We start from the raw sequence: 72,089 nt of genomic DNA, 5'->3' as shown, positions 1-72,089 counted from the left end.
GGAATCCAGGGGTTGAACTAAACTGTAAGGTATATACCAGGGGTCAGAGAGCCAAACCCCCAGTTTCAGCTATCTGAGCCTGGGATGAAACAGTTCCAATAAAGCTCTTGAAATCCTCCCGAGTCTTGTTGATGACTGGAGTAACAGACCCTTATACTTGGGTGCCACTTGAAGGCACTTTCCATCACCACCAACTGCTAGTATCCTAGTTCAGGAGTGCTGAACCTGAGGCAAAAGTGAGAGACCTGCAAAACCTGTAACCACGATGCTTGAAGCAATCATCCTTAACTCTGGCCACTAACTTGCCACCTCCCATGAAACCACTTGTAAGACGGTAACTATGGTGTATTTTATTTACATCACTGTGGGAGCTACTTTTCTATGTGTGCTCCATAAGACTGGGAGCTACATTTAAAAGGCACAACCACAGGAATGGGGACAGGGATCTTTCCCTTGAAGGCGGCATGAGATTGCATTACATCACTGGGTGAATGCAGGGGTGCAGAACGGGTTCTTGGGTGGCATAGCAGTTAAGTGCTTGCACTGCCACTCACACCGTCAGGAGTTCGAGCCCCCTGTGGGTCAGATATCCTGGCAGCTGGCTCATGGTCAACTCAGCCATCCATCCATTTCTTGGCCGGTGTAAAGAATAGCCGGGGAAAGCAATGGCAAACTACCCCACAAAAACGGCTTGCCTATGAAATCACTCCTCGCAGTGGTACCCCAGGGTCGGACACGACTGAAGGGGAAACTTTACCTTTTTAGGTGAACAAAACTAGGGGTCAGACATTTTTAAAAATTGATGTTAGTTGACTTTGAACATGTTTCCAGTTATAAGCAGTCCATCTAAATATATACACAGAAAAATAGTTCACTATATTGGGAAGCAGCTAATTAAAATAAAACTGAGGCCCCTTCCGCACACGCAAAATAATGCATTTTCAAACCACTTTCAAAACTGTTTGCAAGATTTTGCCATTCCGCACAGCTTCAGAGAGCATTGAAAGCAGTTTGAAAGTGCATTATTCTGCATGTGTGGAATGAGCCCCAGTTTTATGGGTAAACTTGAAGCGCTGAATCTTGTTCCCCAAAGACATTTAGTTAACGTATGGCTGAGGGTGAATACATATCTTTCCAAAGTCCAGGATTCTGTCAGCTGGTTCAGAGAGCAATTTGACAGTGAGAAACAGAAGTTTACTATTTCGTTACTTCATTTATATCCTGCCTTTATCTCCAATGGGGACCCCAAACAGCTTACAGTTATTCTCCTGTCTTCTATCTTATCCTCACAACAGCCACCTGAAGTAAGTGAAAGGGGATTCCAAATGGAGTATTCTTTTTTTGTTCATTGTCCACTAAGTTTAGAATGAGCACACACAAGTTTTGTGCCCTTTTAAATGGGGGGCGGGCTTTCATATTTCAAGAAATGCAGACACGATTTCTTCCCTGGCCCAGAAATTTATTTCCGAGGGTACGTCTAGCCAAAAGGACTTCACCGCCAGCAGTTATGCCTTATACCGCTCTAATGCAAGAAGAGCGTGACAATTAAGGCCCTCTGGAAAGTGTAAGCAACCTTTATCCCATCCATTTTATGGAGGCCTCAAAGTGTTTTTCTTTTATCTGTCAAGCCATTTGAATGCCAACAGTAAGTATACTTAATGCAGTGAAATGACTGCTTTATCACTTTTACAGTATTGCTTTATCACTTTTACAGTATTGCTTTCCCCTTTCCTTTTTAGGCTAGTACTATGATAGCCGTCGGTCTGACAATAGCTGCCGCTGGATATGCAGGTTTGTGTACGGAGTGCATGTTTTATTTCTGGCTGCTTGAAGGGTGCTACACTGTAAATGGATAATATCATTCCAGCATTAGGTACAGCGTGTTAGTCTCAAAAGGCTATCGTGGTTGATTATCAAAAGCAGAAAGACTGTAGCAGATTGGTGCATTTTAAAGTGGCATGTTTCTAATTTTTTTTAATCTTGTGCATTGTTAAAGAAGAAAGGCTGCACCAATTAGAACAAAGAGACGAAGATTTTAAAAAAGGTATGATAGGAAGATGATTTTATTCCAATATGAGGATAACCCCCACGTGTTTCGCATTGAGCTTCCTCAGGGGGATTAGTGGAAACAGATCTGCTTTGATATTTCACTGATCCTTCTGAAGAAACTCAATGCAAAATGCACACAGGTTACTATCATATTGGAACAAAAGCAGCTTCCGTCTCCACCACTGTTTTTCCTTTGTCTCTTTGCATTGTTAAAGGCTGAGATTTATAATATGATATTTATTTATGATATTCATAAATATTCATAAGTATTTATGATAGTCGATAATTCGTAATTTTAAAAAACGATATTTTCAGTGAAATGCCTCTTGCTCAGTATCATGGAGATGCGGTACTCTTGGGTATGCAACTACTGAATAAAGATATCACAAACTGGTAAAAGGAACTAATATGAAATGCTAGATTTGAGTCCAGTAGCGCCTTGGTTTTTTGGTCTCTAGTGTGCTTCTGGACTCAAATCTAGCTGGTTGTGGTGGGTTTTCCGGGCTGTGTGGCCGTGGTCTGGTGGATCTTGTTCCTAATGTTTCACCTGCATCTGTGGCTGGCATCTTCAGAGGTGTATCACAGAGGGAAGTCTGTTACACACTGTGTCCAGTGAGAAGGGAATGTTTTAGTGGGGTATATATTGTCCATGTTCCAGGGTGGGGAACCAATCAGTAAGTGTTAGGAACAAGATCTACCAGACCACAGCCACGCAGCCCGGAAAACCCACAACGAGTTGAATCTGGCCGTGAAAGCCTTCGACAATACATCAAATCTAGCGGTTCTACTGCAGATCAACACACCCTCTGAAATTAATATAGAAGGGTTATAAGCTCAATTTGGACTTGCTGAGATTATCATGACAACCTGATGGCCTAGAAACATAAAATAATTAAAGCCTTTTGAACTACACAGAAAAATGAGGTTGGCTAAACGCCACTTATTGCTCGATATGCGTTATAGTAGCCCAAGACAAATGATAGACACCTTGATCAGTTGATCCAGTACTATGTAAGATTTGAGGTTCGTTGGATAAATGTTAGCCTTTTCAAAGGTAGTACGTGCAATGACATTCTGAACTTGTGGATATTTTTCTTCCTGAACTCAAGACTGTGTTCTTGCACTGAAGTGTACGCATATATAGCGGTGTATGGGCTTGATGAATACAGATCTGTTTCTTTAGCTGTGCTTCAGAATTTCTTAAAGAATTAGTGAGTCATAAGTAGCAACTTTGCGTGACCTGCCTTGAGTTTCACTAAGAAAGGCAGATTATAAATAATATATTAATATTAATCAATCAATCAATCAATTAATTAATTAATTAAACAAACTTATAGGCCGCCTCATCCCCAAAGGGCTCGAGGCGGCTCACAATATGGCTGTTCTAACGAACAGCAAATGAACAGCATAAAAACTTAAACCCCTTAAAACCTATGCAGCAATAAATTAAAACAACAGAAATATTTTAGAACAAAAGTTGTTTAAAACAGGCGCCCGAACTAAGGCCAAAGAAGGGAGGGAATGGGTAGGGCCCGCGATGTCATCAATAGATCAGGCCTAACCAGAATAAAAAAGATGGAGACAGGCAGCCTCAGATTCGGTGGAGTAGGCCCACGGCCGGCCCCTCCAAAAGCCCGGTGGAATAGCTCTGTCTTACAAGCCCTGTGAAACTCACCAAGGTCCCACAGGGCCCGGACAGCTGGAGGTAGAGCATTCCACCAGGCAGGGGCCAGAGCCGTAAAGGCTCTGGCCCAGGTCAAGGCCAGCTGTATCATCGCGGGGGCAGGGGTCACCAGCAGTTCAATAATATATTGAGGAGAAATCACACCTTGCCAATCTTGTGCACTAGTAGAAAGCCTCTTTAGAGGTGGTGGATCCCATCCTGTCCCTCCTAAGCATGCAGGCAATGCTGGTGCGAAGTCACTTGCGTTGGCAGCAGTTATGGCTTATACTCTTCAGTAGCTGAACTGGAATTCTGACCTTTCTTCAAGGCCGTTACGCATTACAGGCAATGAAACAAATGGAGCCACAAGTGAAGCAAGCTCTTCAGTCTCTGCCAAAAGCTGTGAGTTCATCTGGTTTAATTTTGCCTTCCACCAGCGATGACTTTTGCATGCTTCCGTAGTAATACCATGGTGTATTGTCGGACTGGAACCCGAGCAGCTCAGTAAGCAAGTTACTGGTGTTGTATTTTCAGAGATCCAGGGCTTTTTGACCAAGGTAACAGGAGGGTGTAAAATTATAAAAGTAGGGAGGGGGCATTAGGAGTGGAGAGGCTGGAAGGCTGAAAACATCCGGCATTCTTTAATTGACTTTGTAGAACTGGATGGGTGATTTCATGAGCTTTAGCCCTGTCACAGAATTATAAAGTCTTCGTAGTTATTGGTCATGGCTTTGTGTGCTACTTTTTTTAAAAAAATCTACTTTTTATAACAGGGGTCTCCAACATGGTGCCCATGGGCTCAGAGGTGGGATCCAGCAGGTTCTCACAGGTTCCCGAGAGTAGGTTACTAATTATTTGTGTGTGCCGAGAGGGGGTTACTAATTGGTGATTTTGCCATGGGATTTTTGCCTTAGTTATGCCCCTCCTCTCAGCAGTAGCGCGCAGAACTTGAAGCAGACTAGCAGGAGGTGCACTGGTGTGCGTGGCATCCTGTGCCTGCGTGGATTAGTTTCCCGCCCAAGGACCGGTGCAGCGGCTGCGTCCTTGCCACAGCCCCGCCCAGGAATGCCCCGCCCCAGGAGTGCCCAGCCACACCCCTGTCGTGCCCCGCCCAGCCCCATTGGCGCTACGCCACAGTTTGAATCCCACCACCATGGGAACCTGTTACAAAAAATGTTGGATCCCACCACTGCATGGGCTCCATGGTGCATGCCAGCACCTTTCTTGGCGCCCATTAAAGTGCTTTTAGGAAGTGGGTGGGACTCCTCCCAGCAACGATGGTTGGCCAATTGGCCATGGGTCATCCAGTTAGCTGTGCAGATTAAAATATTGTTTCAGCACCAGCTGCTACCATGTTGTTTGTTTTATTCTCTCTCACTCCTCTTCTGCCTGCACTCCTTGATCTGAGGTTGCGAATGCCTTAGCAGACCAGGTTATCGGGAACAGCAGCAGCGGAAGGCCATTGCTTTCACATCCTGCATGTGAGCTCCCAAAGGCACCTGGTGGGCCACTGCGAGTAGCAGAGTACTGGACTAGATGGACTCTGGTCTGATCCAGCAGGCTTGTTCTTATGTTCTTATGCACTTGGACTTCCTCTGTGTACGTATCTCCACTTCTTGCTGCAGCCATTTTGTGATTGTGCCCACCACCCTATGTCAGACCTCCAAAGATGCCCACAAGCTCAAACAGGTTGGGGACCCGTTTTATAACAATATGTCTTATTTCAGGCCTTCAGTGGTTATTACAGAGGAGGATTTGAATCCAAAATGACCAAGAGAGAAGCTTCTTTAATATTAGGAATCAGGTAAAAAAAAAATTCTTTTCAAGGAACTAACATTGTGAGTTAAATCATGGAGACTTTCTCTAAAGACAGAGAATTCCAGCAGCAACCAGTGACCAACCCCTAGATGTTTTCATGGTGGCTATATTACCTTGAAAGCTGAGATAAACTACACAGGGGTGCAGCTCAGTCTCCATAGCTGCAGAGGTCTATGAACAGTTTCTGTGTGGTGTTTTCTTGCACTGTTCAATATCTCCGAAGCAAGCATTTCACAACAGCCAACCCCCTATTAGAGACCCTAACAGAAACCCTTGACACCCTGTTTGCACAAGAGCATGGGAATTCTCAGATCGCTTGAGCTGGAACTTCAAATGCTGCCTTAGATAGAGCTTCAAAGCAAGGGAGCTGCTTTTCCTATGCAGTATGCCAGGGTCAGGCAGCATTTTTGGGATCCAGGTGCTGGCAAAAATGCAGCATCTGCCTAAGAAGACGCTGATGTGCCTGGAAACAAAACGAGCAGGAGAGAGAATAGTTTTCCTTGGGCAGACTTGCTTGGAGTTAGCCAAGCCTTAGTGGGACAGCCAACGACTCAGGAATTTGCCTTGGAGTTGGCAGAGTCCGGAGGGGAATCGCAGGGCCGGGCTCTTTTCTTTCTCCCGCACTGCTTGTCCCAGCAGCACTAGCAGTGCCTCCGTTACTTGGGTGGGCCCTTGGGGCCAAGCAAAGTGATTATACGTGCTATAGGTTGCCTGCCCCTGTACTGTATCCCGAGGCAGGGAGGAGGGCCAAAGGGAGTAGTGTAGTGGTCAACATGGTATAGTGGTTAACAGCAGGTACACTCTAATCTGGAGAACCGAGTTTGATTCCCCGCTCTGCTACTTGAGCTGTGGAGGCTCATCTGGTGAACCAGGTTAGCTTGTGCATTCCAATACATTCCAGCTGGGTGACCTTGGGCTAGTCACAGTTCTTTGGAGCTCTCTCAGCCCCACCCACCTCACAGGGTGTTTGTTGTGGGGGGGGGGAGGGAAAGGAGATCGTAAGCCCCTTTGAGTCTCCTTACAGGAGAGAAAGGGGAGATATAAATCCAAACACTTCTTCTTTTATACCCTTGCAGACCAGTTAAGTCGGACGAGCTGTTTTCTTTTTGCATGAATGCTGGAATTTCCAAAATATCCTCGTGTAGCTTGGAAATACCTCTTTGCTTGTGGATTACAAAAATTCTGTCAGTAGCAGCTGTTAACCCCACGCGAAGAATGCAGAGTTAGAGCAAACTGAGAAGGAAAGGAGAATTGGAGCAAATAGAGCAAATGGAGGAGGAAAGAAAGCGAATGGAGAAGGGAAGAGAGAAATTAAAAAAGAAGTAGCCTAGCCCTAACAGAAACTGGGTTTTGAAGTTCTTCTGAAAACATTATAGACCTAACGTGGTGTCTTTCTCATTTTTTTGAACAAGCAGTCCTACAGCTAATAAAGGAAAAATCAGAGAAGCTCACAGACGAATCATGCTTTTGAATCACCCCGATAAAGGTAAATGCGAGAGGAAATGGATTTTGTTTGATGTAAACCCATTAATGCTGTTCCTCTTGTCCATCTGGTGTGTCCCATTAGAGGACTTGGCCACCTGTTTTGTACATTCAGGGAAATGAAAGAAGCGTGGAAGCTTTCCTGACCTCAGGCAGGCCATTCCACAAGGTGGGAAGCAGCAGGGAGAATGTGCACGCACAGCCAGTTGGCCGTTCTGGCAGGGGCTGATGGGAATTGTAGTCCATGAACATCTGGAGTGCCATAGGTTGGCCACCCCTGCCCTAAAAGCACCAGATCATTACAGACACAATGAGTGATGTTACATCACAACCTTTACTAGGCAGACTATTTTTACATGGTGGTTTGCCATTGAGCAGGGATGTAGCTTCAGTATATAGCGCCTGTGGCAAGCAGTGGAATTACCCCTCTCCCATCAAAGAACCTACCAGGAGTGGGCACCCAATACAGCTGCTTGCTCCAGGTTTCTTGGGCTTCTGGAAAAGAGTCCAGTGGGATCGAGGGACCGGGGGGAGCCAGTGCTGCAAAAGACCAACGAGGGAGCAGGCAGGCAGTGCGTGCAACGGGGCTGCCCCATTGGAGCGCTTGTGCATGAAGGCACTCTGCTGAGGGTTCTGCCAGGAGGTCCGGGGCCCAGGCAGAGAGGACGGGAGAGTCCCATGAGCGGCCCCAGTGGAGGCCACATGGCATGCAAGCAGTGAAGTTAATAAATACCCCCAAACATCTCAACAAGATATCATGGCCCACAATACCATAGGTTGCTGACAAATCTAGTGAGAGCAACAAAGAGGCACAGCCCTTACTTTCAGACTCACAAATGTGATTTTGGCATTATTTAAAGCAGGGGTGTCCAACTCTGGCCCTCCAGAATGCTGGCAGGGGCTGATGGGAATCATAGTCCATGAACATCTGAAGGGCCTTCATTTAAAGTGTCCTATTAATACATATGCTTTCCTTCAGCTATGTTTCAGACTTCTGGTTCGTTCCAGATTGCTGCAATCCAAATTACACTGCATTGCTTATTGGATGTCCCCGTTGGTTGTTACTGGCTTGCTCTGTGTAATCTGCCCCGAGTCCCAATGAGAGAAGTTTATTATAAATAACGTAAATCAATAGAATAAACGTCTTTAAAATACCATCTTGAAGGAATTCTTCATAAACTGCTGGAATTTTTCTTTTAGGGCTAACGTTGCCCTGAAAACACTTCAGCACTTAAAACTGGTTGAAGACAGATTTAACTAATTCGCAAATGAATTGTGTTGCTGACTGCTAGGCTGTGTGATGAAATTAGATGGATTTAAAAGGTGCTGGTTTGCATGCATACCCCTGGAACTTTATTCAGCTGGAGCTTGACTACAAGCTGGTACTCAAGATACCTTCAGTCACCAGCTCAGGTATTTATTTCAACAAGGATTAAATACCAGACATTATTACTGTTGTTGGCTGATGTATCTTAAGTGCTTTACGATATATTTTGATCCAAAATCTCTATTACCCTAATGTTAGGCTCATTCCACACATGCAGAATAATGCACTTTCAAACTGCTTTCAGTGCTCTTTGAAGCTGTGTGGAATAGCAAAATCCACTAGCAAACAGTTGTGAAAGTGGTTTGAAAATGCATTATTTTGCGTGTGCGGAAGGGGCCTTAGAGTTTTCCTCTGGCAGAAGAGGTTGTGTTTCACCGAGGAAACATTCCGCCCTTAGCAGAGTGGAACTTTTGGTTACAAAAGTGTGAACACAATTAAATCTAGATTAAAGATGCACCGGTGTCATCTATCTAATATTTATGGAGCTTTTAAACTACTTAAACTCAGATATGCATACCTATAACTCTGCCTAGCAGTCAGAAAAGCCCTGACTCACCTGATCTTGTCAAAGCTTGGAAGTCAGTCCTGGTTAGTAGTTGGAAGACCACCAAGGGAGAGTATGGTTGCTATGCGGGCAATGGTAAACCATCTCTGCTCATCTCTTTGTCTTATAAACTCATGGTCCTGAGTTTACTATGAATCAGTTGCAACTTGACTGCACACCATTGTTATGACTCCATCCAACTGATCAGCTTAGGGGTCTTCAAACTATGGCCCTCCAGATGTTCATAGACTACAATTCCCATGAGCCCTACCACTTGCCCATGCTGGCAGGGGCTGATGGGAATTGTAGTCCATGAACATCTGGAGGGCCACAGTTTGAAGACCCCTGGCCTTACAACAATGAAAATAAGTAATCATTTCTTGTACAGCTAATTGTACTTCATTGCCTTTCCAGGTAACTAGAGGTACTGTAACTGAACATGCGCACAAAGAATGTACAGTTATCCCTTCCACATCAAGACTTTCCCCTTTGCAGTTTTGATATATCGCAGGTTGGCATGAGAAATTAAATGGAAATTTGGGGGGAGTTTGCGAAAGCTGCAGATGAGACAGAAAAGGTTTAGAAACTCAGAAATGCATAAAATATCTGTATAGCGTTGTATAACTAGCAGTAAAGCCTGTTGTTCAAACAAATACAGCAGGCTTGAGAAAACTGTTGTTGGGAACGGTGCCCTTTGAGGGGGGGCAACTCCTCCTGCCTTTTCTCCCCACCTTGCCCCTGCTGGATCCCCCCTCTTTGCAAAGCCAGGATCCAGCGTTGCGAATGGGTGGAGTGGGACTAAGGAGATGGAGGGACAGGCACCTTGGTGCCACCCTTTGCAAAATTGGGATTGTGTGGGGAGGGGGAGCCAGCAGGGGGCCTGGGAAGGTGGGGAAAGTCCCTGCCATGGTGGCTTGGTTGGGGGGGGGGGTTGGCATGCAGAGCAATGGGGAGGCTGTTGGGGAACAGTGGGGCAGTGGGTTTCCAGGCGCCACTTCTCTGCTGCAACAGCTTGGTAGGGCGGGAGGGGGCAACGGGAAGGCTGTTGGAGGTTGTGGGCCAGCGAACCGCAAGGCACATCTTCAGCGCTGTTTTTGAGCGCCATGACGAACCCTCAACCAATGGACGCGCAGGACAGTCCTGCGTTCCTATTGGCTGAGGGTTTGCTGTTGGGCAGTTTGCATGTCAGTGAATGATATAAGTAAAGATGTTGTATTTTATTTTTTAATACCGTATAATTTCTCAACGGTTAAAATAAAAGGGAAAAAAATCAGACTTATTTTCTGATACGGAGAGAGGGCCAAAAAGTTTCATGCAGTTTTTGCAGATTGTGGGGGGGGGGGGAGGATGTTCCCCTAACACCAGTGATGTGGAAGGGATAATATTACTCATTGCTAAGCATTCATTTCTTCCTTAATTAAGCTTCTCTTATATTTATTTCTAAAGTTCCATAGAGGCTTTTCTCAGCTCTCAGACGTCATTTGAGAGAAGCCTGGAGCAAGACTTGGGTGAAATGACTCTCACGTTTTCCTTTTGGCCAGGTGGATCCCCATATATTGCAGCCAAAATCAACGAAGCTAAAGACTTACTGGAAGGTCAAGCCAAGAAATGAACACTTTACCTAGAGAGAAAGTTATCCAGCTTGGCAAATGGTGGTACGGAATGGGCCGTGAGGAACTACTTAATTTTTTTATCTTCTCAGAACTGAATCTAAAACTACTTTTGCTAGAAAGATTTGGAAGGGGGGGGGCAGGGAAAGGCTGTTGGGTTTGGCATGAACCAATGCAGCCCCTCCATTGAGCGGCTTTCTGAAGTGTTGGACCTAATTAAGGTTAATCAGATGCAGATACTGTTTGAGGTATCATTGTATTGCTGATCTATGACTCTGGGTTGAAGCACCTGAGACTTACCTTGTGACAGTTTTTCAGGAATAAAGTGTTTTAAATCTTTATATTCTTATAGTGATAAAGTGGGGCATTCGTAATGAAATTGTCATGGAATTCACAGCACACTCCTAGGATGACGTTTTCCACTAATTGTCATGGTTCCTAAACAGTTTAAAAGGGCAATAAAGTTGTTTTGGGAGTCCTCCCTGTATGGCATTATAGTTCAGATATGGAACATCTAAACGACTTTTTTGTCTTCCCATTTCTCCAACCCAATTTACTACAGATCACTTAAACATTTATACATAGACTGAAAGTATGCCCAGTTTAAATTACATAAGGTATTGCTATCGTGGGTTTACCGGGCTGTATGGCCATGGTCTGGTAGTTTTAGCTCCTAAAATTTCACCTGCATCTATGTCTGACATCTTCACCCATATCAGGGTAAGATGTGTTTCTGTCTGAAAATATCTTACTGTGACATGCCTTTGACGATGCCAGCCAGCGATGCGGGTGAAACCCCAGGAGGTAAAATTACCAGACCAGGGACACACAGCCCGGAAAACCCACAAGTCAAATACAAGTGTACCTTCTTTTCTATGCATTAAGAGCAGCCTCATAGTACCATCATACTATGCAAGTGGATACTTGTGCTGTCACATTTTAGAGCCGTGGTGGTGAACCTTTGGCACTCCAGATGTTATGGACTACAATTCCCATCAGCCCCTGGCAGGGGCTGATGGGAACTGTAGTCCATAACATCTGGAGTGCCAAAAGTTCGCCACCACTGTTTTAGAGGTTCTAGGTAATTTTTCAACAAAATGTTGATGAAGGACAGGTACAGAAATAAGATATTGAGGTCTAGTCTGGGAACAAAAAGGCGGACAATGACTGGGTCATTCTCTGCACAGCTTGAAGGGCTAGTGACATTTTCTTTCAAGTTGGAATACCAGTTCTGTAGTCCTGTTTGTCTAGCATTTATAGAATCAGTTACATTCCTCCATAGATGTCCTAAGGTGGCTCACAGAACTTCAGTTTCATTGTTTCAAGCCTTCTTTTGATTATTAGAAACATGCTACTATATTCCAGCATAATATAAAGGATTTACATGACGTTTTGGCTGAAGAATCTAATCTTAAAACTGTAGCTATTGTATGAGCATAAAAATGTGTACACCGTGAACAAAAGTATTCCCTGGATTGCCCTGGAAATGCAGCTGTTCTGGAACGGCTTGTGTACAGGAACAAAACAGGCAAGTCAATTTTTTGGCACTGCAGTGGATCTGTACTAAAAGCATGTGAATGTCTACCTGTGGAAGGCATAACTCATCAATAAATTAATTCAGGAGTCTCAAAACTGGCCAGTAACTTCAAAAATGATGGGAATTTTAGCTCTAAAAATGAAGGTGATCTCAACATTCTTGTCAATATTATCTCCAGAACATTCCAGCGTGGTGTAGTGGCTAAGAGCAGGTGGATTCTAATCTGGAGAACCCGGTTTGATTCCCCACTCCTCCACCAGAGTGGCAGAGGCTTATCTGGTGAACCAGATGTGTTTCCCTGCTCCTACATTCCTGCTGGGTGACCTTGGGCTAGTCACAGTTCTCTCAGTGCTACCTACCTCACAAGGTATCTGTTGTGGGGAGAGAAAGGGAAAGGAGCTTGTAAGCCACCTTGAGTCTCCTTACAGGAGAGAAAGATGGGGTATAAATCCAAACTCTTCTTCTATTTGCAATGGTAGTGACAGTTTACTCACTATACAGCACGGAGGCAAGGTCAGTAAACACTGTGGAACATATCCCTCCTTTATGAAAGAAAACTCATTCACTTCTTTCTCTGTGCCTGTGCCCTTTCTTAACCCGTAGTTGTCTCAGCAACTGGGGTGGGGGGTAGAATGCACTATTTTTCCCAGTGTTTTGGGGGTTTGGCTTTAAAAGACCCAAAAATTGTCCCAAAAAAGCTGAAACCTCATGGCAGCTTTTCTGAAATTTGGGGGTATTTCAAAACCACACCTGAAAAATTCCCAGCCGCAGAGCTGAATATAGGAATTGGCTCATCCAATCCTCACATGCAGCTCTGCTGGCTGCCCTGCTGCCTTTGGGGACCACTTGGGCTTTGGAGGCAGTGGGGGAGAATTGGCCGCAGTGATCGGCTGATTTGATCTCTGCACATAGCTCTGCTAGCTGCCGACAAGAAGAGATGGCCAAAAAAGCTGAAACGGGTTTGGGGCTTTTTAAAAATGCTTTAGATATTGAGCTGTGCCTGGATTGGGGGGGGGGGGGGCATGTTCTGCTCGGCTTTATCCGTATGCGCAGCCACTGCTGACAACCACTGAAACGTTCAGACTCCAGCCAAGGTTGAGGTCTTTATGCAGGCTGAAGAGAAGCCTCAGCTGCCAACTACAGAGGAGGCTGTGAGTGGTCTGTAATTTTTTTTTAAAAGCTGCTGACCGACCAACTTGAAATACTGGTAGAAAAGCAGCCAAAGTTACAGGCGTGTCAACTCACAGGATGGGATGAATTGTGCCATCTCTCCGAAGGCTACAGAACTTTAGATTGCCCATTGCAGGGTTTGCAAAGAAACCGCATAATTGGAAGGAGCCACTTACTATATTAGCTGGCAGCTTTAAACAAGTATTTCCTGTTATTCCCTAGGAATTAATGCTGATAAGTTGCAGGCCTGAATCATAAAGCATACATTTGAGACCAATGTTCAAAAAAGCTACTTGAAGGGGATAAAAGGGGCAGGCAGAACTTGCCTAGTTTCTTAATAAAACTAATCAAAATCCAAACGGTGTGTGTTTTTATTTTCAGGTGGATCCAACTGATTTCTTTTTAAAGGATAGTTAATTTATCAAAATGTCCTGAAAAACAGGACCAGACCCTGCTGCTTTGAGGTAAAACCTTGTGGAGTACACAAGCATGGGATGACTTCTGGCACAAATACACACTTTTGTGGTTTTAACCCCAACCCCCCCCCCCCCAAAATGCAGTTGCTTTGAAAGTCAGGGGGGGGCAAAGCACCATCCCTTGCCTCTTCTAAAATGTACAGCTCCTCTGAAGATAAAGGAAACTCCATGGGAAGAAAGGCAGGTATCTGTGCTGTCCCTTGACTCTTGTGGAATTAGTAGCTTTCACATTGACCGCTGCTGTTTGGACTCGCTAGGATTTTGATTCTAAACCTGACAGGTTGCGATAATCTATACTCCATGCATGTGGAATGCAGTTAAGGATCAACCAGTGGAAGATCAAAGTTTATTTATTTTTTTTCCTACAGCATACAAAAACATATTGCACATCAAACAACCAAAACAAAAATAAAAATACTCTAAGGACTAACATATGTAGTTTATACAGAATAAACTTTTTTTCTGGAAATTGATCTTTTCAGTAGTTCTGGTTATGTCTGAATGGACATGACTAATTCAGCTTTAAGTGTTTTAACTAAAGCTATGTTTGATTTTTAAATACTGTACAGTTTAATAAATAAATCAAACAAAGCCTCAATGTAGAACAGTCACTGCCAATGTCGCCCAATATCCCTGCAGATTGAGAATTTAATAAATGTATTCCAGTGGCCTGCAGTTTTTTCCCCCACTACATACAGCATTTTTTAAAAAACATGTATTAAAACAGACCAGTTTCCAGACTAAACTAATGGAGAAATTACAATTCAGTGCAAAATATTTTAGACTGCATTTTTTTTCTAGTTTTCCTCAGGTGAAGAAGTGGTTGCATATTATTAAAAATGTAACAAAAGCAGCTAACGCTTTCATAAAGAAGGTTACGATAGGGATCCCCCCTCCACATCTCTGCCGTATTTTGAAAACAAAATAACATTTCCTATAGCCAGCAATTGGTTTTTTTTATTTAAATGTTACATATACTATCCTCAAGGCACATCTGATGATATTTATAACACAGTAGGTGTCAAAAGGTCTGTTTCAACATTGGATTTCTTCAGGATCCCTCCCCTTTCTGTTTTCCAAAACAGGAACTGAAAGTGCGCTGTCAAGACTCGCGATCCGTATTCTCTATCTTTGGCAAGCTTATACAAGCACTATTGTAAAATGTAATGTAAAAAGAACTGTAAACTAGAACTCTTGTTTTATGAAACCCCATTCAACACCGCCTCTTCCGGCTTGTTGCCGTCTTCCGGTACGGCGCTAGGCCTTTCTTCCGGGCTCTTCTGCAGCTTCGAAGGCTCAGGCTCAGGAACAGCTGCAGGGCCATTCATGGCCTTTTCGGAAGGGCTGACTTCTTCAATCACATCGTTTGCCTTGAAAGGGAAACGCAGTTCCTGAGTTGAGCAATGAGACCCTTTGGGAACCATGACAAACCATTACCTCCCCCTCCCCAAGTGGGCATCAGTCAGTGGTACAGGAAAAGCCAATGAAGGCGTCTGTGGGTTAATTTAAAGGTAAAGTTTCCCCTTCAGTCGTGTCCAACCTTGGGGTACCACTGCAAGCAGTGCTTTCATAGGCAAGCCGTTTTTGTGGGGCAGTTTGCCATTGCTTTCCCTGGCTATTCTTTACCCCCTAGCTATGAGCTAGGTACTCATTCACCGACCAAGAAATGGATGGATGGCTGAGTTGACTATGAGCCAGCTGCCAGGATATCTGACCCACAGGGGGCTCCTGACCGTGTGAGTGGCAGTGCAAGCACTTAACAACCATGCCACGTGGCTCCTATGGGTTGATTTACCCCTTGTGCAAATCTCACTTCAAGTCTAGAGCATTCTTCAAAAAGCACTAAACTGGGTTATGTGGAGAATGGTCTAACTCAGAAGCTCACTCTCCCAAAATTTTGCTGGTCTCTAAGGTGCTACTGGATTTGAATCCAGCTGTTCTACTGCAGGTTCTATGGCTACCCCTGACACACTCTAAACCTTCACGGCATGAGTAAACAATGGTTGTGGCTGTGCAATTCTCTCAGATTCTGAAACAAAGTGTATGTTTACCAAACCTCTCTACCTCAAACCTCCTTTCCCACTCAAGCCTTTCAGAGGCGACAGAATGAGGATTCAGAAGTTTATATGGTTCTAGAACAGGGGTCTGCAAACTGCGGCTCTCCAGATGTTCATGGACTACAATTCCCACCAGCCCCTGCCAGCATGGCCAATTGGGATTTGTAGTCCATGAACATCTGGGAAGGTGCAGGTTGCAGCCCCCTATTCTAGAAGTACACCACCTAGGCCCACAGTGGCGAACCTTTGGCACTCCAGATGTTATGCACGACAATTCCCATCAGATGGGAATTGTAGTCCATAACATCTGGAGTGCCAAAGGTTCGCCACCACTGACCTAGGCACACAAATACACAAACCTTTCCTTGTTCTCTGAGCATTCAAAGCAACTTATGGACACAGGGTAAGAATCGAGGATTTTTACAGTTTAGGTTGCCGTTCATTTTTCTTACCATTTCTTTCTTGTTTTTGGCCAGTGTGTCCCTTGGGAGATTTCTTTGTCTACTCTGAGATTCTGCTCTTGATATATAATCAGCAACTGTGACTGTAAGGGGAGACAAACATCATTTTCAGAATTAATTCATGATTAAAATCTGAGTTGCACTTCAAGCCATGCAGGTTCAGGTACACACTAAAATTTCCCATTCTCTCTCTCTCTCCCCCCCCCCCCCCCCGAAAGTCAGTAGATCTTGGTGCTGAATCCAAAGATGCTTCTCAAACTCCTTGTCTTTAAGAACAGTCACTGGGTGGCACAGATTACCAGCATCACATTCTCAAGCCCAGGTGTGTATCTAACATTCAACATGTTCTACTGAAACCTTAAGGATCCAGACTCAAAACTATAGCAGAGTAACTCAGATTGCATCCCCTTATCTGGAGGCAGCCTAAGGAGAAAATTTTAATCCTGAAGTCCTTTAAACACAGAACTCAATTCAGTGTAGACCAGCCAGGGACCAGGGGTACCTGCGGCTCTCACCTGGAGAGGCTCTCTCACAGATGTTCCAGGAACTACGTTCCATCAGCCCTACCAGCGCTGGCCAATTGGCCGTATGACTGAAACTGATGAGATTATATTCCTATCACAATTCCCATCAGCCCCTACCAGCATGGCCAATTGGCCATGCTGACAGAAACTGATGGGAGTGGACCCTGGACTGACAGGATAGAATTCCTAATTAATGCCAACAATGTCTGCAGTTTCTAAGGCCCTTCCAAGTTCTGTTATTTCAGTGTATCGTTGAAGGTTTTTACAGCCAGAATCAACTGACTGATAGGTGAAAGGTTAACAAACAAAATTGTCAGACTACAACCACATAGCCTAGAAAATCCGCAACAGCCGGTCTGTTATTTCTCTCAGCTAGGAATTCGTGGTTTATCCAAGAAGTGGATTATAAATGCTGACAACCGTTGCCTCAGTGGTATTCTTCAAAGAGAATGAAGACAACTGAACCCTAGTAAGGTTTTGAAAGGAGGCTTGGGGAATAATATACCTGTCTTGCACTATGCGGGGAGAGGGTACCAGACAGGTCACAGCAGGTGATATGATCGCAAGGGCTACATCTGTGGCTCAAGTTCTAAGTGCCAAAATCAGCTGGAGATTCTTCTGGAAGGGTCATGGCTCAGTGGCAGCGCACCCGGGGGCAATGCTGGTATCTCCTTTAAAACTGGTTCTCAGACAGATAGTAAGGAAAGCCCTTGCATGCCTGTGACCCTGGAGAGCTGCTCTCAGAACAGTAGAAGAGTTTGAAGAAGAGTGTGGATTTATATCCCCCCTTTCTCTCCTGCAGGAGACTCAAAGGGGCTGACAATCTCCTTGCCCTTCCCCCCTCACAACAACAAACACCCTGTGAGGTGGGTGGGGCTGAGAGAGCTCCGAGAAGCTGTGACTAGCCCCAGGTCACCCAGCTGGTGTGTGTGGGAGTGCACACTAGGCTAGGTAAATGAACAGTTTAACTCGTCATACACTCATAATCTCAACTGCTTGTTATTGCCAGAGAAACAAGCAATTCTGGAAACCATTAACTGATTCACAGGAGAGGTTGTACTGTCATTTGTTCTTCTTTTTGGCTGCCTGCACCTCAAAAGAACAGCCAGCAAAGAGTGGGAAGGGGAGGGGGGGAGGGGAAAGAAGAGAACAATGAATGGCTATAAAAGTTGTCTTGACAGCTGCTGTGAAGCAAGAAAAACCTGCCAATTTGTGAACAACTGCACATACTAAGAGGCTGAACAAGCATCAGCTCTCATTCTAACTTTAAGATTAAACCATTCATTTCACAACAGTTAATCCGCGAGAAGATCCTGTCATGATAATGGGTCTGCAAGCCCTTCAAGTACCTTCCACAGCTTTATAGTCCTGCTGCAACAACAAAATCTCTGCATTTTCAACATACCTGCAGGTGACGCAATAATAAAAAGCAAAACGGAGATGCTTGGATTGATTCTTTCAAGCTGTCCTCCCCCCCTCAAAAAAACCCTCCCTCTTCAGTGGAAGGATTTCTGTAGCACTGAACTAATTGAACCTATGCCTCTTGCCGATATGAAAACCCATCTTCTCAAATTATTTAATGTGTTACGAAACTTCTCGTCTGCCTTAATTATCCAAATGTATTTCAATGTGGGGAGGGGAGGGGGAGGGAGGCCACACCAGAGATCATCACTGCCGTAAGATATGGGAATACTTCAAAAGAAAGTTACTTAGCACAATATCGCAGGGAATTTACATTTAGAACAGCTCTATAAGACACTTTATACCTTTAGGGGATATAAGATGTTAGTACGCATTAAAAATGCATCAAGCTGCAACACCAAATGAGACCATGCAACTAATGTAAAAAACAACAACCCACTTCAATTCTTTGTGTGCTTAAAACGGACTGAGAAACATTTATTAGATCAAATCAATTACGGACAGGCAGAAATCATGCAAACCCCCTTCCCTTACACCAGTTTTGTTAGAGTAAGGAGAATCTCAGTCGCATCCATATTGTTCAGAAGGAAGGACGGTCGATTCATCCAGCAACATCTCTTTCAACTGGGCATAACCCTTAAACATCAACATTCCTGGATGTTTGGCTTAACTCCAAAGACACAGAGCGTACGCACACTTTACACCGGAGGGATGCCAGTTGAAAGGTATCAACGTTCGTTTCATTAAACATTAAAAGTGAACAAAGGTCTGCTGACAACTTTTCATCCTGCAATTCTGATTAGTTATTAGGCAGTCGTTATTTTACACAAGGCAGCTTTCCCACGTGTTTAAAGAGGCACACACAAACAGCGGATGTCCCCCCTTCATGCTCGTGACCCGAGGCAGCCCACCTCTTCCCTCGAGTTACCTGGCTGTCTATCTTCTGCCTGACCCCTGAAGCGACGCCTGCGGCTACGGTTGCGTCGCTGGGGTTTTTTGTCTCTATCATCTGCAATTGCAAAGTTTACCGTGAACCGTCTCAAAGGTAATTTGTTCAGCTAGCACTTCAAAACACACATTCAAAGGAGATGTTTTTCTGAACAGCGAAGCGCCTCTGACAGTTTTATACATTTCAGTACTGAAAAGAGCAACAGCACAATTCAATGTTTAAAACTTGGGATAAAGTCAGGTTCGTACCCAAAACATTAGAATGGGCTTAAAGCATTAAATTCCCCAATGCGTTAGGTGTGACCTACAAAAACTGCACACCATCACAAACCTCAACCTTAAAGCCACACAGGCAAAAGCCCCACTGATTTGCTTGTTTTAATGGGTTTGGGATGTTAATTTTAGAGAAGCCAGCAAACAGGGCGGCCCATACCCATAACTGTGGTTCATTCGGTGGTCTTCCGCACAAGTCCCACGTGGGACTGCAGAGAACCATGAACTTCTTTCTTCCCAAAGCTTATTTAGGAAGTTTTATAAAACATACCCTGGCCAAGGCAACAGGATCATTATTGTTACGTTTGTCCACTTTCTGACTTGTTCATGAGACTTTCTGACCTCAAGCTTGGTCATGATATTCATTTGTGGAGGGGTTCAAAATTCACACCCTACTACCCCACCACACTGAGCTGAAAGTGGATATCTGGAGTACCAAGTGTCAGAGCGACTGAGCACACTGCCTCTCCCATTCAGAAAGAAAGGGCTCCCTGTACATTCATCTCTACATCTCTACAAGAGTCACATGAAGTCAACCTCACATAGCCCTTCTACCTTCCATTAAGCCAGCAGCATTCTGGTCCCAATTTAAGGTGGCTAGCACTGAAATCTTTTAGTACTGCAAAGGAGTTCAAACAGTGTCCTGCAGTGCAGGGGGTCAAACAGAATAAATGAATTGTTCACTGTTGGCCCAATGGATTTACACCACCTTGGTTCGACTCTGTGGGAAGCAACGCATGCTCAAGTTCTGTTCACCGGCTATTCACATACCTAAGCCATTCTCATTGACTGATGCAGTATCAGACTCTGTCATCCCATCCATCAAAACGGCATCTTCATCAGTCCTTCGCCTGCGGGATCGCCTGCGCCGGTTGGCGCTGTGGTGCGATTCACTGGCATCGGTGTCGGCAGTCTGGTCAGACTCTGTGTTGTCAAGTAAACTGTAAGGGTTGCTGTCTGGATCTTTCAGCACTGAAATAAATGTCAGAAGAAGGGGGGGGGAGCATCACATAAGAATGCCTGTGACACGTCTAACATTTCAAACCAATTCAAACAATATGAAACCAAATGGTGTTCCAGAAAAGGAAGACGTAGTGTGAGCCAGGACACATACCACATGGAGGGCCTTTGGGCCTCTGCCATCGTCAGGCTAGAGACAACTGTCTCCGACAGCCTGTCCGCAGAAGATGCCAAGCTATAAAGGAGGGAAGTGTGTGGCACAAGTTCGCTGAAGAGGAGAGAAGCCGCCATGGATCACAAAACAGGAGGGGAAGGGGAAGGACAGGCAAACCTGACCCATTGCCCAGAGTATTCAAATCTCTACAGATGCCATATGCATTCACTGTCCTCCAGAAAACCCCGGGACTTAGTGACCACTGTCTACTGACTTTAGCAAATCTGAAAACCAAACCTGAAATTTTCTAAGTAAGCTTCCCGGTACCCTCCATATTAATCCATAAAATAAAGGGACATGATGAATTGTACGCTGTGATTCTGCTGCACATGAAGCAACTGAGGAGATCCAAGATCAAATGAAGTTACCTAAAGCTAACTTCAGGTAAATCAACTTCTCAGCCGAACCTACCTCACACCGCTGATGGAAGGAGGCACGTATGAAGGAGGCAGGCACACCAGACCGAGATCATTAGAAGAGCGCTCGGTCAGAAATGTGAGTTTAGAACTGGACTGCAGGAAAGTGAACCTCACTGAACTATACTGCAAATGCTCACAATTTATGACCAAGTGTGAATCAAGACAGGCAACCTGGCAACAACACTCACTGCTTTCTGTGACTGAAGAAGAAGAAGAGTTGGATTTATATCCCCCCTTTCTCTCCTGTAAGGAGACTCAAAGGGGCTTGCACACTCCCTCCCCGCTCACAACAGTCACCCTGTGAGGTGGGTGGGGCTGAGAGAGCTCCAAAGAACTGTGACTAGCCCAAGGTTGGGAGTCAATCCCGGTTCCTCCAGATTAGAGTACACCTGCTCTTAACCACTACGCCACTGCTGCTCCACACAAGGGAACTGAAGAATTTCTCAGTTGCATACCAGAGCTGATTGACGACTTCCCACCACGGGGGCCACCACGTCCACGACCCCCAGAAACACTGCGCCCTCTCCCCCCTGGTGGGCGTCTTCTGCTGTCCCGCTGGTGTCGACTCTCCCTCTCATCGTCTCCTGCCAGGGACCAATCGCTCAGTTCATCTTTTCTCTCAGATTCTGTTTCGGAGGGATTGGACAGCTCAGAGTTGGTTCCTGTAGAAAGGTCACAAAGAGAGGAAGAACACAGTGATAAAATGTTGTTTCAAGAGACAACAATCTAGAGTTTTAAGAACAAGTCAGATGTGCTTAAGTCACAAAGGAGATCAGATATGTGAAGCTCTCCCAGGCGAAGATGCAGAGGTGGAGGCCTGTTCCATAAAAATAAAATTAGTTTCAGGGGATTAAAATGGGCAAATAGTTCTTAACCAACGTCAAGGATCAGCTCATGGTTTCGTTAAAATCTGAAACAAGCACTGGGCTGGGACAGAGGGCAGGAAAGACTGAGTGAACTAATGCTCCAAAAAACTGCCAGTGGTAATGCACACTATCTGAAGATGACCAAAACATATTCCACTTTAACTACTTATTCTATTCATGGATGATGTGGCCTAGCCAAATAACACTGGAAAAAATCTACACATAAAACAGTGTAAATCACACACAGATCTGTGTGGATTTCCACTAGTAAGGAATACTTAGGGAGTGAAATTGGAGAAATTATGCATGCAACTGCAGGTAGTTCGGCTTCACGCTAGCTTGGGTAATTCAAAGCCATCCACAGATAAGGGGTGCTGCGAGTTGCTCAGTGAACCCATGAACTTGCCTGTTTGATACTCGGATTGAGAGCCAATCCAGGACACCTTCAGATGGAACTAAGAAACTTGAACAACCGCTCAACAAATCTGCAGCCGCCTGTTGGTCAGAGGCCAACTCACAGCTGATGGGGGAATCCGCTGGGAGTTGGGTTTTTATCCATCCCATCCACTTAGCAGAACAGCCGCCTAGTGAGGCTGCAAAAGAGGTCTCCCCTCCCCTTCGAGTTGGGCAGGGACAAGAGCAAAATGCTTTTGATCTCTGCAATGCAAAAAAAGAGGGTAAAAAGAGCTCATTCCCCCTCCCCCTAAGCCAGGTGGGAACAAACGCAATGCTTTCGATTCCTGCCCTGCAAAAGAGGGTTTTTTTCTCTGCAGTACCTATGTTGAGGTGGGAAGAGAAGGGAAATCAGACTTCTGCAGGCATCCACACAATTTGCTGCATCTCAGCAAGACTGGGGGGCAGCAAAGTTTTCAAGATGGGACATCAGAAGAACTTGACTTCCCACTGGTCAGCTGGGACTCTCCTCATAATTCCCCCACCCCTTCCTAAAAAGTTGCTGAATACAGGGATACAAGGGGGAAATTCCTCAGCCAATTCCTTCCCTTGGTTCAGCTCCCATACACGTGGCCTTTGCCTATGCAAGTCCCATGTTCTCAAACACAGCCCTTTCCCCCCCTTTTTGCTAGCAGAAAAACTGGCTAGAGCAGACCCGTTGTACTTCGACTGAGAAATGCCAAGACATGCTACAATAACATCTTCTCTGAAAATGCTAGGTGTGACAATGAAAATCCAGGGCATATAAACAACCTGGTGCCTGGGATTCGTTCATCCCCGTGTAAGGAATGTACAGCCATTTTAAATCACAATACTAGAACCAGGGGGCATTCATTGAAAATGCTGAGGGGAAGAATTAGGACTAATAAAAGGGAACACTTCTTCACGCAACGTGTGATTGGTGTTTGGAATATGCTGCCACAGGAGGTGGTGATGGCCACTAACCTGGATAGCTTTCAAAGGGGCTTGGACAGATTTATGGAGGAGAAGTCGATTTATGGCTACCAATCTTGATCCTCTTTGATCTGAGATTGCAAATGCCTTAACAGTCCAGGTGCTCGGGAGCAACAGCCGCAGAAGGCCATTGCTTTCACATCCTGCATGTGAGCTCCCAATGGCACCTGGTGGGCCACTGCGAGTAGCAGAGAGATGGACTAGATGGACTCTGGTCTGATCCAGCTGGCTTGTTCTTATGTTCTTAATTATTATTCCAATGAAAATAATGTCTACATAAAGTTTTGAATTGGCTTGAATATACAATTCAAATTATACATGACTCCTCTCCAATTGAAAATATGTTTCCATTGAGACATAAAATATGGAGTACCTTTTTACACCTAAATTATACCACTGTATAGGGTAATGGAAATTTTTCTGATTCATGTTTTCCCAAAAACTGACATCAATGACCTGGGCAAAAGGATTAGCTCTCTGGCTAGAGGTATAAAAAATGGGGGGGGGGGGGGGGAATGGGACAACAATATTTCCAGGGCATGTTCTCAGCCTTTGCTTGGCTTATGGACCAGCTTGCTCCCACTCCCCTGGTCCCATGCCCACAGCACTACTACCTCTGCAGGCCTGGCTCACAAGCTGATGCTAGGTTGGGTTCCAATCCTCCCCCACTTAAAGTACCACAGAGACCCAAAGAAATTCACAGGGCAGGGGGATTCCTGGTGGCAGCAATTATCTCCATCCACTAGACTGTCTGCATGCCTACCGTTCTACACACCCCAACACTGGTGAACCAGCCCACAGGCTTGCAGAAAGATCTCCCTTCCTTATACCTGGCCCCTATCTCTGGATTTAAGGATTTGGAGTTGGGCCCATGTTAAGAATCAGATACCATGACAGCTGAAAAGCATCCATGTTTCTTGGCAAAGCAGCACACTCAGTCTGATATAACCAGTACTGGTCAGTTAGCACGAGGAGACTGCACAGGCAACACATCATTATTGTCTATCACAGGGGTCTGCAACCTGCGGCTCTCCAGATGTTCGTGGACTACAATTCCCATCAGCCCCTGGGCCATTTCCACAGCAAGGAAAAAAAACAGTTGAAGCCCCCTAATCTCAAACAAGCATATGATGGCTAGAAACTTCTCAATAGGTGAATAACGGGGTTTTGGCTCTGCTATTTCTTGCCCACTGTGTAGGCAGAGCCTGAAGACTCCTTAGTTGCTTTTCAGAAGGAGGGCAAAGAACTGTACATAGAAGGAATCTGCTTTACAAGAACGAATGAATGCATCATGTTACTGCAGATGATTCAACCTATAAGGGGGCTTTCCCTAAGAAGCTTCCCATGTGAGATAACCCCTTTCTTAAATTGTCAGCACACTGGGTCTAAAATGACAAATTACATGTTTGAAAAACAGTCCATCATCTCTCAAAACCATGGTAGGAAAGAAAGGGTGATGAACCCAGGGGTCCTACTTAACTTTGTAAGTGGCCAGAGTGTCTTCTTAATGGATTGCAAAGCAAGGTTTAAAAGCACGCTGCCAGGCACTGAACAGCTAGAAACAAGGAAGCTGATTACAAAGTCCACAGTCAAGTCCACATTTCATCTCTTAAGAGTTTAAAGGTTCACAATGGCTATCCAAGCGCGCTGCACCCCCTCAATCCGACGTTTGGCCTCTGTCACCTCCTTGTCCATGATACGCAACAAAAATGAGAGCAGCCAAGCCAGCATATTGTACTACATTTCTGTAGCACTGTCCAACTGGCTCACGTTGCTGAACACAGACTCACCATAGCCAGAGGTATAATTTGGGCCTCTCCGTCCTCTACCTCTTCCGCTATAGGACCTGGAGCCTTGTACGGAGGCAGGAGTGCTTTCGTCAGTGGCGTAGCCTTTCTCCTTTTCAGGACCTCTGGTGGACGTTGGCCGAAAACCCATGCCAATCTGCCGTAGCTGCTCATCAATCTGGAGTCTCTCCATCCGCAGCTGTTCCACTTCCTGCAACGACAGTCGGACCAAATGTTAGCAAGTCCAGTGCACTGCTTCGAAGGGGGGGAAATCACATTTCAGTGGGGCCTGGACAATTCAGGGCACTAAATCCCACTCTCAAAACCCACCGCATTTTTGTCCTACCTGTCCTCCAAGGCTGCATGCACAGTCCTCTCCCGTCTTATCCTCACAACAATCTTATGAGGTAGGTTAGGTGGAGAGTGGCTGGCCCAAGGCCATGCTGAGATCTGAACACATGTCTCACAGTCTGACACTGTAGCCACTACAGCATTCTAGCTCAAACGAAATCTGGTAGCTAACATGCTGAGCTATGAAACTCCAAGCACAAGGACCAGACTGGACTGCAGTCATACTGATAACCAACACGATAAGATGCATATTCAAGATGTGTCAGCTTAATTTGTTTAGAAACAGTCTCAGTTGTATTGTGGTGTATTCCCATTATATTACCATGCCTGTGTGACTACAAAATGTAAAAAAAAAAAAAGCAGTAATGGATCAGAGAGGAAAAGCCTCAAAATACATGGATGATTTTATACTGAGAGGACCAGGGGACAGATAAATGATATAAGGGCACAACCAGCTGTGACAGCCACTGGAACTGAGGTTTTAGCCAAGATGCATGTGACACACACATAAATCAAAGCTGTGTAACCTGACCCCTGTCCAACCTGGGATGGTTTTCATCATGACTGTTCCAAACCACATATTTCCAACTGCTTGCTGAATTCACATTCATTTACTGCAGTGGCTTCAACACTACAAATAAGCCTTTAGAAGCCATGTACCTTGACTAAGTGAGAGGCCATTCCAACAAGCTTTCAGCAGCCACAGTTACTCTTGTGCTTTTCAGGTTACCTAAAGCTAACTTCTGAATCTACAGATATGTGAACACAGTAGATGAAAAAAACTCACAACATCCAAAACTTATACAGCGCTTTCTGAGTATTCAAATGATCTCCATACACTGCATCAGCCTCTATATACTAACTACAGCCAACGCTGCTTAGCTTCTAAGATCAGGCTAGCCTGGGCCATCCAGGTCAGGGCTTTCACGAGTGGAGACAACGCACCAAAGAACACAGGTAAAAGTTCAAGGCAAAGTACTGAAATAAATTACACTAAGATTCAAATTCAAAGCAAAGTAACATTATATTTTTTGTAGAATTGGAAAATAAAATTTTTTAAATGCACTAAAAAGCAATTATAAATATCTTGCTGGACTTGCTCACACACAAAGACCCAACACATCTGGAGGCAACACTGTCCCCATGTAAGGGGCACTTACTCCACAAAGGCTGAACTGCAACTGAGACCTATGGAGTTACTCTGTTACATAGCACTCTTCTCTCTGGGAGTATGCAGATGTTGAACACATACTAAGAAGGGTGAAATATAATACAACTGGACAGAAAATATATTCAGTCAAACGTACCTGGCAAGCAGAGCACATTTTGCCAGCACAAATTTCTCTCTCGCAGGCCATATCTTCTATTTGACAACAGCCTCAACTATCAATGAACTGGTCTCATTCCTATACTACCCAACTTAAGAATTAAAGATAATTTACAACCATGCATGATTACACTGCTGTCTGTACGCAACGCAACAGATGAGATCCCACATTATCTTTCAAATGTGGGGCACTGAGCTTCCGTGACTTGACTTTTACGGAAAACAACTCATAATACAATCAATGTAATATAGGGAACCCGGAAGCAGAATGAGCAACTTTTCTGCAACTAACAGATTTACAGTTTAGAACGCTAGTGGCAATTGTTCCCACAAAAGTTCATGCCTTCTCATTAAAAATAAAAATATAAACTTACCTTCAAGTAGGCAATATGGTATTCAAGAAGTACTTGGACATTCCCAATGCTTTCTTTCGTGCCCACAAAGACAAAAGGGACCATTCCCTACAAGAGCAAATGTGCATTTGTTAGAATCCATGGCTCACAGGTAGGATTTTTTGTTTCACATGCAAAAGGCCAAGATTCAGATTCCTGACATCTCCAGTTAAAAGGATCAGGTAATCAGGTGATGTGAAAGACCTCAAACCAAGATCCTGGACAGCCATGGCCAGCTAGAGCACGTAGCACTGATCTTGTTGGATTAATGGTCTGACTAGGTGTAGAGAAGCTTCGTTTGCAAGACCGTCTACACCAGGGGTCTGCAACCTGCGGCTCTCCAGAGGTTCATGGACTACAATTGGCCATGGTGGCAGGGGCTGATGGGAATTGTAGTCCATGAACCTCTGGAGAGCCGCAGGTTGCAGACCCCTGGCCTACACAAAATCCAAATCACATGCAAATAATGGATCCAAGCAACAGTTAGGGACGCTTAACACTATGATGCAGCACAATACTCAAACTAACAAGCCACAGCTTTTAATCACCTAGCAAACCAGAATCAGAAACTGGGGTTTGTCAGGAAGTCTGAAGTGACGAGACAGATATAAGCAAAACAATCCAATCATAAATTAGAAAGCAGAGGAGTAACCAAGTACACAAACAGCTGCAAATCTAGAAACAAACTTTTCCTACTATCCAATATCCACGGTTACTGAAGTCAAGGCACGTAAGGGTTCTAGATTATAACCGTTCTTTATATGTATTTTGTAAAGTAATGATCTGACCAGCAGTCAGAATTACATAATTTAAATTTCTCAGCAGAACCCAAGCCTTAAGGCTGAGATAACCCTGAATGAGAATAAATGTCTTGAGTATTACATAGTGGTTTGTAAAACCTACATTTTGACCTTTCAAATAGAACCATTCCAAAGCCAACACATAGGCGGCAACATTCATGTGTCCAGAGACCAAATGGAAAATAATGTAATGTTGTGGTCTCCAGCTACTTGCCTTCCAAGGAATTTTTCCCAAATCAACTCCTTTGTCGAGATACCCTTGCACATCTGCCGTGGAACCCCCAATGTACTGCAAAGCCTCCTGGGGCAATATCTAGGACAGTGACGGTCAGCCTTTCCAAATACTTGATATCACTGGCCACCACAGTCACATGTCAGGGAGCTGCCAAAGATACAACCTCAATGGCATTGTGTCCAGGATCTTAAGTCTGCTATCCATAAGAGGCAAGGAAAGAAAACAAGCTAGGTGGTGTTCCACAGCAAGGAATAAATCAGCCCTGAGGGAGTGAAAGATCTCCCTCCCCACAAAAACGTTGCCTTTTCTCCCCTTGTCCCTTAACCACCTCTACCAATAATACCTCCCATACCTGTAGCAGGAAAGACCCACTTCTCAGAGGGGACTCCCTATCACAAGACACTAATGGAGGCTGGTGCTGGCCAACAGGGAGAGAAAGATGGCTAGAGTGGGATTTTCTGTGCCATAAGCATGTTTCAGGAGGACTGACTTGGTGAGAGTAAGCCAGGTGTATCAGACAAGGGAAACAACAGAGTTTCGGCACAGGTGAGGAAGGTGTTTGAATCGGCCTGACTTATGAAGAAATCTTCTCCACCACTGAGTGAGTTTGTCTCATTGTCCTGATGCTCCGCTCAAGAGTGCATGCAAAGAGAAGCAACGAACAAGCTTGTGCGCTAACAGCAGGTCACCCAGCAGCAAAACAAATAGAAACTCTTCGGGTACGTGAACTAGCAGGTATAGTTCTGCAACCACTGAAGGTCCTGATCCATGGGTTGAAGAGCACTAGTGTGAAAACTCAACATGGGCATTGTCTAAAGCTTCATGGTCCTCTCCACTGGCCCAGGTAGTCTCCATAAATGTAACCTGGAACATAACAGCTCTATCTCCTACCCAGTGTAGGAAAGAGTGAGTAGAAAAGAGTGTTTCTAAAGGATATTTGCCCAGTATTCCTTTTCTTGGTAAATTTTCCTGAAACACAATTTGAAAGTCACTGCATTAAAAGGTATGACTCATCCATCAGACTTCATGGGGGCACCAATTACTTGAGTTATGATCACCCTTTACTTTACCTAAAATAGTCAGCTCCCACTCCACAATTCCAAATGTCTATCAACAGAAGTAGCAGAGTTACCAGAAACGAACCACTTAAAACACAAGGATTTAATTTCTTACGTCTTCCCTGGGGAGTTTATTCTCGTTGTCTCCTTCAATTCTCACTCGAACGACTCCAGACTTGTCCACGATCTCCTGAATGACTTTACCATTTTTTCCAATAACTTTCCCTTTAACGAATAAAGACGATTATTCAAGTTTTGAATGGTTACAGTCCAATGAGAGTACGCCGTGTTTTTCCTTGTTATCTCAAAATAACCCAGGCGATTGCTTATGGGATTTTTTTTAATTATAAAAAGAGTAAACACAGAGTTACTCAGTTTGCTCACTTTTTTAAGAACATAAGAACATAAGAATATGCCAGCTGGATCAGACCAGAGTCCATCTAGTCCAGCATTCTGCTACTCGCAGTGGCCCACCAGGTGCCTTTGGGAGCTCACGTGCAGGATGTGAAAGCAATGGCCTTCTGCTGCTGCTGCTCCTGAGCACCTGGTCTGCTAAGGTGACGGTAATCTGGAGATCAAGGAGGATCCAAGATTGGCAGCTAAGCAGATCTTGCATTATGGGCTAAACAGTGCTGGATCGCATCTTCAGAGTCCATCTAGAATCCAGCATTCTTGCTACTGCGAGTGGGCCCACCAGGTGCCTTTGGGAGCCTCTCACGCAGGATGTGAAAGCAATGGCCTTCTGCTGCTGCTGCTCCTGAGCACCTGGTCTGCTAAGGCATTTGCAATCTGAGATCAAGGAGGATCAAGATTGGTAGCCATAGATCTTGCATAATGGGCTAAACAGTGCTGGATCATACTGAAGCCACAATGCCAACAAATCATATATAGTTTCACCTGAGCCAGGGCCTTCTCGGCTCTGGCTTCCAGAGGTGGGACTCACTGCCAGTGGACATCAAGCCCCTGCAGGATATAAATCAATTCTGCAGGATCTGTTGGGTTTACACTTGAATATGCCACTTCTAAACTGTAACATCTTGGTCCCCAAACCCATATCCCTCGTCTCTCATCCATACAATCTAGAACTGGGCTGGGACAGAACTGATAATTGACGCTTAAGGTATTTCAGTCAGAATGTTTTAATTTACTAATTTATTAATGTGGTTTATTGGTTGTTTTAAATATGTGTGTCAGTCACTGTGAGCCCGGCTTTGGCTGGGGAGGGCGGGATATTAAATAAAATTTATTGTTATTAAGGCACAACGCTGCCTACTTTTATTTTCCTGTCAAATGAAAATCATTCCAGTAATGCCAGGTTCAACTTCCTGCCTTTTAGGCCCCTTTCCAGAATGCCCCAGAATTTGAAAGATAACTATGCATGAATGATCATGTTATTGCAAAACTGTATAAATTATTGTTGAGACTTGAAACAGACAGAGAAGGAGGCAAAAAATGTAGGAGAAAGGGGCTGTTAGCATTGGATATAATATCCATTTGGAATAATGGTCCAAGGGGCTTACATTCACATTAAGTTCCAATTTGAAGAACGTCTATAAAATGATGCATCCCACAATAGCGGAATCGGCAAAGATTTATTAAAAGTTTTGAATAAATGCTGGAAATGTGATCATGAAAAGGCGAGTTTTTATCATTCATGGTGGAGTTATGAAAAAGCTAAGAAATTCTGGACATTAACACAATCAATAGTTAAAAAGATCTTAAAGATTAATACGAAAAATAAAATCAGAGGCTTTCCTGTTGATTTCTGGAAAGAAGATACAGACTTTTGTTTTTATATATGAGAGAAGTGGCAAGAATATTATATGTGCAGAAGCAGAAAACTTCAGCTATACCTACAATCGAGGAATGGTTGGTGAAGTTATTTGAGTTGGCAAAGATGACCAAACTCACTTTGTTACTTGAAGAAAAAAAGGTTATCTGAGTTTTTGGATAACTGGAAACCCTTGATAGATTATTTGGGTAAAACAGAAAAAAATGAACTGATGGCTAGTGGTTTTGAATATTAGTAGATTATCAAAGAAAGACTTAACAGAGAAAAGTGTGATGTTTATCAGTAGTAATTGTAAAGATCCAATTTTACTTACATTATTAAAAAGTAAGTAGTAATATATTTTTGTGTTAATACTCATGCAAATAAAACTGGTGGTCTATGGCAAATGCGCTTTTTGTGGGGGGGGGGGGTGTCTTTACTGTGTTGTCAAGCTAAGTACTAATAAAAGCCTTTGACCAGAATTCCCCTCTACCTATATCTAACGGCCTTTAACATGGATGACAGAAAGCAGTATTCTCTATACCTGCCTAAAAGTTTCAGGTGCAAACCAAGCAGCTCTGAATGAAACATGGGGGTGGGATGATGCTATATAGTGGCTCCCCTTTTCTACCCAGGTCATCAAGCACATTCAACTTTCATCAGTGCTACGTACCCACAAGGCCTCTAGGAACCTGAATGAAGTCCTCCACAAATTCCAAATAGCTTCTGGCCTTTTTTACTGCCTCAGCACTCTGAAAATGAACAGAAGCCATTCGTAAAAACAGTGCATTAAAAATTAAATCCTCTTTCTGCAGCCTTAATACTCCTTAGGAAAAAGCCTCATAATATAAAATATGACAGGGATACAAATAATCTGATTCAAGCATTAAATTTGTGAGCAATGGAGACATTCAAAAAGACCAGTGAGGTAAATGAAAAGGAGAAAAGACTATTCTCCTGCACCACTGGAAAGAGAACTGAAGCGGCAGCTCACCCAAGCAATAACTCTTCTATACCATGGCTGGATACTTTTAACAGTGTTTGAATCAGTATAACAAGGAATACTTGTTAAGAGGAATGACTGCAGTTCCAGGGCCAAAATTCTTTAAATCTCCAATGGTTCACAAATCACTACTTTATCTTGTTATGTGCTACAGCCCTGACATTCAGACAGCTTCCCACTGATGCTCCTATCATGACCTTGGATTCTCCCAGGGTGTTTCCCGTGCTGCTGCCAGCTCCTTTAGGCCAATCATACAGAACAGGTAGTTCCATCCTGTGTTACTTCTGGGTGGTGGGGACAGTTCTATAATAACTGATTTGGTTCTACATCCAGTTTGATAGACCCTCCCCCCTAGCTCCTCCATATGAAACCTGCTGGGTGACTTCTTGGGCCAGTCACAGTCCTCTCTGAACTCTCTCAGCCCATGCCTTAAAAATACTTCAAGGTTGCCATAGGTTAGCTGTGTTTCCACTACCTCCCAGCTTAATACTGAAAGGTGGGTGAAATACTGAATTCATTTAATTTAATACTGAAAGATAGATAATATATATATTTTAAAACCCACATCTAACCTTCTGCCACTGCAACAAAAACAAAAACCTGTTCCCTCTCACGAAGAACTCATATAGAAGAAGAAGAGTTTGGATTTATATCCCCCCTTTCTCTCCTGCAGGAGACTCAAAGGGACTTACAATCTCCTTGCCCTTCCCCCCTCACAACAAACACCCTGTGAGGTAGGTGGGGCTGAGAGAGCTCTGAGAAGCTGTGACTAGCCCCAGGTCACCCAGCTGGCGTGTGTGGGAGTGTACAGGCTAATCTGAATTCCCCAGATAAGCCTCCACAGCTCAGGTGGCAGAGATGGGTATCAAACCCGGTTCTTCCAGATTAGATACACGAGCTCTTAACCTCCTGCGCCACAAGTCATCCTTCTGTAATTAAATGGAGCCAACAAATGTTGGGTAGGGTACAGACCCAAATTCAAAACCCCACTCTTCATTGGGAAAATTCAGTGAGTGATTTTGGGCCCACTATTCTCTCTGAGCTTATTAGAGACACAGCAGGATACAAATATAATCCCCAATGTCTGGAAGAGTCAACTGCTTGAAGGAAACTTGAGAAATTAGTCAACATCTAGCTCTGGATTGGTAAAAAGTTATATAAAGTTGGCCTGTCATTCTAGCAAATGCTAGGTGGAAGCTAGTAATGGAACTCCATTTCGTGTAAGACCTTTTAAACAGTTTGTGTGTTTTCTTTCTTTCAAAGCCCTTTTTCCTTCAATAACACTTTGATCTTTCTCCTCACCCTCTGACCGCTCCTTTCACACCCTAACGGGAAAGGAATGAGGCACAGACTCTCCAAACCATTAGCAATCTGCCTCTAAAAATCAGCATAGAAGAGCGGATCAAGTGTCAGACTAGGCCCGGGTTCAAATTCCCACTTCCACCATGGATGCTTGTTGGGTAACCTTGGGCCAGGCACATTCTCTCAGCCTAAACTACTTCACAGGGTAGTTGTTGCGAGAAAATGGGAGGGGGCAGAACACTCTGAGTCGCCATTGGGGAGGAAAGCAGGTTAGATAGACATAAATGCAAACACATGTAAATCAGAAAGGGCTGCTCCGTTTCCCAGAAGGGCAATAATGACCTATCTGGCCCCACTATCATCCACTTGTCTCTGCAAACCCTAACACCACACAAAATAGTCAGCGATGTCGGCCGCCAGCCAAATAGCTGGACGGTAGCACCTTAGAGACCAATAAGATTTTCAGGATACAAGCTTTCGAGAGTCAATGCTCCCTTCATCAGATACACAAGGCAGTTAAGCATACAAGGCGCTGTGGGTCCACAAAATATCACATGCAAATTTCTATATGGAGGATCCCAAAACTAAACAAGGCTATTCGGAGTTCCACAATACTGAAGTTCTACACAAAGGATCCAAATACTGGCAGAAAGAAGCAAACAGATGGTAACTCCAGGTATGTTTTTAGCAATGAGAATACCAGGATCCTACACAACGTTCCTTTTCAGCAAATGAGCTACATGTAGTTATGATAGCCTCTGGGATTAGTGCACCCTGCCCCATGCTGGGCAACAAACCAATAAGCAGAACACCACGAAGCAAATAAAAAGGGAGCAATTTCTTCTTTACCTCTCCATAGATCCTGAAAGTACCAGTGTCCTCCTCCAACTCAATTGCAGTAACTCCTGGAACCTTCCTGGCTTGTTGAATGTTACTCCCATGTGTTCCTATCGCAAGGCCCATTAAATCTTCTCTGACAACAAATTCCTCGTGAAAAAGGCGTTTGCTAGCTCGGTGTACACTCGAAAAGAACAGGTACACGTGTTTACTTAATTCCACGGACTTCAGACATGAACACAGTGAACAGGCAACCCGGACTGAAACCAGCAAAAAAGCCACAGCGAGGGAAACTCACCTCTAAATGCTTTGTGGCTTCTTCATTTCTTGACATGAGCATCAGCTTGGTTCGAATGCTGCGCAAATGCATGTCGCTTAGTATATTTACTCTTTTCACCGTTGCCTCGCTGGAAGACTGCAGGAAGCAACATAAAAACAGCACTTCCGCTTTACAAAACACATTATAATCTGGAGAACTCGTTAGCATTCTAACTATTACAATTCATCTCAAGTTTTAGAAAATAGTTTCTCTTAGAGGTGCAACATGTCAGGAAACCCAGAAGCCGTGGTTTAATCCTCCAAGGGAAAGCAATGGAAAGTTGTAATACATACAACTTATCAACCCTAAACTTATTTTACTACCTCAACAGTGTAAAACGCTTAATATACAACTTAAGCATATTTGGCATATATAGGTAGAATTCACCAGTATGTCTTCATGTGTAAATATATCCAATACATAAGAGACAGAAAGAACTACCACACTCTATGCCATAGGTGTCAAACTTGCCTCCCTCCAGATGCTATGGACTACAGTTCCCATCATCCCCTGCCAGCATGATGCTGGCATGGGATGATGGGAACTGTAGTCCATAACATCTGGAGGGATGCGAGTTTGACATCTGTGCTCTCTGCTATCTTAAATACATATATCTTAGCTTTTTGATATCTGATGTGCAGAAAAAAAGACAAAAATAGAAAACTTTTGTACTAAAGAAGGTACTTGGGCAGAATTTTTTTGTTACAGTCACAATACAATCAGCAGAGTATTTGGACATGAAGGTAAACTTTATGATATCTAAAACATCAAACTTTTCAGTTTGATGCACAAGATGCACATTAACAGCCTTGCTCAGGTCTTGTGAACTGAAGGCTGTAGCTTCCGTTATCAAATCAACTCCTCTTAAGTTGGATCTTTCTCTTTCCCTGCTGCCTTCAGCTTTCCTAGCACTACTGTTGTTTCCAATGAGTCTGATCTTCTAATGAGGCAACCAAAGTAGGAATGCACTCCAGTCACGCAATTTTAACTTCCAGCGCCATCGTGGCCAGGATTTGGATCAAGCATCCACTTATTTGTCTCTTTGGCAGTCCATTATACCCATGGGCACGTGGAATGGCATAGAACAGCCCGATCTGGCCAGATCTCAGAAGTTTAACAGGGTCAGTACTTAGATGGGAGTCCACCAAGGAAGACTCAGCCGAGGAAGACAACAGCAAACCACCTCTGCTTAATCGCTTCCCTTGAAAGCGATTAAGCCAAGTCAGCTGCCACTTGATGCCATTTTATACACACACACCACACATCTGTAAAAGTCTCAATCCAATCCTCACATTTCCAATGAATCAGACTTCTCCCTGTCAGCTAATACACATGCACAGCAAGACACACAAAGCAGGGGGTTCATTTAAATAAACTGTTTCATTCCTCACTGATTTAACATGACCACCACTCTTGGGTGACACATCCTCATTGTTTAAAAGAACACAAACCTATATGGGATTACTTCAGAGGTGGGATCCAGCAGGTTCTCACCAGTTCCCGAGAGTGGGTTACTAATTATTTGTGTGTGCCGAGAGGGGGTTACTAATTGGGTCCGCTTTTCCATCTCCACGCCCTCGCCTCCCCAAGAGGCATACTACCTTTGAACGTGAAGGTTCCATAGAGCAATTGCGACTAATAATGTAACTCCCTGAACTGGGTTAATCCCTTTCAGGTACTGCAATTCATTGAGTCTCAGCCTTTCGTACCTTTTATCTCACCAGTCTCTATCAAAGAACCTGTGTGTTTCGCCATTGCTGTGTTCAGATTTGTGAGTTGGGGCATTTTCTATAATGTGATGATGATTTAGAAATGACCTGGTGCAAAAAAAATTTGGGGGGTCATGGTGGGGTGGCTGCTCATGGGGGGGGCATCCAACTCAGGTTTTGCCCAGGGCTCAGGTTTGCCTTTGCTGGGGGTGGGGTGGGGGGGCTGGCGAGGGAACCTGTTACTAAAATTTTTGGATCCCACCACTGGATTACTTCCCTTTACACGGTTGGGTCTGTTTTGGCTCAAAGCCATTTCTACCCAAATGCAAGAGTTACAGCATGCAATACAGGGTAGAGTTTCCTGCCAACCATGGGAGAAGAAATACTAATTAAATGGCATAAGGCAGCCCACCTTTGCAGAAATCCTGACCACACTGCATGAAATAAGCTGTCTTGACGCCCCAATACAGACAGAACAAGTGCCAAAGCTTTTGCTGCCCTAGGAGTAGCTGGCCCTATTCACAGCCTGCTCAAACTCACACAGTCCTGGCAAACAGAACAGTTACCTCAATATACTGAATCGGTGAGTGGTTTCATCTACATAACACAGAAGAGAGGCAATCTGCACTCTGACAGAACTGAGAAGAAAAACACTTACCAGTACTATTAACTGAGCCGTTTCAGCTTGGTAAAAAATTCTGCAGGCTCCTACTGCCTTCTTAAAATCCTTATGGGCACTTTCAAGAGCACACCTAGGGGAATCAATGCAGGGGAAAATGTTATCAACGTCCCCCATACAAAACTGAAAATAATGTAATATCTGAAAATCAAAGTGCTCCAAAATCAGGAACGTTCCAGGTTAACTCTGCATACGGGAATATCACATATTGTTAATGAGTTGTCTTTTACTGGATCAGTCTTTACTGATCAAAGTACAGAAACCTGACCAAGGAAGGTTAAGCAAAGTGAGATAATGGAAAGGTATACACTGAAGAGATTCCAGTAATGGTGATTTTACCACTGCAGTTATTTTGAGAGCTTCGAGAAAGTTACTGGCACAATTCTGCCGAGTGCTCACTTGCTCATGAGCCAACTAAAAAAAAACATGTTTATCCTTTAGGATCAATGTTACAAGGCCAGCTTCATACATTTTGGTGCCATCAAGAAAATATTTGATATACATTTTTCACTGATACCCTGCCATTCTACTCAGTGTGTGTAAGAGAGAAGATAAAATGGAGGAGATAAAGATGTTTCTCCTCTCCTCCATTTTATCTTTACGGCAATGCAGTTTAAGGCTGACAGAAAGCTATCAGTCCATTTTCACTGATACCCTGCCACTCTACTCAGTGTGTGTGTGTTGGGGGGGGGGGGGGAGAAGATAAAATGGAGGAGAGAAAGATGTTTCTCCTCTCCTCCATTTTATCCTCACAGCAATGCAGTTTAAGGCTGACAGAGAGAGATATCAGTTCAATATCAGCCAAGAAGCTTCCAAGAAAGAGTAAGGATTCATACCTTTATTTATTTATTTATATATTCGGTTTATAGACCGCCCTCCCCCTAAGGGTCTCCCAGAGCAAAAATCAGATGTGACAGTCAGCCCCAGGGTCGCTGCCACCATTTTTTGAGTCTAACGGGGTGATTTAAAATGTGGCAATGGCCTGACCCTGATCCAGCTTGCAGTGCACCAGGCATCTTGTTCCCTTCTGCACATTTTGAAGTGTCCCCTCCCAGTGATTTCAGCCCAAGAAAATGCATGGGGAGGGGGACAACAAGACCACCTGGCTTTGAAGCACTACATGCCTGATCACTACCAGGCCCTAGCATCTTTTTTAAAATCATCCCTGTTAAGCACTAAGATGGTGGTGGTATCCGTGGTCTGGGCCCAGGGGCCAGTCTAGTAATACCCAGACACCCTAGCCTTACACTCTCACCACCACTACACCTCGCTGGCTTTCAGTCCACTTCCATGTATGCTGAAGCTCAAAACCTTGACAGCCTTTTAAAGAAATGAACCAGAGTCTCCAGTCATCAAACAAAAGCCTTCCCCAACAAACGAGCCACCCACTCCTAGATCAGGTCTCTCCGTCCCGTTCAAGAACTGCTCCATTCAAATCTAATACTAAAAACACAAAGCTGTTTGCCTGGCCCTTCCGTTCCCTTTGCTGCAAAGATTCAGCAAAGCCTTCTGAAATGTTCCTGCCCTGAGGCTTCAACAACGATCACACTTTAGACAGAAACATAATAAAGTTTTAGTGCGGCTACTCACGCCTCCCTTAGATCTTCGGGGACTTCTACTGCACATTTGAAAAAGGTGTTCTTGCTGACTGGCTTGTTTTGATTCACAGGCCGAAGTCGTTCAAACGTTACTATTTCGTTGTACGTGGCATCACAAGCGGCATATTCAATGACATAAAACTGAAGGAATGAGAAATTTAAAATTCTTTTGAAAATTCAACGTGGTTACTTTAGAAAAAAACAACAAATTATGGTAAAAAGAGAAACAAGGCAAACGACAGAGCGACAGGAATGGGTGTGGGTCAAACATCTGTGATGTACCCACTTTGTGGTCTCAAAAGTCCTATTCTCTTCCCCCTTCTGCAGCCTTAATCACTCTTTACATATGCCTTTTGAAGATATTGTAGGTCAAACTCGCGACCTTCCAGATGTTATGGACTATAGTTCCAATCATCCCCTGCCAGCATGATGTAGGGGATGATGGGAACTGTGGTCCATAACATCTGGAAGGCTCAGCCTCGAGTTTAATTCCTATGCAGTTCAAAATGGCAGGAGAGGAGGAGCTGCTACATAGTGCATATGATATAGATAAGGTCCTTCTCCTGTATTACATTGCATACTGGTTTCACGCTTTCCTTGGCAAGCATTTGCAACACACAGGTTTTACCCTACTTACCTCCCCTTTCATCATTCGAACTTTTGCTAGCCACCATCCACAAGGCTCTTGGTCATTTGCCCTTGAGTAAACCTGGAAGGAGGTCATATAACATATGTAAGTATTCCTAAGGTGAGCACGTGATAACCTGCAACTTCTGGCACATCTCTAATAAAGCCCACTGAGGATGCACAGGTGCACCACCTGTGTATGTCAACGCTATAGAAAAATATTGATTGAAATATTAGCACAAGTGTCACACAGTCATACTAACACAAGAATGTTTATTGGAATAAAATGGACTGAAAATAATCATTGACATTTCAACTTTTGCATCTTCAGTTCAGAACAGTCACTGTTGAGAATGGGCATTTAACCTCATACCTTCGGGACCGCATTACCCCATATATCCGTTCCAGGCCTCTGCGTTCGGCAGAGGCCAATTTGCTGCTAGTCCCCGGCCCCTCTATGATGCGGCTGGCCTCCACCCAGGCCAGGGCTTTTACGGCCCTGGACCCCTGCCTGTTGGAACACTCTCCCTCCAGCTGTCTGGGCCCTGCGGGATCTTGATGAGTTCCGCAGGGCCTGTAAGATGGAGTTGTTCCACCGGGCTTTTGGAGTGTCCGGCCACTGATGTGCGCCCCCTCTCCCTCCCCCCCTCTACTCTAGTTCCTGTTCTAGTGTCCCTCTACCATCTATGGGACCCCTCCCCCCCTCCTTTGTGGAGGTTTTTAAAATTGGATTTTGTTGCTGACACTGTTTTATGTTTAAACGCTGTATTTATTTTAAATGGACATGATTGTATGTTTTAAACTGTTGTTCACCACCCAGAGCCCTTCGGGGGTAGGGCGGTATAAAAAACTCAAAAATAAAATAAACAAATAAACCAGGGAGCAGGAGAAAAAATGTTATTTACTGCCTCTCCAACTGGATGGTAAGAAACACCCACAAGATGTCCTCCACTCAGTGGGAGAACTCTCCGGGGTTGTCATAAGTCAGCTGCAAATTGACAGAATGTCACACGCACATAAGAAAGGAAATAAGTATTTTCATTGACTCACCTCCACTTCATCTCCTTCACCAATTTCTTTCTTAATATCTGGTGGTGGAGGTAATCTTACTTCATTGAAGGGAACCTGGCGTTCTGGTTGCCAGCTGAAAGTCGAACAGGTGTTTATTATTCCAGTGTCACCTGGTTCACTTTTATGATCATATCTAGAAGTGAAACCAAAACCTGGTTCACTTTTATGATCATATCTAGAAGTAAAACCAGACCGCAAATGAAATGCTGACAGCTTTTAATATCAGACACAGAACCCTGCCATCAACTTTCCTAAACCCACATAACCTATTAGCCCACATTTTCATTAGTTCTTCTCTCGTCACATTGGTGCGATCACAAACTGTCTGAAAGAAACACGCACATTAAGCTTCTAAACTATGGGTGCATAGCTGCTTTCCTCTCCCAGAGGTGAATCTTACACCAAGCTATCAGACAAGTAGATATTTACATGAGTGCCCATTACCAGAGTAAGAAATTACTTGTTATAATTGTTGTGACACACAAAAAACCCTTTAAGCAACTTTCAACATTTCCTTTTTTGTTTACATTGAATGAACATTCTCTAATTAAATTAACGAGACCAGTACATACACTTTACATTTTTTTTACTCAGTACATACTTGTTTTCAAACACCACTGTGAGCGAATCTTCATGAACATCTTTGATGAACCCCTAGAATAAAGAGCAAAACTGGTCAGAAGCATTAGTATGTAATTGCTGTATTATGAAAAAGCACTATTGTACTGACTACTCTCTTTTTTTTAAAGGTACAATTTCTACTCTTAAATGAAGCCAAAAACCAGGTTTAAAGTGCAAAAGCATACAGGTGTCTGCCAAGCAGAGATGCTTAATGGGGAACAGTTGGACACAAGCTACCCCATCATTAATCAAAGTTGAACTTAGAGCAGTGATGTTTCAGACATTTCAACCTGTATCTATTCTAATCTTGACTTTTGGGTAAAAGTCATTAGAAAGAAGTTAATAAGAGTTCATTACACAATGATGAATGAATTAGTACAATGGTTCCCAACCTCAGGGCACAGTATCCCACGGGAGGGGCCAGACTTATTGTAAGGGGGGTTCATAAGGCCATATGTACACTAAGCCCCATCATTTTGAACTTTCTATCATTATGTATTTTCTCAATCAATGTATAATTACCACTACAACCACACATAAAAATGTTTAAAACGGTCCTCATACTTTAAAAGGTTGGGAACTACCACATTTGTATTTTGTTATATACTCAAGATTTTCAGAAAACTAGCACAAAACATTTAAAATAAATATGATTTACCACTTCATACGTGAGTTAAGAAGGGGTTCCACTGAAGATGCCAGCCACAGATGCAGGCAAAACATCAGGAGAAAATGCTACTAGAATACACCCCGGAAACCACGAGCACCCCAGATTCCACTTTCCCTTTTAGTACATCCCAACAAGCTGACAGTTATCTGTGCTACATTCAAGCGTCTCAGTCACAATGAAGATTCAGTCTTTGGGATGGGTGGGGAGAGACAGAAATGTCTTGCTAATTAAAACCTATTTAACATTTTGTAAAGTGTCACGATTTCACAGTAACTTACAGTGTGAAAACTTTTTTCTTTTCTTTCTTTGCCATTAAGTCACCCCTGATTTATTGTAACTCCATAGGGTTTTCAAAGCAAGACACTTTGGGTGGTGGTTGGTCTCCACCCAACAACCTTGGGTTTTCCTGAGTCTCCCACCCAAACACCTACCAGGGTTGAGGCTGAGAGAGCATGACTGGCCCAAGACCACCCAGCAAGTGCCCACAGCAGAATCAGACTTCAAACCTGGATTTCCCAGATTGTAGCCCAACACCTTAACCACTACACCACAATGGCTCTCATTTTCATATTAAACTCAATTTAAAATGGTTTTCATATTAAACACAACTTAAATAGTTAAAACATTTGTCATATAATGGCAAATACTTCAAGTCAACTTACAAATCAACCAGCAGATTCCCCATCATTATGAACTAAGGTTCAACCCCACCACCCCAACCATAGGTACTTTGAAACAAACAAACAAAAGGCATAAGACAGTCAGATAGATGGGTCCTTCCTTTCATAGATAGTTCCACAAATACAGCATCACCACTGAGAAGGCCCTAGATCAGGTAGCCTCTCATTGAACGTCAGCCAGCAGAGCCTTCCAAACTGACCCTCAAGGCACAAGAGGGAATATGCACTCCTTCAGACACTCTGGACCTAGAGCCCAAGGGGCTTTAAGGGGTATTAGGCCATTCTTCAGGGCCTGCAAGACAGAGCTGTTCCACCAGGCTTATGGTTGAGGCACATTTGTACGGTCCAGGTATTTCTGCAGACCGTTCCTCCTACTGCACACTTCAGCAAAGAACTGCTGAAACCTGCAGTCACCCAGACTTATGAGAACACAGGAGTTGGGCCCACCTACCTTCACGAATTGCTGAATATGAAAATTTCTCAAAGACCATTTTGACAGTTACTGGGCAGGAGGGAGCATCTCCCAAACTAAGATAATAAGCTTAACCTGAACCAGTCATGAATATCCAACATGAAATTAAGTACTGTAATATGGAAGAAGCCATCACCGAAAAACGGTTTTCATATTTTCCTTGTCACAGGACCTCTTTATGTAAAAAAAATTAATAGAACTATGATTTATTAGAATCACCAAGGTCAGCAGTTCAAATTGCATAGACCTGTTTCTATGGCAATTACTGGCCTGGTAAGGCCCTCTATTGTTCCATCTTTACTGCCTACTACCTAGCTAAAACCCTCATTCAAATATTCAAGCAACACAGCTCAGGTTCTACACACAAAGGCCTAATAGTTCGTTTTTCCAGTGTTGAGCATCTTCATAGTCGGAGACCTTTTTAAAATTGCTATACAAAGCAAGTGTACAGCAATTCTCGCATTCATATCAATGCCTTGCTGGACTGACTACTACATTAATATAGCAAACAATTATGGAATCAGCCATCTTCAGGAATCAAAGGCAATGAATGACTAGTGTAGATTCTAGAAAAAGTCTATCTACGTATCACACCCAGATCCCATCATAGCACAAAAAGGACATGAAGCTTGCCTCTACATTCTGCCAGTTTACCTTATATTTTCTCCAAAAATCTTAGGGAAAGTTCTAAGAGCAACAGCCTAATCATATCTAATTCATTCAGAATTCAAATTCCTGCTTTAAAAGGTAATGGAACCACTTAATCTTAGTTGTCATTTCACCAAGCCAGCCATTTAACATACATTCAAATATAGACAATCCTCCTACTCAGCTGGTGCTTTATTTCAAGGATAAAGTAAAATGCAACTCAGTACGCCTGGAAAAGGCAGAAAAGCAGTTATTAAATTAACAGCATCAGTATGCAAAAAGTTGATAGATAGGGTTGGTTCTTTTGGATTAATTCTAAGTCAGGTAGTGATTGACATATTAAATACTAGAAAAATATCAGTGTAAAAGGTGGAATGTAGGAGGAAAGAGGGATTGTAGAGACCATAGGTAAAGTAATTTTGCATCCTTTGCAAACAGATAAACACTGCATCACCCTACAAAGGCTTCAGCCCAAGGAACTGGGTTGATCCTCTACAGGCTTTGATACCCTACAGAGATGCCATCTTTTTTGTCTGTTTTTTAAGAACTTCTCCTGGTGGACGTGGAGAGATGACAAGGCCTTCTGCATCATCCTACTCTACTCCCCACTCCTCTCCCATGTGGCACAAAGACCGAAAACTTCCAGGCCTGAAACTGTTTCTTTTAGCATCCAAATTGGGCAAAATTTAAAAAAAACTGCTTTGCCTAAACCAAGATTCTAAACTACAGTTTAATTCTTATCGTCCAATTTGTGCAGGCCAGAAAAACCCACAAGTTTACTGTCTTGCAGAATTTCATGTTACAATAAACTGCAGTTTACTTTAATTCAGGAAGTCTTCAATCTCCATGACATGAGCAAGAAGAAGATAAAAGAGCACTCAAGCATTTCTTGGCTTATTTGTTTTGCAGCTTTTAAATCTGCTTAATTTCAGATTATCAGATGTCTCTTCATCCTACTGAACGTACTGGGTTCACTGTGTGACCTTGAGTTGCAGAGAGAAAGACAATCATTAATGTAAACAAATGCAGGTTTTGTTAAAAGTCCGCTGAATAAGATACCACCCATGAAGGATCTTTGATCAACAGCTGTGTAATAATTTAAAACGGTGCGTGTATGTGTCTTTAAATGAGAGGTAAGTTATAGAATAAAGAGAGGTGAAAGGGGGATGAGAAAGTGAGGTGATTGGTTGACACTTGAGAGGGGCAGGAAAGAGATTTTTTAAAAAGAGTAAGTCAGACTGTGAGTGAGAAGGGGATAAAAAATGGAGGACAGCATGTTAACAGCCTAGAAAGCAGATTTACGACTAGAATCCTTCCTAGGCTTATATAAAGTACAAAACTGCCCAAAGAAATAGACTGAATACACATAGAATTCACTGGGAGATCGGAAATGGAGTCAAATACCAATATGGTCACAGGGATTTAGATAGAGTGAGATAATAAATTTATGTGAAATGAAAGTCACTGCAGCCAGAAGTTACTGCCTCAAACTGATTTACTCTCTACAGAAACTAAGATAAATTACTTCTTGTAACCATTAAGCTAAAGAAAATAGATAAATAAAAATTTAATTTATTCACATTAACCTGGAATCCTACAGCAGTAGCTTATAAGGATTTCTTCCTTTGGATCACATAGACCTTTGAAACTGCTATAAAGCTTGGACACAATACTTCAGGAGCAATTAAAAATGGGTTGGGAATTAAATTCCTGGGGCAGCAATATATGCATCTTGGAAAGAAAGGAATCAACAGTATTTTGCACATTTTGTATTTATTCCCAAAACAAGAAGAGAGTGGTCATCAAAACCCGAGACTCAGTTATTGGGAGAATTTTGTGACAAGTGAAGCTAACATACTTGAAATGGTATAGAACACCAAAACAACTAGCATGTATGATAAAAGGACTTAGTTCTAAATGCTGGCACTGTGGAGACCAAGAGGCAGATTATAGCCATATGTGGATAGAATGTGCAGAAGTAAAAATTTTTTGGACAATTGTATTGTTATATATCAAGAAACTGATAAAGATAAATATTGATTTAAATAATGACTTAATGTTCATGGGTGTAATGGAAGACAGAAGGGAGGACAAACAATATAGTTATAAAATAATGATCAAAGCAGCCCATGCAACAATAGCCTTGGGCTGGAAAGAAAAGAAAAAATGGACACTTCAGAGATGGTTAGAATATATCTGGGGACAAGTGACACTTGATATTTTCGATATACTAACCAAAAATAAGACGCGGCAAGATAAACAGAATGAAATTTTGAAGATATGGATAATATACGTGGACTGGATGAAAGAAGCTCGAGTCAATGAAGAAATATGGGAGAAGAGGCTATAGAGAATGAACTTACTGCTGTTTGTGTGACAAAACTATGAAGAAGAAGCAATGGGGGGAGGGAGAAAAGGGGAAAAGTATTGTTTGAAAATGTATGAAGAAGAAAATTACTATAAACTGTAAAATTCAAATGATACAATAAAAATTTAAATTAAAAAAAGTGAAGCTAACATACTTTGCCACATCTTTTATTTCTTGCCACACAATATCTTGATCGCTTTCCCCATTATACTTCTACCCAAAACTCTGCCTCAGCTGAAAATGCTTCTAAGCTCTACTAAAACAAGACTGGGCTTTGACTGAATGAGAAGTACATTTATAGGAACGACTGCCTCAATGGTAAATAGTTAAGTCTTGCTCTCCAATGAAACAACGATCTTCAGTTTTATTTACTTCTGGTGAACCTCCACTGAAGTGCTGAACTTAACTGTATTACCAGGAACCCCCTTTTGTTTTTCTCTTATTCCTTCTTGCTTTTTTTCAAACTCACCTGCACTAAGGTAATTCAGTTATTTCCTTAACAATACACCAGGAGCTCTTCCTTTTGTTAAACATTCTTCTCAGCCATTAAATAACAATGCTGTTAATGACGAGCAGTTTCCTTCTACTGTGCACTTGCCATACTGATTGCCTCTTTTGTCCGCTATTTCCTACAGTATGCGAAAACCTGAACTGAGACAAAATAAGAGTCTGGCTTGCCTCCTGCACTATCTTGATTTCCAAATAAATATGCCATACTGGTGATGGTGACGCGAAGTGCCATCAATTCACAACCTATCTGTGGTGACCCCACATGGTTTTGAAGGCAGGAGACATGCAGAGGTGGTTTGCCATGGCCTGCAACCCTATCCAAAACCCACCAACCCAGCTTAGCTTCCAAGACCCAATGAGATGAGGCTAGCCCAGGCCCTCTAGGTCTGGAGAGGCAAAAAGGATCCCAAAGAATACCTAAACTATTTTTTTAAGTGCTAGATTACCAAATAGAGAGCGAGATATATTTTATAAAGAACTTGCAAGAGAATTCTTTCCTCCAACAACAGAGACTGATGCCCACCAAGTGTCAAAAGAAGCAGCAGGTGAAGAATCTCATTTGGTTCTAAACCAACGAGCAACAAAGGGGCAAGTTTCTCTCCAGACTCCAAGAGAAGATCAAATTCATTCTCTCAGAAAGACAGCAGCAGCATTTTAACCAGTTCCAATAACTTGAGGCACTTTGGCCAATTTAGCAAAGGGAGCAACTGACCAAGGAACCTCCCAAAAAAAAAAATTAAAGGGAGTCCCTCCAAGGTTAACTAGCAATTCTGAAATCCTGCAACAGAACCACATGTAGTTTTAAAGGTTTCCACTTTCTCTTTTACCTGGTCTCTCAGAAAAGAATTATTTTCTTTCAACTAAAAAACTGACTGCCTAGCCCAGGGGTAGGGAACCTGCGGCTCTCCAGATGTTCAGGAACTACAATTCCCATCAGCCCCTACCAGCATGGCCAATTGGCCATGCTGACAGAAGCGTGGGGTGTAGTTCCTGGAGCCACAGGTCTATTGCTACTGATCAAATAACTACTTGATTTAGAATCAGTCACTGATTTTACTGACCATGCTAAACTGAAGAACAGCTGTGTACAAGGACATCCATTTCGTTTCAGCAAATCTAGTTAGCTGACCTCTAGATTTCTGCAGATCTAATTAGACTGACCTCCAGCTATTAACAAGGCATCTCAGCAAACCTACTGCATCCCCTTTCATATCTAGATTTCACCATTCAATTCACTGATTTCACATCAGTATTTCCTTCATTCATACGATGCTGTTCACCCCAAAAAGCAACCGAAATTGCTTACAGCAGCACCTTCTCTGCCACTTTATCCTCATAGCAACCCTGTGAGGTAGGTTAGGCTGGGAATGTATGCCTGGTCCACTGTCCGTTTCCATGGCAAAGTGGGGAATTAAACCTGGGTCTCCCAGATCCCAGTCCATAGGTGTCAAACTCGTGGCCCTCCAGATGTTATGGACTACAGTTCCCATCATCCCTTGCCAGCATCATGCTGGCAGGGGATGATGGGAACTGTAGTCCATAACATCTGGAGGGCCGCAAGTTTGACACCTGTGTCCTAGTCCAACATTAACCACCAGAACACAGTAAACCCCCACTACAAAGTGTCATTCACTTTACTAAAAACAAAGTCCTGACAATTACTTTACGGTACAATCCGGGGACAGGGACAAAAGGACTGTGGAGCCAGTGTGACCCCCATCACTGGGACAATGCCACTCCATGCAGCACAAGCAGTATGCATGCTGATGCCAGGGGTATTTGCGTCGTGCCAGGGAACCACATGGCAACATGTCACCCAGGCAAGAAGGCTGCGCTGGCGCCTCTCTACCATAGGAGCCAGTGACAGCACTGATGGAGGTATTCCCAGGGTGAAGCTGAATTTAGTCAGCTTCCTAGGAGCTTATAGCCCATGGGACACACACACACCCACATGGTGTAGACTTACACCACCAAAAAGGCAGGCGCAGCCCATTCACCTGCTTAGGGCACTTGCAGCTCAACTGGTAAATTTTCCTCTTTTTTTGCCCCCTGAACTTTGGCAAACCTCTTTTGAGGCAGTGGGGCTCAATCACACCCTGCCCACAATATTGTAGTGTACTGAAGCACTGGATTAAAATAAGGAGCTCATAAAAATTACTGGATTAAAATAAGGAGCAGATAAAAATCATTATTTCAGGGGAAAAGACTACGACTTTAAAAACCTACAGTAAATTCAAACATGAGTAATTGAGGTGGTAGAAGACTCAGATAGAAGCTTCCTCCCTGCATTTCATACTAAAGAGAAGAGTTTGGATTTATACCTCACTTTTCTGTACCTTTAAAGAGTCTCAAAGTGGCTTACAAATGCCTTCCCCTCCTCACAACAGACACCTTGTGAAACAAATGGGGGTAAGAGAGTTCTGAGAGAACTGTGACCAGCCCAAGGTCACCCATCAGGCTTAGTGTGGAGGAATGGGGGAAACAAACCTGGTTCACCAGATTAGAGTCCACCTGCTCTTAACCACTATACCACCTTGGCTCTCGCTGGAGAGTATTCTGAACACATCTATGCATACAAATCACAATCCATGCTACTACTGCAGTGAACACTCCTGTGACAGACCCCTGCACCTTCTTTTCTTCTTCAAGCAGGGAAATCATTCTCTGGCCTAGCTCATCAGATTTTTCCTGTCTTTTTCCTGTCAGAGTTTGAGGCGCCTCAAAAATGTGGTTGCATATGGAACAAAAGTTCTTTCCCTCAACCCTGTAACTGACCTAGAAGGTAAAGTATCCTGGTTGACTTAAAGCTTTTCTAGGCAAACTTCTTAATAAGGCACACAAAGTACGTACTGAGGAAGATTTTAAACTTAAACATAATAATACGCTTATTAAGAGCAAGGAAATGGGAAAGGAAGATGAATAACTTGGAGAAATGGAATGAATGAGGCAAATAAGGGAGGAGAAATATATACACTAAATCTTAGCACAGAGATTCAGTATTTGGCTTTTCCAACACAGACTTAATAAGATTGTTCGGTTTCAGTCCAGCTCAGATGTTATATAGTTGTTTCTAAGATGGTGCAGTTCCTTACATTTAAGATGTTCTGGCTAATGGCTTGTTCACACACCCAGGGTTCTAAAAGACCTGGTGCATATACTCAGTACCTTCCCTCAGCCCTCCCTGTTAGAAAACCCTCAACTAAAACACAAAACACTCTACTGAGGTGACACAAAGCAAAACCCAGTACCCCAGACTAATTGGTAATCTGGAATTTCTCCCTCACTTAAAGATATTCCTTGCTGGTTTATATCTATATGTGGCCTTGAGGTTGGCCCCTTTATAAACCCCTCCACCAGTTCTTCCAGTCTATATATGTTATTGCTTTCACCACAGCTTGCAAGCTGATATTAGTGGACAGTCACATCTTGACTGAGCTACTCCTCTCAGAGATATCATGCCTTAAAACTCAGTTAAGGCACGATAGTTCCAGGAACTCTAAAGACCAAAAGTCTCTTCAAATGCTCTGTCAAGGGTCCTCTGCATCATCTATTCATCAAGCCAGTCAGAGTACACACAGTAAATCAGGTGGCTTCTCGTGTCCCTAAGCCTTTATGCCTCACTCTGACTGGCAAACAATGCTTTGCTTCAGACAGACCTGCACTTTCAAAAAAACATTTTTTCTTCTACAGTCCATCAGAGTCCCCTGTGTAATGCCCAGAAGCTATAATTGATACAGAAAGCTCTGGCTAAAATCCCAGCTGGTCAAGGGGATCGTATCATTCCATTCTTGTTCCATCTTGTTCCATCAGCACCAGCTTCCATTTGCTTCCAGGAGAAAGTCAAGGTGCTGGAATTGAACTTTAAAGCTTCCTATGGTCTAAGGCCAAGATACTGCAAGGACCACCTACTCCCGTATTAAATTACCCAGCTCTTATTACTATGATTACCTTCAGAGGTCCTGTTTCAGGTACTACTGCCATTTGAAGCTAGATGGGTGGCTATGCAAAAAACAGACTCCACAGTCAGGGCACCAAAATTATGGCATTCCCTCCACAGGAAGAGTTGTCAGTCCCCTTCTATAAACTTTTCTGTTTTGTCTGACGTTTCTTCACTGATTCTCAGTGGTTCCGAATCCATTCGTGTACCTTATTTTCATAATGTTTTCTGTGTGTGCGTGCTTTAATATTGTTGTAATATTTTATTGTTCACTACTTTAGATTGCTCCACTGGGAAAAAGGCAGCTTTAAAAGGTTTTAAATTTAAAAAAATGTCTGAAAACCATCATGTTAGTGTATTCATGCAAGAGGCAACTGAAGCAAATTTCTACATATTTGTTTGAAAAATGCTAGAATTCCAACACTTCATTTGTGGATCATTTGTGGATCAAAATCATAAACCCTAGCAAATATTTCAAACAGATGTGTTTAGTACCTATGCATGATCACAACTCAGCAGTTATGGGAAGGAAAGGGCTACCTTTAGTGGAAGAGATACTCGAGATCTAGCTCATATTCAGGAGTTTTATCAGTCTAAGAAGCTTTAAGGATTCAACCCAGAGCACTTTGGAAGCAGACATTTATCATCTAAGTCTCAATGAAACTAATCAGTCACACAGCATCAAAGTTCTTTGAACGATCACAGCAATACAGAAAGAAACAATTCTTCTGAAAGCTTTTACATTGGTTTGAATTACTTCAGCTGTCCAGGAAGTTTATTATTCCTGCTGTACTCTTTATAAAATGCATTACAAATGCTACTTTTCAAAATCACATTAGTCACTGAAACCATCCAAAAAGTAAATCAAAAAGATTAGATCTTTTTAAAGTGAGGGAATAGAGAAGAAAAGAATGAATACTTAAATTAATATTGAAATTAACTGCTGTCCTCTTCAGAGCCCCCTACTATCAAAACCAGATAGCCTAAAATAACCTTACAGCTATGCAACTTGTCAGTGAACGTGAGACAGTTGAGCAAGGCTCAATCCAAAAAGAGATATATGACTCACAGGCAGCAGAAAGCAGCTCATGTAGTGGCAGAGATTATACACCGATCAAATCAGCCATTTGAAAGTTGGAAGCTGACTTTCAAAGCTGCAAAATGTAGTTGCCTTTCATAAAGGCTTTGCCTCTCTGTTCCTCACAAGTAGTCTGCTGTGGGGTATGGAAGGGAAAAGGAGTTTGCAAGCCGCCTTAAAACTCCTTAAAAGAGAGAAGGGGTGGGGGATAAATCCAAACTCTTCTTCCTTTAGAAATGGTACACTGCCACGGTTGTCCAGGCTCCCATCAACTTAATGTAAATCCATGTGGGTAGCTGTATTGCTCTGAAGCAGTAGGAAAACGTGTGAGTCCAGTGGCACCTTTAAGACCAACAGTTTTATCCTTAGTATGCTGGGTTATCACAGATCTTTCAGGACTCTCTCAGCCCCACCAATATCACAAGGTGTTTGTTGTAAGGAGAGGAAGAGAAGAAGTTTGTAAGCCCCTTATAGGAGAGAAAGGGAGGCATACCCAAACTCTTCTTTTTGTACATGTCAGAAACCGTTGGACAGTGCCATACCTGCACAGTCTACACTCAAATACGCACGTGACAGGGTCAATTTTGAACTTCTCTACCAACTACACTGTTCAAGAACTTTTATCTTTTTATTCCCCCCCCCCCCCAAATAAACACTTCCCTTTATTCTTTTGTATCTCGATTTGCCTCATCTAAACTATTTTTTAGTTAGGCTTATATAAAAACACCACTCCATTTTGCTTTCAAACTTTTCAGAGAACCTGACTATGTTCCTTTCAGGACTGCAAAGACATCTGATTAACCATTGTCTTTAATATTCTCAAATGAAGGATACTATTTGGCTTCTTCATTTCAGAAGGATTCAATGCAATTTCAAACTGGTTACACCCAACATGGTACATAAACTATAAACCAAGGATCTTTCCACAATGAACTGAAATACCATTTCCCTACAAAACTCCCCCCCCCATCTTTTCTAAAACAGCCAGCCTGATGAAGAGTTCTGGAGAACTCAAAAGACTGCACACCCAGTTCATAATATTTTGATTGGTGCACATGAAAGGCATTGCAGTACTTTAAATTTTAGCCTGTAAGACTGAACGGCAGACTGATAACAGTAGAAAAGTTTACTACAACTGTGTTTGTCTACTCAATGTACTGGTTCAGTCAGCCTTTTAAAGTGTGGGGCAAGTAAAAAAAACACAAGATGTCATGAGGCATTTCTCAGTCAGAAGAGATACAATTTTATATGTATGCTTGGGTTTCTCCTGCACATTACAATTGCATAGGCACATGCATTTTTCAGATAAAACATTGGTAATACATCTAACACTATTTAGAAAGTCATCCCATTAAGTCATATCGATTAGAGAAGACCTATACAGTGTGTTGCTGTAATCCATCCTAATTCACCAAAACTTTTGTGCAGCCTTTCAAGATGCTCTTTTTTGCCTCCTTTGTCATAGAACTATTGGAAAACATGATAGCAAAAATTGCAGAAAAAAGCAGCTAGGGTGCTGTGGATTTTCGGGGTTGTATGGCCGTGTTCCAGTAGCATTTTCTCCTGACGTTTCGCCTGCATCTGTGGCTGGCACCATGCTAGCCACAGATGCAGGCAAAATGTCAGGAGAAAATGCTACTGGAACACGGCCATACAACCCCAAAAACCCACAACACCCTAATGATTCCAGCCGTGAAAGCCTTCAACACCACACAGAAAAAGCAGCTTCTCCACAACCACCCTATGATAAATTAATCTGTCCCTCATGATTGCCAATATTTTCACATCTCAGGTAACTAATTGCCAAAAATTTCACATCTCAGGTAACTAATTTCAGAACAAACATAATCCTGCAAAATTGCAACAACTTTGCTAACTGTAGCATGGCAACCACAATACAAATAAGTGATACACCAGCAGTATATTTTAGTTGCACATGACTGATACAAAGAAACAGGAACTTGGAGAACTGCATCACATTACATAGGCAGCCTTTGGCATAGCATAGGTTTACAAGTATGAACCATCACCCTGTTCATAAAACCATTTCCCCATACCAGTGATTTTCAAAAGTTTAAAGAGTCTAAGAAACAACATATTGTCAAAGGCTTTCATGGCCAGAATCGACTGACTGCTACAGGTTTTCTGGGCTGTGTGGCTGTGGTCTGGTAGTTTTTGCTCTTAATGTTTCGCCTGCATGAATGGTTGGCCTCTTCAGAGGCACATCACAGTAATATGTGCTTCATTGTGTGTTAGAACTACCAGAACTCAGGCATACAGCCTGGAAAACCCACAACAGCCAGTTCAAGAAAGTCTGCCTTAGTTCAAGAATCTCTTGTGACAAATCCAGTTCATTTGCCTCAAACCGCTGCCCAAGCGTACTTCCCATGCAGAGCCAAGAGCAGGGAAGGCTTGTCTACCAAAGTTATCTTAGTGGTGATTACAGAGTTTAAACATGTAAGATTAGGAATTTTTCTTTAATTGGACAAACCTCTATTGAAGAACGCTCTGCTACTGGGCACTACTTCACACGCCTTGCACCAATGTTCACAAGTACTAATTAACACTCAGCTAGTATCTTATGAGTATCAGTTACCTTTTGCACGACCTTCATTTCTTTTTGTGTGTGCTGCATTGCTTTTTTATTAATTTTAATTAGTTTTCAACAAATTCATAACAAAAAAGTGCAAAAGAACAAGGTATAGTCTGTTTACATACACATACTATTTACCTTAAATACAATAGATCCAGTATATCCATCTTAAAAAAACCCAACAAAACAAATTTAAAAAGAGGAACTTTGTGAGGGGAAGGGAGGGGATAGAAGAGAATAATCGAGTGTAGAGAAATAAGGAGAAGAGAAGAAAAATTGAAAATAAACAAACAAATAAAAACCAAATAAATTTGGACTTCCAAACATTCTCTACTTTTTTGTAATCTTCTTAATACATATTATTATCATTTTTGTAACACATGTGTCTGTATATATTGAAACCAATATTGCCATTGTAACGGAAAAGATTCATCCGTTTTGCGTTGCGTTTCATCTATTATTTTAGCATATTTAACTAATTCTAACACTTTGACTTGCCATTCACGTTTTGATGAGCTCTGGTTGGATTTCCAATATTTCGCCCATAAAATTCTAGCTGCAACCACTAAATACTCAAATAATGATACCTGAAATTTACTTAACTTAAAATCTATTATGCCCAGTAAAAATATTTCAGGTTTTAGAGAGATTTTGGTATTTAAAATAAAATTAATTTCTCTACAGATCATGTTCCAGAATTAACTAGCAGTTTTACAAAACCACCACTGGTGAATAAATTTAGCATTTATCCGAGATGCGATGCATTTTTGCCAACTTGACTGGAGTAGTATACCAACGCATCCACATTTTATAGTAATTTTCCTTTATATAATTGCTTTTAGTAAAGTTTAATGCATTCTTCCATAATCTCGCCCAAGATTCTAATAGTATGTTATGTCCCAGGTCTCTCGCCCAATTGATCATGTAGTCCTTTACGTATTCCATTTCTAAATCAAGTTCTAAACAAAATCTATATATATTACCAATTAAATTCTTAACAGATTTCTGCATTAACTGAAATAATCGATCAGGCTGCAAGTTAGATTTCAATCTATTCTTATCTTTACGAAAACAATTTTGCAGCTGTAAATAAAGCCACCAATCCACTTTTATATTTTGTTCTTGAAGTATTTGAAAAGATTTCATTTCATATTTACAACCATCTATTACTTTAATGTTTAAGATATCTGCATAAGATATCCAATTTTGTATATTATGAAACCTACCAAAAAAGGCCTCTTGTGGAGACGTCCATAAAGGTAAGTATATATAAAGTTTGTGTCTGTATTTATTCCAAACTTTGAATAAAGAACATTTTATTATATGGTTATTGACTTGCTTGTTAGCTGTAATTTTGTTATAATGTAGAAAAGCATGAATACCAAATTTTAAAACTTCTGTTTCTAGTGCCAACAGTTTAGAATCCGAAAAAAAAATCCACTCTTTCATCCAGGCTAGACCTTCATTTCAAAGCAAATATGATGGGGATGGTGGTGGTGGTGAGAAGCACATCCAGTCACAACCTACCCACTGTAACCTCACAGGGTTTCGAAGGCAAGAGACATTCAGCGGTGAGTAGCCAACCTGTACGTAGCAACCCTGAACTTCCTCAGCATCTCCCATTCAAAACTCTACCCATTCAACTCCCATTCAAAACTCAGCATCCAAAATCTGAGGAGATGGGGCCCTCAGAACACTTTAAGTCCATGAGGAGGCAAGCAATGGCAAACCAACCCTGAACGTCTCTTGCCTCAAAATCCCTATGAGGTCGCCATAGGTCAGATGTCTTGATGATACTTTCCATCATCACCAGTATCTTAAACTTAACTGTGGGAAATCTTAAAAACAATGTATTATAATTGATCTCTTCAGAAATATAAATATAGGCCACAGTGAGGTGCACACAGGTTTCTTACGCACACTTAAGTGTCTCCAACAACTTAAGTGTCTCCACTGAATAGTGGCCAATATCTACCACAAATGCTAACGGTTTCATTGGTTGGAAGTTGGAGCAATATTTAAAAAAATGTTTTGAGGGGCAGCTGGCCTCAGAAAGTGCTTGTCCTCAGAGATCATTTCCACACACATTTAAAATTAGATGGCGCTCAATCCTTTCAACTTTGAAAGGCAAATCACTATACTGCATTTCGGGGACAGCATGGTGGGGACAAGGAATTATGCTTAAAAAATGCATTCCTAAGGTTGCCATCTTCCAAGGGTCCAACTCCTCACCCAGCTTGTTTAGCTACTAGTTTTCCTTTAGCCCAGGGGTCCCCAAACTTTTTACACAGGGGGCCAGTTCACTGTCCCTCAGACTGTTGGAGGGCCGGACTAAAAAAAAACTATGAACAAATTCCTATGCACAAATGATTGTAAAATGTTTGATTTCACCTTTCAGCCTTTCTGTCATGGTCTATTTTTAGAACAGTGACCAAAGTATGTCAAGTACAAGGTGGGCTCCAAATATTGTTGGGGAGGCTGTGGAATACCTTCCCCTGTAAAAAAAAAAAAGCAGAACTTTCCCAATGAAACATTCCATCTAACCCAGGATCAGGTATCTTCCTGGGTTCTTTCCTCCCTAGCAGCCAGCGAGCGATTCGCCAGCCTGGCTGATGCCAATGGGAGTGAGGCGGAACAGAAAGCCTGAGAGCAACACATGGAGTAGCTAAGAGGGAAGGGTGGAGCAGGCGTTGCCACATGTAAGGTTTCCAACTCTGGGTCAGAAAATTCATGGAGATTTGGGGGTGCCATCATGTAACTGCAATCAACAGCCGTTGGGGCCAGTTCCTCCTCTCCCTTGAGCCCCCACTGCACATGAATGGAGCCATCGCCGCCATGCCTGGCGGGCTGGATAAATGCCTTCAGGGGGCCACATTTGGCCCCCGGGCCGTAGTTTGGGGACCCCTGCTTTAGCCCCACAACAAGCCCTGACAACCCAAGGGATTTCACCCATCCACTATTTTCTGCTACCCATATTTTCAAGCAGCATAAGGAGAGAATTCACAAGCAGCTTTGGCCCGACTATGGGAGAATTCGACCATCTTCTTGATGGGAGAGTATGCAGGAAAATCTCATCTGCATGTGAGGAATCCAATTATTAAGACTGTAAGTGAAAATGGAGCAGACACAATATGAAACAAGGAAGTTGAGAACTTTAAACTTTGTGGTTACTTAGCAAAAAAAGACTCTATCAAAGCAGCTGGTCATAATATTATTTTTCTATACTAACACGGATCTACATGTTGGGGGGGAGGGGAATGATTAACATTGGTCACTGCGTTTAACTTCCTTGGAAGTCTTGGAATGTTATAAGTCTGGAAGGACTTTTAATACCCGCATCTCTCTCCCAAAAAAAGCTTTTACATTTTTATCTACTTTTCAAAACTATTAACTAGTGCAAGAATGGTAAGTGACAATGATGTCAGCGGTCACCTGTGATATCACAGCTTAAACTGCCTGTGAAGTTGCATCAACCTCAGTAACTCTAGCAACTGTAGGAATATTGGATTGGAAAAGAATAATCACATTGTGAAACTGAACACATGAAACTGCCTTATACTGAATTAGGCCATTGGTCAAAACTCAGTATTGTCTACTCTGACTGGTAGAGAGAGGTCTTTCACATCATCTCCTATTTGATACTTCTAACTGCAGATGGCAAGAATCAGCCACGAGACCTTCAGCATGCCAAGGAGACCCTCAGCCCCCGAGCCAAAGCCTGGTAACCTGAACTTCAGTGAGGGGAAAGAGACTTCCCTACAGGAGGCAGGAGTGCTCTTTTAATGTGCAAAGTGCCCCCAAATCTTATATAGTTTTTCCTTAAACTCTGTGCTCAAAAAGAACACAGCTAAAAAGTTTAACCCTGATATTCGTATACCCTTGACCGAAGAACGGTACACTCCTTCTATCTGGGATGGTCGTCCTCTTCCACCGAGCGCGCAGCTTCGGTGAGGGAGGTAGGGGACACCCACCTAGCCAGCCAGATCAGCCGAATCAACCCTGGCGATCAATGGGGTGACAGATGTCACAGCCAGATCGCCCTCACATCCAACCCTGATATTCGCATGGAATAGTTTGGATTTATACCCCACTTCTCTCTCCTTTAAGGAATCTCAAAGCAGCTTACAAACTGAGGTGCTGTGTGGTTTCTGGGCTGTATGGCGTGTTCTAGCAGCATTCTCTCCTGACATTTTGCCTGCATATGTGGCTGGAGATCCTCTGAAGATGCCAGCCACAGATGCAGGCGAAACGTCAGGGAGAATGCTGCTAGAACACGGCCATACAGCCTGGAAACCACACAGCACCTCAGTGATTCCTGCTGTGAAAGTCTTTGACAATACATAGCTTACAAACTTCTTCCCTTCCTCTCCCCACAACATGACACCTTGTGAGATAAGTGGGGCTGAGAGCGTTCTGAGAGAACTGTGACTAGCCCAAAATCACCCAGCAGGAATATAGGAGTGAGGGAGGAGTGGAGAATCAAACCCAGTGGAGAATCAAACCCAGATTAGAGTCCACCTGCTCTTATCCACTACACTATGCTGGCTCTCATAGTGAAGCTTCTGCCAAAATTTTCTAGTCAATCCTAAGTGAATCAATTCCATGTAGACTAAGGTGTGACTGAACTGGTATGTATATTGGTACTCATAAAAATTACAGTGACCCGTCTCCTTCACCCACTAGAAATTAACTTGAATGCCCTGCAAAAATAAATAACCAGAGTAAACAATTTGCCAACTTACGGGCTATGTGCATCAGAGAACTTTCTGAAAATATCACTTCTTACTGGTAAACTGTTGAGCCCATCCATGGCCAGGAATGATGTTTATGGTTGCCATTAAATAACAAGGAACATTCTTCCTCTACAGCAGTGCTCTAGGGCAATTCCTATATAGAAACACTTGCAAACCAGTACAATAAAATGGAACATTGATGGTGGGGGTTGGGGGTGCGAAAATTGTCTAAAAACTGAATAACAAAGGATTACAGACTCTAGTTTCCATATATATATATATATATATATATATTTGCAAAACTCTACATGGATTTTGCATTCTGTCATTTATGACCTTCACAAAGAACCAATCCAAAGAACTTCTAGGAAGGAAAAACATATTATAAATGGCTGTCAGTTGGCTTCAGCGGTGGAAATGCAATTTCATTAACCATAAAAGCGTGCTATGGTTCCCTAAAGTATTGATCCACTTGAGCTCAGGTGAAAATGTATGTCATTTTCACTGAGATCAACAAGGAATCTTGCCTGCTGCTACTAACAGCTGGGTTGTTGTTTTTTACTGGGGTCATATCCAACTCATATATCCTGCTGCAATTCTTAGGTTTAATTTCTTAAATCAATCTGCCCCCTCCCTCTCTCAACCTCATACACAAAAGACAGAACTGTTGCAAAAGTAAGAAGTTGTGGTAGATGAACGCAGCAGTTGGAAGGTTAATGAGATTCCACAGATACTATTTAATGGCACTTATTTACTAAAACAGAAATTTCTGAAATAGTGCGAATTTGCATTAATTAATGAGAACGTACTTAACACATGGAATTAAATCTAAACACTGAAACCTTATGAACTAATCAAAGCACCCATGGGGAGATATCACATCATGATGTTTAATAAGCAGACCAAGTTTGTGGAGTGGTTTGCCACTGCCTTCCCCAGTCTTACCACCAGGAAGCTGGGTACCCATTTGGCTGACCTTGGAAGAAGAAGAAGAGTTTGGATTTATATCCCCCCTTTCTCCCCTGTAGGAGACTCAAAGGGGCTTACAATATCCTTGCCCTTCCCCCCCTCACAACAAACACCCTGTGAGGTAGGTGGGGCTGAGAGAGCTCCAAAAAACTGTGACTAGCCCAAGGTGACCCAGCTGGCGTGTGTGGGAGTGCACAGGCTAATCTGAATTCCACAGATAAGCCTCCTCAGCTCAGAGCAGGGAATCAAACCTGGTTCCTCCAGATTAGAATGCACCTGATCTTAACAACTACGCCACTGCTGCAGGCAACGTCATCAGAACTTTAATGGCAGTATTGCAGTTTACCACTCTGCCATGGGGCAACTACATGCAGTAACGGACTACCATCAAATCACAACTCACCATCTTCTGCTATTGAAAGTGTTTTCTTCCTATTCATTAGCATTTGAAAAAGAAACATTAAGCCATTCCAAGTATTCCATTAGACGCAAAACCAAAGTATGGCTTCAATATGTGGTTCAAGGTCAAAAATGTCAAACGCAGGAGTGTTATTACAACTTCAAAACAATAAATGTGGTTTACAAGAACCGCTGTTGGTAGTCACTTGGAACGTTACCTAGTAGCAATCCTTTAAACGGCAACCACATTCATAGTAAGTTCCCATCACATGACATACAAACAAAATACACCATACAGTAGATTGCCCCCAAAATATGAACAGTAATGAGACAGGAGTAATATTACCATACATGTATAGTTATGTATAATTAACCTACAGAGCAGCATGAGAAAACTAGCATTCACTATACTGGTTGCTATCAGTGCTCCTGTAAAGGAATACAGAGGCCTCACACCATAAAAAGATCCAGGATTCTCAAGCATTCAAGGCTTGGCTTAGGGAGAAAGACTGACAGGCAACAGCTGAGAGTATCCTGTATTGATCCTGTAACATCCTGGCATTCCAGGGAGGGTGGCAGTGAAGGAAGCTTTCTGGTGACATAAATAAACTACGAGCATTAAAGCCTCCACACATTTCTAGTTCTAAAAGGAAGCTGTATATTTTACCTTTTATTTCTCCGTGACCAGAACTCCACAGATATCCGCAATTTCCCTATTCCAAGCCACATTTTATAAATACACCCCCACACCCACCACCACCAGCACTTTGGTTTCTTATTGTCAGAAGCATAGGTCCACACTTCAGGAGCCTGAATCAAGCATTAGTAAAGAGTTAGAAAAGGTGTCATGAGCAAAGGCCATGGGAATTCCCTCTCCCCCACCCCATCCTGTGAGTCACTAAAAACCACAAACCCTTCTGATACCTCTTCTATTATAACCCCAACCCCTCAAAAACAGGCGGCACACATACCAAAACTTTAAAAGCAGGACCCCCTCCCACTACCAACATAGAATACTTACCCAGCAGCTCAAGGTTACCAGGTCAAAAGTTCTTTTCTTAAGGAGGGGGGAAAAAATCCCCGAGGAGTTTCCCCCAATTGGTTTTAAGGGCATCCCCAGACACCCCAGCCCCACCCTTGCCCGAGGAAGAAGCTCACTTTATTGAATCACCATTCCTTTCAAAGAGAATGCAAAAGGCTTTGCCATGGGGGGAGAACGGGTTTAGAGAGCCCCTTCCCCAAACATCCCTTACCTGAGACCCCAAGCCCTCCCCCCACCTTTTCGCCCCTCACACACCTTGAACCCCCACAGGCGTTCCATCTTCCCCCGCCTCCCGACCCAGGCCTGCCTCGTCCCGACCCCCGGGCCCACCCACCCCCCGCGGCCGGCCACCCCCCAGGCCCAGCCACCCGCCTTGGCTCCCACCTTGTAGAAGGCCCCGTTGGAGCCGCGTACTTCCACCGTCAGCTCCTCCATGTTGGGGCCGCAAAGGACGCCGGGACGGGCTTCTAGAAACTCTCCCCACCTGGGGAGGCCGGAGGAGAAGGAGGGGGGGTTGCCCTCGAGGCTTTCCCCCTCCTCACAGCCGGCGCAGGCGCAGAGTGGGAGGGAGGCGGGGCGTTGCGGGCTAGTGGCGCCGCCTTCAGTCTCCTCCGCCGGCGGAAACTCGCCCAGGCGGAGGGATTTCTTCCGTCTGTCTCCGCCCCCCCCCCGGACGCCCGCTCCCCCCCCCCGGACGCCCGCTCCCTCAGGCGGTGCCTGAGGGAAGGGGGCGGAGACAGACGGGAGGAATCCCTCCGCCTAGGCGGCGCGGAGCGTTACCTTTTGTCTGTCTCCCGTACTCCCTTCTGCCCCAGTCGACTCACGGGGTTCCCTGCAGAGCAAGCTGGTCGCCGTGCCCTTTGGGACTCTTTGCTTCTCGCTTCATACAGACATTCCTCCTGTTCCCCACACAGATTCTGTGAGGGGGTGGGGTCCATACTAGGCAGAAAGGGGGGCTTTTTTTAGTTTTGCAAAACTGCGGGGGGAAGGGGTCTGTTAGGAATGGGGAGTGGGCTTCTGCATGCACGCTTGCTGAATCCGCATGCAGAACTGTAGGAAGGGCACGTGGAGGCATTTGCCTGGGGGCGCAGGAAAAGTGCAATTAATAAAAACATGCTGTTGCTATTACTGTTGCTACCTTTGCATTTGCCGAAATAACTATTTTGCACTTACCGAAATAACTACTAGGGAAGTAAAAGGTGTTGTTTTTTTAATATCCTTGCCTTGTGCAAAGTTGGTGCAGACTGGTCAGGGGGCGTGGAGTGGTGAGATCTGGGGCTCCAATGGCTGCCTGCTCCAATTTATACATACACACTTTCTGCAAACCTCCCTGGTTTTGGCAGCTGTCTGCCGATTTGCACCAATGACATGGAGGGCACCCCCTTTCTTTGAATCCTGTTCAGACAAATGAAATACCCCCTTTGCAAAGTACTGTCAGGTGTGGGAACTCCCAAATAAGCACAATGTGTCTTCCGCACACGCACAAGTTGACCCAAAGGAAGTCCTTCTGTCAAGGTGGTAAAAATGGAAGGCATTTGAACAACTGAAATTTTATTCCAGGCGTAAGTTGGCGAGTTAGAACGCCCTTCATCAAATGCATAAAGTCGTCAACTGTTTGGCAGGTATGGTTAATTACACTTAACAGGAGTAATTATGGGATTCTCTGCCAGTAAACGTATTCAGGGCCACCTGCATAGATGGTTTTTTAAAAGGGTAGATTCTCGGAGAGAAGGTCCATCAGTAGCTACTAGCTACCTGCACCTGGGGTATTGCATGCAATTCCGGAGGTCTCATTTCAAAAAGTCCCATGAGGAAAAACTGGCAGTTTTGGGAATCGAGAAGAGGAGTTGAGGAGGCACATGGTTGCTTTCTTTAAGTATTTGATGGTCACATAGAGGAGGACAAGGAGTTGTTCCTGTTGGCAGCAGAGGAGAGGAATTGCAATAAAGGGTTTCCATTACAGGAGGAACAATAGGGGCTGGATATTAGAGGGGGAAAATTGCAGTGAGAGTTGTCCAACAGTGTTCAGCATTACCTAAGGAGGCAATGAGGTCCCCCTCGCTTCAGGCAGCAGCTGGACAAACACTTGTCAAGGATGCACTGAGCAGCAGGTCGGATTAGATTGTCTGCATGGCCCCTTCCAACACTATGGTTCTAGGACTGGCCTGTAACTAAGATGATCTACCATGGTCCTCTTGTGGGTACCTCTGTTTTCTGAGGTCCAGTGAGTGGTGACTGGGAATGAGGCCTTCTCTGCAGTGGCACCCTGGTTGTAGAATGCACTCTCCTCCTCACAGTCAATTTTATTTTTGCTTGGTTGTGACTTAAATCCAGCGTGGTATAGTGGTTAAGAGCAGGTGGAGTCTAATCTGGAGAACCAAGTTTGATTCCCCCCTAATAAGAAGAGAAGAAGAAGAGTTTGGATTTATATCCCCCCTTTCTCTCCTGTAGGAGACTCAAAGGGGCTTACAATCTCCTTGCCCTTCCCCCATCACAACAAACACCCTGTGAGGTAGGTGGGGCTGAGAGAGCTCAGAAGAACTCTGACTAGCCCAAGGTCACCCAGCTGGCGTGTGTGGGAGTGCACAGGCTAATCTGAATTCCCCAGATAAGCCTCCACAGCTTAGGCAGCAGAGCGGGAAATCAAACCCGGTTCCTCCAGATTAGAATGTGCCTGCTCTTAACCACTACTGCTCCTCTGCACAAAGAGGTACAATTACATCCCTCGATCTAGACACTGTACTCCTGTTGATACAGCCCAGACTCGCATTGGCTTTCTTGGCTGCCCCATCACACTGCTGATTCACTGTTGATTGTGAGTATAGTAGAAGCCAATACAGCCTGCAATACAGATTTAAATGGTGTTTTGGGAAGTAAACTAGTTAGGTTATGCTCAGTGCAAAAAATGATGGGTTGTAACAAGTCATACTGGAAGAAAGAACCAATGTCCACTTTATACTGAAAGCATAAAAACCCACCGTTATTCAGATCAGGAGTCTGTTAATTTTTTTTAAGTTAATGTAGAGCCCCAAGAAGCACACTGGCTATATTTGGAATATTATTCATAGTTCTGGTCAATAATGATAGCAAGCCTTGGCTTGGACTGCTGTGATCTGCATGTGAATTTGCCTGATTAAAATTGTTTGTGCTGGAAATGTACACTCAGTGGTGCTTAAAAGGCAAAGTGTATTTTACAGGCTAATATTAGGGCCAGTTGCTGCAGCTGGCAAAGGGATTATAAATGGTTTTTAGGGGGCTGGTCTAAGGAAGTAGCAACACAGACCCAATCAACCTGGGAATATTGATTATACCAAATCCCATTTGCATTTACATTAACGTACATCAGATACAACTCATAATAGGCTGGTGCGGAGCCCAGTTCAGCTGAAGCATTAGGATTTAAGCCAGCAGCAAACGGCTATCCAGGGTTTGTACGGCGTTCTCTATAATTCTGCTTGAAGGAACATGGCTTTCATAAGAAACAAGGGGTTATAAAAGCATCCAAAGAATCTAGCCACCAAACTGTTCTCAGTGGAATGAAACCAACTTAAATTTAATTGTAGAAGAAGAAGAATAGTTGGATTTATATCCCCCTTTTCCTGTAAGGAGATTCAAAGGGGTTGACAAACTCCTTTCCCTTCCCCCTCACTACAGACACCCTGTGAAATGAGTGGGACTGAGAGAGCTCCGTAGAACTGTGACTAGTCCAAGGTCACCCAGCTGGCGTGTGTTGGAGTGCACAAGCTAATCTAGTTCACCAGATAAGCCTCCACAGTTCGTGGCAGAGCGTGGAATCAAACCCGGTTCTCCAGATTCGAGTGCACCTGACTTAACCACTGCACCACGCTGGCTCTTAACCACTACACCACGCTGTAGTGGCTCGATTGCAGGGATGTGACTGTAGAAAATTGTACCAAGGGCTAGCAAGCACTACTGCTTGATTGTTTAGCAGCCAAAAACCAGGCCAGTCGGGGTGGAACCTTTACAAAAGCAACACAGCAAGAATGGACAGTAAGGGACAGTGCCAGGATGATAGCTGTGCTGCTCTGCAGCAGAAAGGCAAGATTTGAGTCCAGTAGTTCCTTAAAGACCAAAAAGAGTTCCAGGATATAAGCTCTCAAGGGTATAAGCTGACAATGGGAGCTTTGACTCGAAATCAGACCTGGAAATCTTGTTGGTACTCATGCCACAGAGCTCAAGGCAGTGAGGAACAGTTTACATGTGCGCCTACCTGCCTTGAACATAAGAACATAAGAACAAGCCAGCTGGATCAGACCCGAGTCCATCTAGTCCAGCTCTCTGCTACTCGCAGTGGCCCACCAGGTGCCTTTGGGAGCTCACATGCAGGAGGTGAAAGCAATGGCCTTCTGCGGCTGCTGCTCCCGAGCACCTGGTCTGCTAAGGCATTTGCAATCTCAGATCAAAGAGGATCAAGATTGGTAGCCATACATCGACTTCTCCTCCATAAATCTGTCCAAGCCCCTTTTAAAAGCTATCCAGGTTAGTGGCCATCACCACCTCCTGTGGCAGCATATTCCAAACACCAATCACACGTTGCGTGAAGAAGTGTTTCCTTTTATTAGTCCTAATTCTTCCCCCCAGCATTTTCAATGGATGCCCCCTGGTTCTAGTATTGTGAGAAAGAGAGAAAAATGTCTCTCTGTCAACATTTTCTACCCCATGCATAATTTTACAGACTTCAATCATATCCCCCCTCAGACGTCTCCTCTCCAAACTAAAGAGTCCCAAACGCTGCAGCCTCTCCTCATAAGGAAGGTGCTCCAATCCCTCAATCATCCTCGTTGCCCTTCTCTGCACTTTTTCTATCTCTTCAATATCCTTTTTGAGATGTGGCGACCAGAACTGGGCACAGTACTCCAAGTGCAGTCGCACCACGGCTTTATATAAGAGCATGACAATCTTTGCAGCCTTGGTTTCCCATCACTTGAGCACTCAGTGGTGTTTTCGTTCACACATTTGCTTATTTTGGAGTCTTATACCCAGTGGTGGGATTCAAATAATTTAACAACCGGTTCCAGTGGTGAGATTCAAATAATTAAACAACTGGTTGTTTACAAGCACCATTTTAACAACCGGTTCTGCCAAAGTGGTGCGAAGCTGCTGAATCCCACCACTGCTTACACCCTACCTTTCACCAAAAGTTAATTAGTGATGAAGTTGAGTTAAAAAATATAAAATCCATCATAAACTATCATAAAACCAGCTAATAACCTTTTTTTGTAGTATCTTGAAATCAATACATAATTTGTTTGTGGTGGGTTTTCCGGGCTGTGTGGCCGTGGCCTGGTGGATCTTGTTCCTAATGTTTTGCCTGCATCTGTGGCTAGCATCTTCACAGGTGAATCACAGAGATCTCTGAAGATGCCAGCCACAGATGCAGGTGAAACATTAGGAACAAGATCTACCAGGCCACGGCCGCACAGCCCGGAAAACCCACCACAACCAGTTGAATCTGGCCGTGAAAGCCTTCGACAACACATAATTTAATTTTTTTAAAGTTAAATCATTACGGCCACAGTCCTAATAACATTTTCTAGGAGCAAATCCCATTAAATGAATAGAGTAGACCTGCTTTGGATTGCTTCCTGTGGCTAGCAGTTATGACTAGCAAGCAGCAATGTCAACATGAAAACTAAAAAGAACAGTGGGGCTTTGACAGGGAGATCCTAAGCGCTGCTACAAATCTCTTTAGTATTGTGCGGCAAGTAGTCAGAGCACTAGAACACAAGTGGTCTTCAACAAGTACATTAGCATTGCAAAAAATACTAAAAAAAATCTTAACCAGATATCTAAAGCATGAGGATCAAGGAGGCCAAACTATGTGGGAGGGTGTTCCATAGTCTTGGTGTGCCGTCACTGGGAAACCCCTACTCCATATGTTACAAACACATGTGAAACCTCTATCTGTGGGTTCTGTGGGGCAGAACTTGGAATGAGTTTGCAACAACAAATTTTAAAAACAAAATGGTTTACTTTCTTAACATATAACATCAAACATCAACATTTAACATCACACTTCAAGGTCCTGTTCAGGTTTCATTTCAAGTCCTTCTAGTTACAATCTTCTGATATTGCCAAGTCCAATTCTTCCTGCAAGTGGGTTGGCTCCTGAAGACTCCAAGGGCTTGGTGAACAGGATTCAACATGATGAAGATTTCCAGAAGAACTCTCACCCATTACGAACATAAAAAACCCTGAAACAATAAACTCCAACCTTTACAACATAGCGAAAATAAACAACTACCTTCCCAGTAGTTCCCAACAACATTGCAGTTACCTTAACAAGCTGTTAAGGGCTTATACAAACCAAGGTCCGAGTCTGGTAGCCTTGTCTCCTCCAAACTACATGAGCTCTGCAGCCTTCTGCTGCTTTGAGTCTCCACCCCTTTCTGGGTCAACCCATTCTGAGCATGGGGGTTACACATGCACAACCCATAGCACTTCCATTGGTGAAGGCATTCAAAGTGGCATCCCAGTGGAAGATCTAAAGAACATACGGGAGGAAGCGGTCCTTCAGGGGCCTTGGTCCTCTGTGAGGGCTTTAAAGGGCATTGTCAGCACTCTGAACGATGCTCCGAAATAAATCGGCAGCTAACGAAGCATGCACAGTACTGAGGTTATATTTCTTTTGAGGGAGCCCTGTCAAAAGCCCTGTAATTGTATTCTGAACCCATTGTAGTTTCCACATATTTTTCAGAGGCAGCCCCTGCATAACTCATCTTACAAAAGTCCAAACTGCATGCACATATATTGCTTGATTTCTGATCTCTACATGCTATTGTGCTTTATGACTCGCAGTAATATGGAGCAATAGTAAAGCCGTGCTAAATTTCTCTAGCGATGAGGGAAAGAGGATGCAATTGTGAATGTTGATGTTGACATTAATATTAAAACATTACTATTATTAATCAACTTGATTTCCAAAATGTAAGAGTCTTTCTCGCAAAGGAAAAGTTGGTGAAAACTGTAGAGGTGGCCGAGTATCACATGGAACACATGGAAATGTCATCAGTGAACCTGATTTAGTAAGACGCTAATGGGAGTAAGAGAAAGGCAAAAATGAGACGGACAGTGAAGAAGAGGTAGGACAAACAGGACTCTGAAAGTGGAGGACATGGGAAATCAAAGAAAGGAATCATTAGTCATGGTGACGGTACAGCAAATATTTTAAGGCATAAAATGCTTTACAACCTGTGGGCTGGTTGTCTCCGCAACGGCTCTGTGAACTATATCCCTTTCTTCATGTTATGTAAACTGGGGGCTAAAACTGTGAGGGGCTGATTTGTCTAAAGCCACCCAAGGAACTCTAGGCAACAGTGGGAAGGGTGTGGCTCAGTGGTAGAGCATCTGCTTGGCCTAGAGAAGGTCTCCCAGGTTCAACCATCAGCATCTCCAGGTAAAAAGGACTAGTAGTAGGTGGTGTGAAAGAACCTCAGTCTGAGATCGTGGAGAGCTCTTGCTCATCTGAGTAGGTCTCCTGACCTTGATGAAACAATGGTCTAATTTAGAGAGGAGGGGAAAGGAGCTTGTAAGCCACCTTGACTCTCCTTACATGAGAGAAAGGTGGGGTATAAATCCAGTGGTGGGATCCAAAAATGTTAGTAACAGGTTCCCATGGTGGTGGGATTCAAACTGTGGCGTAGCACCAATGGGGCTGGAGGCGAGGGCATTCGAGGCGTGAAGTGAGGGGCTGAGCATTCGGGGGCAGGGAACATTCCTGGGGCGGGGCTGTAGGCAAGCGGACGCAGCCACTCGCTACCGGTCCTTAGGCCGAGGAAACTAATGGCACGCAGGCGCCAGGCTGCGTAACGCGATGCGCCAGTGCAACCTCCTGCCTAGATTACCTGCTTCAGAAGATTCTGGCTTGGGCCGGCTACTGCTGGAGGAGGAGGGGCGTAACTAAGGCAAGAATCACGTGGCAAAATCACCAATTAGTAACCCCCTCTCGGCACACACAAATAATTAGTAACCTACTCTCGGGAACCTGTGAGAACCTGCTGGATCCCACCTCTGTAAATCCAAACTCTTCTTCTTCAAACAGCGGCTTCACAAACGGGGTTAGCACACAGCTCTCCTAAGCAGGGATGGGATTCAAATAATTTGACAAATGGTTCCAGTGGTGGGATTCAAATAATTTAACAACTGGTTGTTTACGAGCACTATTTTAACAACCGGTCCTGCAGAAGTGGTGCGAACCGGCTGAATCCCACCACTGCGAGCCTTTATTCAATAACGTGTTCTCTGGATCACAATGGCTTTCTTTTAGAGGGGCAAGATCAATTTAGCTACATATTCAGGAGATAAGGGAGTGAAAAAACAAGGGGGCAGATCTTAGCCAAGCCTGCTTTTGTCCCCCAACCACCATGTACATTAAGCCGTGATAGTGAATGTTCAGCTGAGGATTAAATTCCATTGCTTCCTGTGCCTGTGCGGCTCGGCATCTGTTTTGATGCATTAAGCCTTATGAAGCTTGTAAGATAACATGCGTCCTTCTGTTTCCATGTACAATGCGCGCTTTAGAAATCAATGCTATTGCTATAAATATGACAGTGCTCTCAAGGTAGGCATGGTTGGGGTGGGGGAGGATTGATGGTCTTGTGAAATATGCTAACGTGAACGACAGGTTCTTAGAAGAACAATCCTAATCCAGCTCTTCTGCTTAGAAATATTTTCCATTTTGTTCAACGGGACTCATTGGCCCCTTCCGCACAAGCAAAATAATACGTTTTCAAACCACTTTCACAACTGTTTGCAAGTGGATTTTGCTATTCCGCACAGCTTTAAAAAGCACTGAAAGCAGTTTGAAAGTGCATTATTCTGCATGTGCGGAATGAGCCATTCCCAGGAAAGATGACCACTAGCAGAGGATGAGGTGTGGGCTGGCCAGGTCCAGGTTGTGAAGCTTCTGGAGATCGGGAATGGAGTTTGAGAAGATCAGGGCCCTCAGTGGGGTACAATATCACTGAGTCCACCTTCCATATCATCCATTCTCTCCAGGGGATCTGATCTCTACAGTCTGAAGATGAGTTAATCCCAGGGGCTTCCCGAGTACCACCTGGAGGCTGGCATTCCTAATTCCCACTTTTCTTCCCAGGAACTGAAGGTGACATGTACATGTTTTTCTTCTCTTCCACTGTAACCTTACAACAACTCTCTAATCTAGAGAGACTGGCCTATGATCAGCAAAAAAGCTTGAGAAATGTGCAGAATTTGACCCAGGTCTCCTGAGGTCAAATATCATAATTAGTCCAATATCATAATTAGTCCAATATCGTAACCAATATCTTGGCTGGCTATTGTTGTTGTTGTTGTTGTTGTTGTAGATTTCACAGCTGCCAGGTCTTTAGCTGGTTGTTGGCCTTCATTACAATTTGAGCCTCACCCAGAGGCCTAGGAAGTTGTAATGTATCAGCGTAGTATTCGTGCGGATCCCAGCAGGGCTGCCTTCTGAATTTGACAGATGTTAATTTTGTCAATTCGAAGATGTTTCAAGTGCTGCCCTAGTGTTTTTGGGATGGCGCCCAGCGCGCCGATTACCACTGGGACGACCTCAGCTGGTTTGTGCCGTAGACGCTGAAGCTCAATTTTCAAATTACGGTATCTAGTGACCTTCTCGTGTTCTTTTTCAATGACCCTGCTGTCACCAGGGACTGCTATGTCGATGATGCTCACTTTCTTGTCCTCGATCACGGTGATGTCTGGTGTGTTGTATTTCAACACTTTGTCCGTATGGATTCAAAAGTCCCACAGGATCTTGACCTTCTCATTTTCCATTACTTTCTCTGGACAATGTTCCCACCAGTTGTTGTTGTTGTTGTTGTTATCCCTACCCCTGTAGAGCTCTGAGCGGTGTACAGCAAAACCAAAGTAAAACAAACAATAAGCAATATAAAACAAATGTAAACAATTAGTACAGTAAAATCTATTAAAATTCAGTAGCAGCATCGTATCCCTCCCATGTTTATTGGCGGCGTCTGGTCCTAATACTCCCAGGAGGGGACCAGCAGATTGCCAGTGATGGTAAAACAGATGGTACATGGGGGCAACAAGAGGGGGAGGACAGTTCACGGCCAGCCTCCCCAAAGGCCCAGTGGGTCAGCTCAGCTGTACAGGCACTGCAGAACTCACCAAGATCCCACAGGGTCCTAAGAGCTGGAGAAAGAATGTTCCACCGGGCAGGGGCCAGGACCGTAAATGCCCTGGCCCAGGTAGAGGCTAGCCACCTCATTGGGGGGCTGTGGACCACCAGTAAATTCACCTCTGCCGAGCACGTTTGACAGAATGTTGCTCAAGAGGAAAAAAAGCGCACACACCCAAAATGCTGCCCAAAGCATTTCTGCAAAGCTTTCTTCCTGCCACTCTTGCTCCCTACATGAAGAGGGTATTTGTTTTTTGTTTTTGCATGTAATGTGAGCTCTTATTTGCAGTTTTGAAGTAGCACAGCCCTAAACTCCGATAAATTTGAGTCCTGTAGCACTGTAAAACCCATCAAGATTCTTGGGGTATACGCTGTTGAGAGTCAAATCAAGAGATCTGATGAAGGGAGCTTCAACTCTCAAAAACTCATATCGTGAACATCATCTCGAACTCTAACGGGCTACAGGTCAGGGCTAAAATCTAACTGTTCCACTGCAGACCAACTCAGCTACCTCAGTAGCTCAGCCCCAAGTTTGCTACCTCAGAGAACTATACTTCAAGTAAAAGACAACAAATATGGGGAGGAAACATGATGATGAAAGAACCAGAGTCCGACGCTGTCTTTGTAAACCACATAGGCTAAGACTTCATAAACTTGACAGTATAAAAGCAAAGGGTGGTTCTTTGCATCTGTCTTCCATGTAGAGGAAGTTGGGCAGATACCTGTCCCAGCCCCAGGTGTTTCAGGTAGGATTTTTTGAACAACTGAGCCAAAAGGATGTCCAAAGAAGAAATTCTAGGGCTGTATGACATTGGCTTGACAGAAGTCCCTCCTGCAGCCACATTTAGAACGCTGCGTCACCTCACAGAGGGAGGGTTAAACTCCAGATGGAGCCTGGAGTTTTCCCAGAATGACAACTGATCTCCAAAATACAGAGATCAATCCCCCTGGAGCAGGGGTCTTCAAACTATGGCCCTCCAGATGTTCATGGGCTACAATTCCCATCAGCCCCTGCCAGCATGGCCAAGTGGTAGGGCTCATGGGAATTGTAGTCTATGAACATCTGGAGGGCCATAGTTTGAAGACCTCCTGCCCTGGAGGAAATGGTAGTTTGGGG

The 72,089-nt window shown here is 43.6% G+C and overlaps 2 protein-coding genes across 3 annotated transcripts in view; one reads left to right on the top strand and one right to left on the bottom strand.

The window, feature by feature from the left end:
- DNAJC19 (DnaJ heat shock protein family (Hsp40) member C19) overlaps positions 1 to 10,834 on the top strand; it is a 14,676-nt gene extending 3,842 nt beyond the window's left edge. Inside the window, exons 2-6 of one of the 2 annotated variants that reach the window (XM_048505122.1) lie at positions 1,740 to 1,791; positions 4,041 to 4,114; positions 5,440 to 5,516; positions 6,946 to 7,016; positions 10,425 to 10,834. In XM_048505122.1, the coding sequence (XP_048361079.1) occupies positions 1,740 to 1,791; positions 4,041 to 4,114; positions 5,440 to 5,516; positions 6,946 to 7,016; positions 10,425 to 10,495 (345 nt within the window). In that variant the 3' untranslated portion in view covers positions 10,496 to 10,834. Of the gene's footprint in view, positions 1 to 1,739; positions 1,792 to 4,040; positions 4,115 to 5,439; positions 5,517 to 6,942; positions 7,017 to 10,424 lie in introns of both variants that reach the window. The other variant, XM_048505121.1, reaches the window with a different exon arrangement.
- A 3,174-nt stretch (positions 10,835 to 14,008) lies between these two features.
- On the bottom strand, positions 14,009 to 61,415 carry FXR1 (FMR1 autosomal homolog 1). Its single transcript, XM_048505123.1, has 17 exons — positions 61,198 to 61,415; positions 40,695 to 40,747; positions 40,073 to 40,166; positions 39,033 to 39,104; positions 38,388 to 38,536; positions 36,777 to 36,870; positions 34,385 to 34,505; positions 34,103 to 34,263; positions 31,622 to 31,700; positions 29,293 to 29,402; positions 27,067 to 27,153; positions 25,018 to 25,225; positions 21,410 to 21,616; positions 20,133 to 20,333; positions 19,069 to 19,149; positions 16,186 to 16,277; positions 14,009 to 15,046 (listed from the first exon to the last, which is right to left on the bottom strand). Exons 1-17 carry the CDS (start codon positions 61,246 to 61,248, stop codon positions 14,876 to 14,878), a joined length of 2,031 nt encoding a protein of 676 aa, XP_048361080.1. The 5' UTR covers positions 61,249 to 61,415; the 3' UTR covers positions 14,009 to 14,875.
- Positions 61,416 to 72,089: the final 10,674 nt, after the last annotated feature.

This window comes from Sphaerodactylus townsendi, linkage group LG08 (genome assembly GCF_021028975.2).
Source record: "Sphaerodactylus townsendi isolate TG3544 linkage group LG08, MPM_Stown_v2.3, whole genome shotgun sequence".
In the NCBI taxonomy this organism is placed as follows: domain Eukaryota; kingdom Metazoa; phylum Chordata; class Lepidosauria; order Squamata; family Sphaerodactylidae; genus Sphaerodactylus; species Sphaerodactylus townsendi.
This window is presented reverse-complemented; position numbering and strand designations above follow the sequence as displayed.

What these genes read in the sequence shown, in the direction of transcription:
- FXR1 (XM_048505123.1), bottom strand. Translation starts at nt 61,248, where the DNA reads ATGGAGGAGCTGACGGTGGAAGTACGCGGCTCCAACGGGGCCTTCTAC. An exon ending in CGGCTCAGTTAATAGTACTG is followed by an intron (nt 34,506 to 36,776) that starts GTAAGTGTTTTT and finishes TGCTTCCTGCAG; the next exon opens with TCTTCCAGCGAGGCAACGGT. An exon ending in GGTTCCTAGAGGCCTTGTGG is followed by an intron (nt 29,403 to 31,621) that starts GTACGTAGCACT and finishes TATTCGTTAAAG; the next exon opens with GGAAAGTTATTGGAAAAAAT.